Genomic DNA, 71,475 nt, shown 5'->3' on the forward strand with positions numbered 1-71,475 from the left:
TGCTCTTTCTGGCTTGCACCTGCGTCATAGTATGCTGGCCCAGATGGCTCCAGGGCCTGAGTCTCCTGTGCCTTGATGTCCGACCATGTCTCAGGGGTTTCCGTCAGTCATTCTCAAATGCCGTGGTGCAGATGATGGGCGACATTCACATGCATGATGTGTGACACCTCCCATGAGCATCCAACAGAGTCAGAGCTACGGGCTGTCTCTGTCTGGCAACTATAACTCCACCATTCCTTCCTTTCAGGGAGGCATATCAGAAATCAACTGAGTGGCAGGGGCATTATTATGGGACTATATTGAATCTGCTTTAATTGATTTTTTTAAAAGTCATCAACCATTTGAGAACCTCAACAGTTCATTACCTGTGGCCAACTGCCTCAGACACACGTCCTAAGTGCTCCAGGCAGGCAGCATGTCAGGACATCACTGCTGGAGAAGCACTGGTCAAGATGAACAGTGCAACCACTTGTGAAATGAAAAATGGTGCCAATGAACTGGTTGTTTTGTTTACAGCATGCCAAAGAAGAGCCTGGAAGAACATTTTGTTCATACTCCCTGAATGAGCTAGTGGCCTTGGCACTGCGTAAACACAGCCCTAGTATCGAGAATGTGAGCCTAGTATCAATCATCAAATCACAGATGTTAGACTGAAGGAATCTCTGGAGATATTTTTCATACATTCCCCTCATGTCACAGATGAGGAAACTAAGGAACAGGCAGGCTAAAAGATTTGCTTAAGGACACGCAGCACCACTGTCAACTGCTGTTTTAGAAAAGAGGTTAATGTGGGCACATCTTCACCCACTGCATTTTTCGCATTTTCTGTAGCTATTTCAGAATCAAGATGCCCCCTGAATGTCATTGTGTACTTCTTGTAAACGTAGACAAGAATTTGAGAAACACCCCATGGTGCAATGGTTCACTGCTTAAACTTGCTGCTGACTCATTTGCCCTCCACCACTTTTTTACCAACTTGGGTCATGGCATCCAGCACTTTCACTGGCTCTTTTCCCCAGCTGTCACATCTCCCAGGCTGGGCTGAGCAACAGGATGCAGTGACGTCACCTCCACGCGTCCTCATTGGCTGGTGAGCAGGGCTCAGAGGTGAGGTCCCTTGGTGAATCGCCCTGGGATTCAACCTCTTGTTGCAGCAAGCCACCTGTTGCCCAAAGGGCAGACTGTTTTGGCCAGAAGGACTCTGTGGAACAAGGACACCAAGATTCTCATGCTTTATCTTTTTCCTTTTGGGATATGGTCTCACTCTGTTGCCCAGGCCGAAGTGCAGTGGTGTGATCATGGCTCACTGTGGCCTCGTTCTCCTGGACTCAAGAGATCCTCCCACTTCAGCCTCCTGAGTAGCTGGGACTACAGGTGTGCACCACCATGCTCAGCTAAATTTTAATTTGTTTTGTTGAGACAGGGTCTCCCTATGTTGCCCAGGTTGGTCTTAAACTCCTGGCCACAAACAATCCTCCTGTCTCAGCCTCCCAAAGTTCTGGGATTACAGGTGAGAAACCTCATACCTAACCAAGTTTTATCTTTTTGATAAAGGACAAACGCCCCCCTCCAAACAAACAACTCCTGCAGGTCACACTTCAAGTGTTTGCTGGGGGAGAAATCCCATTCAAACATGGTCTTTCTATTGGAAAAAGAACAGTAAGTAGTGGCTCACTCGTGTAATCCCAGCACTTGGGGAGGCCAAGGCAGGAGGACTGCTTGAGCCCAGGAGTTTGAGACCAGCCTGGGTGACATAGCAAGACCCTGTCTCTACAAGAAAAATTAAAAATTAGCTGGGTGTGGTGGTGTGTGCCTGTGGTCCCTGCTACTGGGGAGGTTGAGGCAAGAGGATTGCCTGAGCCTCAGAGGTGGAGGCTGCAGTGAGCAGTGATTGCACCAATGCACTCCAGCCTGGGTGACAGAGTGAGACCCTATCTCAAAAAACAAAAACAAAACAAAACAAAAAAACCCAAAACCAAACAAACAAAAAACACAAAAATAGTCTTTGGGTCAGGGCCCTCCCTACTCTCACTTAATCGTAAATTGGACTTTTTCATTCACTTCAGGTTCCTGTCTGTTGAAAAGTCTCTGGTTTGAGCCAGGCAACTTTGTGGTGGTCCCTTTAATCCCTATCCCCCCATCCCCTTTTCTCAAGTCAACTTCAGAGGCCTTGGAGGCTCCTGCTTCAGGGCCTATGAGGGAAGGAATTCCAGACAAATTCTTCACGGTCCTGGGGCTGAGGGATCAGCTCGGTGGACAAGATCTATGCTCTCCATGGTCATTGCCCAGTCTAGGATTTTGGCAGCTCTCCCAAGCCCACAGGCCCAGATGTGGGAGCAGTCTTTGGCATGGACAGAGAGCTCTTAGGCCTGGGGCCAAGTCAGCCCTTTGCCCCATATGAACACATGGGGCTGCCCCTCTGTACAGAGCACCTCTTTCCATCGCCTCTGGGTTTACACAGCTCAGAGAAGTATCTGGAGTCTGGTGGGGTTGGGGAGCAGGGAAGATGGAGTCACAGGGTAATCTCCGGGGACAACTCTCCCTTGACCCACAACAAATAAGAAGGGGAAGAAAGGACCTACAGCTTGAGAGTGGATTCTGGGTCACACTGGTTACCTCTTTTTCCTGGATTTAATGCATCATTTAAAAGATACTGTGGGAAGCCTTGTCCTTCCAGTTCTTTCTTGTTGGCGTTGGTACAAAGCTATAAACACAGACACACACACACAGACACACACACACACACACACACACACACGCCCTACTCCATCCTGTAACACACATTCCAGTCATTTCTTCTGGGTCACTAGGTCAGACTCTGGAAAACCCTAGCTGTAGAAGAATTCATGGCTAAAGAATTTAAGACTTTGAGAGAAAGTAGAATTAGGGAAACAAAGATCAGGAAGGCGCTAGAGAAAACCCTGATAATTGGTTTTGCGTTCAGGAGAGAGCCCAATCCAAGAGCACACTGAATAAATAATTTCATTTTCTGTTATTTTTGTCTGCTGCTGGCACAAGTATGAACTGGCTCAGCCAAACTAGCAAGCAAATTGACAGTGTGTCTAATCACTGGAATGCATCCTCCCTGCGGCCCAGCAACACCATTTGTAGGGGTCTACTCTACAGAAGCGTATTCAAAGATGTCCACTGCAGAATCATTTGTGATGGTGAAAAACTAGAAACAAGTTAATGCCTGTCAGCAGGTGAGTGGATGGATTGTGGTATCTTTGTACAGTTTCATGTTATTTTGCAGTAAAAATGAACAGCTAGATCTTCTTGCATCAACATGGATTGATCTTGGAAACACAATGTTAGCAGAAAAAAGTAAGTTCCAGAATGGTAGGTTTAGTGTGACATCACTTACGTAAATTAAGAAGCACTCAAAGCATTGCTAGGTGTAATTATGAGTAATACATACATGGTAAAGTATGAGCACCAGTGTGAGAATACCTACCAACTTCAGGACAGCTGGAGGAAGGAAAGGGGCACAAAGACTTCAACTGTGTAAGTTTTTTTTTTCTTTCTTCTTTCTTTCTTTCTTTCTTCCTTTCTTTCTTTCTTTCTTTCTTTCTTTCTTTCTTTCTTTCTTTCTTTCTTTCTCTCTATCTTCCTTCCTTCCTTCCTTCCCTCCCTCCCTCCCTCCCTTCCCTTCCCTCCCTCCCTCCCTTCCTTCCTTTCTTCCTTCCTTCCCTTCCCTCCCTCCCTCCCTTCCTTCCTTTCTTCCTTCCTTCCCTTCCTTTCTCTCTTTCTCTCTTTCTTTCTCTTTCTTGACAGTGTCTCACTTTGTTATCTAGGCTGGAGTATAGCAGCACGATCATGGCTCACTGCAGCCTCAATCTCCCCGTCTCAAGCAATCCTTCCACCTCAGCCTCCTGAGTAGCTGGGACTACAGGTGCGAACCACCACACTCCACTAATTTTCTATTTTTTGTAGAGATGTGGTCTTGCTATGTTGCCCAGGCTGGCCTTAAACTCCTAGACTCAAACAATCCTCCTGCCTCAGCTTCCCAAGGTGCTGAGATTCGAGGCATGAGCCACTGTGTCTGGCCTGTCTTGTTTCTTTTAAAAAATGATCTGACATAAATATGGCAAAATGGTAGCACTTGCTATTTCTGGTGGTGGGTACAAGGCTTTTGTTATATAACTCCTTGTCTTTTTCTATATGTTTGAAATATTTTACAGCTGAAAAAAGAAAATAAAATTCCAGAGGCATTTTGCACACATTTACATGAGTAGAAATGAGCATTTACTATGATTTTCCATTTTCATCCCTTCCCTGAAAAACACTTCGTTGGATTTCTCTTCCTTGTATCTTCAACGAAATGCTTATGACTAGGCATGGTGGCTCACATCTGTAATCCAAGCACTTTGAGAGGCTGAGGTGGGAGGATCCTTTGACCCCAGAAATTCAAAACCAGCCTGGCCAACATAGTAAGACATTGTCTTTACAAAAAATACAAAAATAAGCCAGGCATGGTGGTGTGCACTTGCAGTCCCAGTTACTAGGAAGGCTGAGGCAGGAGGATGCTTGAGCCCAGGAGTTTGAGGCTGCAGTGAGCCATAATCACGCCACTAAACTCCAGCCTGGGTGACTGAATGAGAGACCCCGTCTGCAAATATTCATAAATGTGTTTTTGTTTGTTACAGAAATATGCACCCAAAGGAGCATTTTTCCAGCCAATTATTCTGCGCCTTTCTGGTCTCATTTCTCAGTAATTTCTGAGTAATTTCTCATTTCTCAGTAATCACCCTCATCCCGATACATGGAAAAATGACCTATTTGACGTAGGCTGCATCCAATCTACTCAGGAGATTCCCTCTCCTCCTTCCATTCCCTGGGGCTGCAGGTCTCATCTCCCTCTGGGGGATCTCCTGGCAAGTGCCTGGTTGCCCCCCTGCCTAGAGGAGGTTCCCAAGCCTTGGTTTACTTCCCCTCTTCTTTCTTTACCATTTCCAAAGTTTCCTTGTGAAATTCTACTCCTCGGTCACCCCCACCTTCCTTTCTTTCTTACGATTCCACTAGAGCTGGCCCATGGGAACAGCGATCCTCAAACTTGAGTGTGCATCACTATCACCTGGAAAGCTCGTTAAAACGCAGATCGTGGGGCTCCACCTTCAGGGCTCTGATTCAGTAGGTCTGGGTAGGGTCCGGTGGTGTGCTGGGAACTGTTTAACAATGGGCTCTCAGAAAGAAAAATGAGCACTGATCTGTAATGTTCCGCAGTGTAAACACTCCCACTATGGTTGATTTCAAGCCCTCAGTGTGACCGTCACTAAATGTGGAGTTAGGGAAAGGACATGTATATTGGTTCTCCTGAAATGATACAAGCTGTCTCCAGCCACCCTTGGCACTGGGACCTAAGAATTTGATTATTTATTTATTTTGAGATGGGGTTTTGCTCTATCGCAAAGGCTGGAGGCTAAAGTGCAGTGGTGCAACCTCAGCTCACTGCAACCTCTGCCCCCTGGGTTCAAGTGATTCTCCTGCCTCAGCCCCCCAAGCAGCTGGGACTACAGATGTGCACCATTATGCCCAGCTAATTTTTGCATTTTTAGTAGAGATGGGGTTGCACCACATCGGCCAGGCTGGTTTCAAACCCCTGACCTCAAGTGATCTGCCCGCCTCAGCCTCCCAAAGTGCTGGGATTACAGGTGTGAGCTACCACGCCCAGCAAAATTTGCATTTCTAATAGGAGCCTTGGTAGTGCTGAGTTGCTCGTCTTGAAGCAATTCATACTTCAAGAATCACTGCCTGGGAGGGCTGAGCATAGGAGTATGGAGTTTGGGAAGAGATTCCTGGATTGTGTGAATGACCCTGCAACTTTGACCTGAAAAATCTCATCTCCCTAAATGGAGCCTAGAAAGAGATTTCATTTCACAGCAAAAGAGGCTCATGTCCTGGGGACCAGCACAGGCTACAAACCAGGGCTCTGTTTTGGGCTGGTGCACTGGCCTGAAAGTTCTGTGTCCTACGCTGAATGACCCCTGACCACAGACCACCAACCACACTGCCACTGCCTCAGGCAAAAGTCCACTGCCACCTTCCCTGGCTCCAGCGCTGGCAGCGAAGGAGCACAGATGGACAGGATGGGTGCACGAGAATCCTAGCGGGTGTTCCTCCTTCAAGAGAACAAACCATGTCTCTGAGCGTGCGCCTGGCAGAACCAAGCATAGACGCTGGGGAAAAAAGGGAAGGAAACGGGGAAGGAAGAAAGAGAGAAGGAAAGGGTTAGGGGTGGGGAGAGGGGGAGGAGAGAAGAGGATCCTAAACACAGATGCTGATGTGGGGTTAGCAACTTCCAGGGGACTTAGGATGCATTCAGGTTAGGTGAAAAATGAAAGCACCAGATGACACCTGTCCATCCCCCGACTCCAGCTTTATTCTTTGGGCTCTTTGACTTTCACTTTCCTGGTCACCTCCCCCAGGCCCAGCCCTACGATGCCACCTCTGGGAAGGACAAAGGAGGCTCTGTAGGCTCTGCCAGATGTGAAAGATCATCCGGGAGGCAGGCGGCATTACCATGCGGCCGTGTTGCTGCACACACTCGTGATATTATCCTGTTGGTGTATAGGATTATTCGTCATTAGGGTTACAGGGTGTAGTAACTCCAGGTGCATTTGACATTTCTGTTCAAATTGTACTTTGGGGAAATCCGGAGGTTTTCCTTGCTGGTAATTTATCTGGTTCCTTCCCCCAAGAGCCTGGCTGCTTCCTCACCTGCCTCCCCCGAAACTCCTTCCTGTGCCCTCAGTGGCTCCACTCTCAAGGACAGCCGTTGGGGGTCCCAGTCCTTGCTTTCCTACCAAGTGTGGGGTGGGCCTGGCAGAAGAGGGGATTGTATCTGATCCAGCACATTCCTCTCATTTCACAAATGCAGAAACCCAGGCCCAGAGCAGGATGGAGACCAGTTCAGGCCACTCCCTCCATGTGGCCCAGCTTGGATCCATTCCCAGGTCTCAGCTTCCTGGGAGAGGGGACACCTTGCCAAGGTGCCCCTGCTGGCACCTTGAACAGTCAGATATGGTGACATCAGCCACTCGGAAAGACTTCTCATTTTGCCTTCCACACTCCCCCAACTTCCTTCCTTTTCATTCCTGCCTTTCCTTTGTCACTTTTGTGCCACCTCTCTATCTCCTGCCTACCTCCCTGAAAGGCTATGATGGCCTGCAGATCAGGACAGTCCCTCCGGCCTGAGCCTCTCCCACTCTTGAGTTCTGACAATGCTGCCAGTTCTTGGAGAGAGCTGAGGGGACCTGGCTCCCCCTGGCTTCCCCAAGCCTCTCAGCCCACAAGGCCCGGGTCCTTCCTTCCCGTAAGACCTCTCTGGAGACCACACAACAGTGTAGGGACAACCGGAGATTCGGATCCAGATCGGATTATTCTGAAGTCCAGTTTCTCCCACTGCTCACTCCAGGTCTGGTAGCTGCTCCTCGTCATGGCGCACTCAGCCCTCAGCACACATCCGCAGGCTCTTAGCAGGTGAGTAGCCTGCTTGGGAGTAAAGTAGGGGGCAAAACGCCATGGCTGATTTCAAACAGCTGATTGCCAAACGCCAGACACATTTACACAGCTGTGGAAAGACAGCCGCACACAAGCAACCAAGCTGATGCCCCCCAGAGCTGATCCCCCAGACACAGAGTCGGGAGCCTTGCCTTCTACGGTAGGGACCAGCCGTTGTTCTGACATATTACACTGACTAGGACCCACCACGCTGTCAGGTGGGCATTATTATCCCTGTTTTACAGAAGCACAGAGAGGGCTAAAGACTTTCCCGAGGTCACAGAGCTGGTGCAGGACAACCTAGATTTCAATCCAAATTGGATTGATTCTGAAATCCGGGTTCTTTCCATTAGCATCGGGATCAGGAGGCTTTTTGGAGTATTGCCTCTCCTGAGCCCTTCTCCCTCTGGTGGGAATAGGTTCCCTAGGGTGGCAGGGATTTGAGTTGCAATTTGAGAGGCTCAAGCAAAGGCTAAGTCATCAAATGCCTGGGATGTGGACCCAGAACCCACTTTGAAAGGTGCCCTAGACCAGCCTGGCTGTAGACAGGCTCACTAAGAGGCTCCAGCAACTCTCCCTCTTCCCCCTCCCTCTATCTCGCCTTCTCTTCTCCCCTTCCCTTCTCAGGCTCTGCACCCCTCTGGACTGCTCCTCGCAGAAAGTCTGATTCTGTTAGGAAAGATCTGCAGGACTTGCAGTCCGAGTACAGAGTCTGGCACAGAGACTCAAAATTCCTTGAGTGACGCCACACAATGAAACTCTCTGGAAGCTGTGAGGTGCACTACCCCATTGTAACCACACGATGCCACCCTTGAGCTGCACACACATTCCCACCCGCCTGCTGGCAGCAGGTGGCAAAGCAAGAGCTGCTTTGCAGCTGGGTGGGATAGGGAGGGTCCGGGTAGCCTCAGGGGCAGGAGCTCCCGTGGTCACAGGCATTATTTAGCACTGCAGTTTTGCTCGTCGCCATCGTTTCTCTCCCACTGCTGTCTGGCTGTCACCTGGTAGGAGCTCGGTTTGCCTCACACCTGCAGTAATTGTTCCTGGACCCATAAACCCGACCTTTCCTCCTGAACCTCCACAGCAAACCTCCAGCCCCACTCAGGATCCTTTAGCACTTCTGAACTCAGTGTGGGCGACACGGCAGCTCACATGTTGCCTTAAAATGGCCTCCTGCAGCTTCTGCATGGGGAAGGAATCTTCCGAGGGCCTTGTTTCTAGGGCTGTGGCTCTGCAGCCATAGAGGGCTCGGGGAGGCCTGATGCCACACCCCTCACCTTGGGCTGTCTTGGCACAAGTGGTCACCCCAGGGCTGAGTGAGAGGATTCCAGATAAGGGGTCCCTGGCCCTGGCCATATCCTGGCTGGAGAGCACCATGGCACTTGGGAGCCTGGTCATCCATCTCATTGTCAATGGTGGACAATGAGATGGACGTCTCCGTGGTCACCCCCGACCTGCTGTGGCCTCACTGCAGCTTCAGTGTTGATCCCCAGCTACCCGGCATGAGGAGGAGGAACAGGGAATCTAAACCACCTGTAATTGGCATAACCCATTTTCAGCCCCCTTTAATTATTTATCGAAATGGAGTCTAGCTCTGTCACCCAGGTTGGAGTGCAGTGGCATGATCTCAGCTTGTTGCAAACCACTGTCTCTAAGGTTCAAGTGATTCTCCCGTCTCAGCCTCCCGAGTAGCTGGGATTACAGACGTGCGCCACCATGCCCAGCTATTTTTTGTATTTTTAGCAAGAGTTTGGTTTCACCATGTTGGCCAGGCTGGTCGTGAACTCCTGACCTCAAGTGATCTACCCACCTCAGCTTCCCAAAGTGCTGGGATTACAGGTGCTTCCAGCCCCTGCCCCCTTTAGAGGTGAAAATTCCACTTAGCTCTATTTCAAATCTCTCCATATCATATAGGTCCTTCTCTGTCCTTTATCCCAACATGATTCTCACCTTTGGGGAAGTTTCCTTAGGCCCCAACTGAACTCTTATATGTGACCCCTACTCTCAGCTCTGTCCCCCATCAGTCTCCCATCCCCTGGGGCTGACACCCGTGGGACCACCCCTAGGCACTAATTCAGTCCTTCCTCTTTTCTGTGGTGTGCAATTCCACCTCCTCTCTCTAGAGGTCTCTGCATCCTCAGCAAGCAATATTATTCACTTTAACAAGCCATCAGTGACTTTATTTGAAGGATTTGGGGATGGTTCACAGGATGAAGGGTGCAGCTGAAGATCCAGGCAAGGGCAGGGCAGACATTAGGCAAGCCAGTGATGCCGGCAGCGGAAGTTCATCATCATCTCACCATACAGCTGCTGGGATCAATCAGCATCAATTATTTTGTTCCCAATCTCATATCCTTCACAGATTTCAATTCTTGTATCCACCCAGTGGGCAGAAGAGGGGAGGACCTCGTAGGAGATTGGTCAAGGTGGTAGGAAAAATTGTAAAATAGACGTAAACGTTCTTAGAAGGCAGGAAGATTTTGCAAAAGGCTTGAGAGGGGGTTGTGGTTGAAGGCAGCCTAATCCTTTTACCTTGAACTAATAGCTTAGAACAAATAACAAAGGAATGTAAAGGTGTTTATCTCAATAGATTATTTACCCATGTGGTCCTAAGACCAACCTTTGAACATTCATGGATGAAACTGCTCTCTACTGGGGGTCAGAAATGTTAATAACCCTCTAATGGTGTTTACTTAAGACTTTTATTATTTAATCTGTACTAAATAAATAAAATGTGAGTATCACCAGCTGATGGAGGCAGCTGTTGGCTGTGGCAGTGGAGCCCTGGCCGTGCTGACAGGCAAGCCTGTGTCAGTGTACGTTTTTCATCTGTCGCTCAGTTAAGTCTGTGGGTCAGACTCGACAGGATCTCTTAGTGACAACCTACCCAGAAATGTCTATGGTGTGGGAGGGGTCATCCCCGAAAGGATCTTAGAAGGAGATCATCTGTATACAAAGGACAGAACACTGGGAGAGTCATGTGGCCTTCATCCACCAAAGCGGTTTTGCCTGGCTTCTAATTGAGCCACTCCTTTATTTTTCTTACCTGTGGAGTCTCTCATTTGACATTGCCCACTAGTAAATGATGAAAGGAGTGGCATAACTGAGGCCCAGAGAGGCTCAGTGCTGGATGTAAGGTCACCCAGCAACTCTAAGGGAGAGCCAGGAGACTCCAGTACCACTCACTGTTCTTGGGTTTGCTGTGACTCACCTGGAACCATTGGGGCGGCCTCCCCTGTGGACTGGTCCTCCCGCAGATACTTTTTGGGGTAAGGGCTTCCTGACTACTGTTGAGAGGAACAGCAAGCCCAGACCGCAAAAAGATCCAAAGGAGACAGCAGCTGCCCCGTGGCAGAGGGGCTGGAGGGGAGGCTGTGGCCCTTCCAAGGCTCAGCTAGCACCAGGAAGACCGAGTCAAGGAGGAGGAGCCAGGACCTGCAGGGAGGAGAGGAGGTGGAGAGGAGGGTAAGAAAAGAGGCCTGGGGAGAAGAAAAAGCTGAGAGCCCCGGAGGATGAGGCAGGCAATGAGAATCCCAGCTGTAATCACCTCCACCTCCCAAAGTTACAACCTCTTTATTATGAAAAAGAAGTGGCTGAGCTATCTCGAGCTGTTGAGCACTCCTGGGAAGGGGCAGTTTGAACCTGCGGCTCCCTTCATTTTCCCTGTTCCTCTCCCTGCATCCTCCTCAGAGCCTCCTGCTGTGCCCGGGTTTCATTCGGGTGGTCTGGACCAGGGTCTTTCTGGGGCCTTGGTGCTTCCTTGGTTCCACAGTGTTAGCACACCCAGTTCCCATGGGGGACCCTCCCAGAGTCCCCAAATGCTAAGTGCCCCAAGAAGAAGATGCCATCCCTGGTTGAGACCTTGGGGACAGACAGACATCTTTGAACTTGCAGGCGTGGGCTCCGCTCTGGTTTCAACAGACGCTGCTTTTATGGAGAAGGCAGGGTCCCAGGGCCAGGCCAACTTAGCCTGATCAAATTGTTCCTGCCCATCTCAAATAAGCCACTTCTCCAAGATGACAGCTAAGCCCTGTGCCTCACAGTGGCCTCCTGATTCCATAACGTGAGGTCAGCAATGCTACACAGAGGTTCCTGAGCCAGCCCGGCCTGGGTCTTACCTGCCTTAGAGGCTGCAGCCCTGGAGGAGGCAAGGAGGTCCCGGAACTGTCAACACTGCAGGTTTGCAGAATGAATAGTGTCCTCTGGTTCCCTGCAGAGCTCAGGATGTGATGGTTTATCTCTTGCTTTCCCTGAAGGTGTCAAGGAGGAATCGGGACCTGCTGGAGAAGGGCCCCCATGCCTTCCCCAGACTCCCAACATGATACGACATGGGCTTGTCAGCAGGGGCCAGCTGAAGGCAGTGGAGACAGTGGCCCTGCTCTGCAGTCTGGTCCCGGGAAGAGACCAGAATGTGGGGTGTGTAGCCATGGATGGGGGAGGTGTGGCTGTGGAGCAGGCTGCAGTAGAGAACTTGGGGACAGAGAGACTCTGAGGGTGCCTGTGCCGGGACAGGTGTCCACTTCCCTCCCCATGGGTGGGCCTGGGTCACTCTCAGGAGTACGAGGAGAAAACCCTTTCTTGCCTGTGGAGCAGGCCTCCCGTTCTTAGGTGCTCATCTTGGAGCTTGGGGCCATGTACCTGGCAGTGGCTCTGGGGACTGCTGAGTGGGGACTGCTGTCTTCCACAAAATGGAGACTTGCCCAGGGCAGCTTTCCGAGCTCTCTCCTGGGGTCGCCGGGTCCCACCCCCACCAGCATGGTTCCCAAGAAATCTCTTGGAACTCCAGTCCCTGACTCCCTCCTGCCCCACCTTCCTTGCTGCAGCCCAGGCCAGAACTAACACAGGGACAACACTGACTGGTGGCGGTGGGGTGGGGACATCCTCCTGGTGGGCTTGAGCTGAGCCACACAGGCCAAAGATCTTGGGCCACCAGGCAGGGCTGGTAAGGGCAGCGGTGAGCATGGCAGGCCCTGGCACTGACACGGGCCTGCCCCCATGGAGGGCACTTTCCCCTTGGCATCCCGGGGGCCTCCTCTTCCAAGGCTTCTCCTCCTCTTCAGATTCTGCACAGCTGGCACTTCCATGTCTCCGGTGCTGCAGACTTTCCCTGTGGGATCTCACCTGTTCCTACATCAGGAAATGAAAGTCCCACTTCCAGCTTTAGGGCAAAAACCTCAGAGTCCTCCCTGACTCCTTCCTGTCACTTTACCTCTCCTTCATCAGCAAACATTGTTATGTCTCTGAAAAGACTCTAACTGGCTTCTAACCCCCTCCAGCAGCCACTGCCTCTTACCTGGAAACAGCTCTCCCCTTTCCCAGCCTGCTCCTCACAGTCTCTTCTCCACGCAGCAGAGTGACCCCTTTCAAACAGTGTCTTCACGCCTGTAACTCCTGCGACTCCGGGGGCTGAGGCAGAAGGATCTCTTGAGGCAAGAAATTCGAGACCAGCTTGGACAACATGGTAGGCCCAGTCTCAGCAAAAAATTAAAATAAATTCGCTGGTTATGGTGGCATGCAGCTGTAGTCCTATCTATTTGGGAGGCTGAGGTGGGGGGAATGGCTTGAGGCAAGGAGTTCAAGGCTGCTGTGAGCCACAGTCACACCACTGCGCTCCTGCTTGGGTGACAGAGTGAGATCCCATCTCTAAAAAATAAAAATGAAAATAAATAAATACAATGTCGGATCAGTCTCACCTCTGCTTAAAACCTCCCTCCTACCTTCCCATCTGACTCAGAATAAAATCCACCACCCTACCATGGATGATAAAGTCAGGCATAATCCTGCCTGCACCCCACCCAGACCCCACCCTCTGCTGCCTCTCAGACCATGTTGCCCTCCCCACCCATCACGTTCACTCTCCTCCAGACACACTGGCCGCCCTGCTGGGCCTCGCATGGCCAACCATGCCTCTGCCTCAGGGCCTTTGCACTTGCTGTTACCACTGGCTGAGTGCTCTTCTCCTATAGATCCCCATGGCTCTCCATCATGGCTCACCCCCACTCCTCACTAGGTTTCTTCTCAAAGTGACACCTTCTCAGAGAAGCTGTGATGGTGAATTCTAGGTGTCAACTTGACTCGACCACAGGGTGCCCAGGTATTTGGTCAAACGTTATTCTGGGTGTGTCTTTGAGGGTGTTTTTGGATGGGGTTAACATTTGAATTAGTAGACTGCGTAAATCAGATGGCCCTCTGCATTAGTCTGTTTTCACACTGCCGTAAAGATACTACCTGAGACTGGGTAACTTATACACAAAGGAGGTTTAATTAACTCACAGTTCCACATGACTGGGGAGGCCTCAGGAAACTTACAATCATGGCAGAAGGGGAAGCAGGCATGTCTTACATGGTGGCAGGAGAGAGGAGAGAGAGAGAGAGAGAAAGAGAGAGAGAGAGAGAGCAAGAGCAGGGAAAACTGCCTTATAAAACCATCGGACCTCTGAGAACTCCCTCGCTATCATGAGAACAGCATGGGGAAAACCACCCCCATATTCCATTACCTCCCACCAGGTCTCTCCCTAGAGATGTGGGGATTACAATTTGAGGTAAGATTTGGGTGGGGATACAGAGCCAAACCATATCACCCACCCTAATGTGGGTGGGCCTCACCCAATCAGTTGAAAGCCTGAACAGAGCAGAAAGGCTGAGTAAGAGAGAATTCTCTCTGCCTGTCTGTCTTTGAGCGGAGACATTATTTTTTTTCCGGTCTTCAGACTTGAACTGAACATCAATCCTTCTTGGGTCTTGAGCCTAGAAGCTCTTGGGGCTTGTTAGCCGCCATATTTGTGTGAGCCAATTCCTTACAATAAATGTCTTTACACATATGCATGCACGCATGTGGGTCCTCATTCTCTAGGCCCTCACCTGCTTGGCTAGACTTCACAGTTCTTGTCACAACCAGACATTCTATTTTACAATTTGTTGCCATGAGGCAGGACCTCACCTGTTCTCGTTGTTGCTACATTTTCTGTGCCTAGAGGTGGGCCTGGCACATAGTAGGTGCTTAATAAATGTTTACTGAATAAACTCACAGATGAAATGAACCCAAGGGTGAGAATGTGCTTGGCAAACACAAAGAACGAGTCATTAACAGAGCCCAGCCCATGTGTGGGTCCTCCTGCTGCAGGAGCCGTTGCTTGTTGAAAACAGAATTCATAGCCTTTCCTCCCAAACCAGCAACCTTTCAGAGCTTTTCTGGCCGACCACTCCACCCGGGGGTCTGGACATTCATGGTAGAAAGGTGTCTCCTTGTAAGTGACAAGCGGGCCATGGAAACCCCCAACTCTCACCCCTCCAAACTGCTCCTTACCACTCCACTTAATAGAGAGGAAGCTTTCCTTGCAAAGGTAACAGGAAACAGATGGGAAACATCTTCCTCTTGAGGTGAAACGGCTGAGATGGAGCCTTTCCTCCGAACTCACTACATTTCACTAAATTGGGAGTGGGGAGGGGGAACAGGCATTGAAGCTGTGAAATAGAAGGAAGGGGAGGAGGAGGGGCAAAGGTGGGAAGGGCAGTTGGGGAGAACAAAGAGGGGACCAAAGCAGGGCCTCACTGGCCCCAGCAGAGCCTTTGTGCAAATGAGAGAAAGGGGACCCCTCTCCCTGACCTGACAGCGTGGCCAGCCCATAAGCCAGAGCTGGTTTCAGTCCTAGCCTGTCCCCTTGGCAATCACCTCTGTTCAAGGACAGTGGACACAGCCACACACCTCACAGGCTCGCTCCTCTCTGCTGACTGCAATTCCTCCCCCGCCCCTATTTCAGATCAGTCCTCAGGTTTTGCCTCCAAAAGCCTCTCAGACCCCCTGCCACCCGCACCACCAGCCCAACCTCCTGATGGTGGCCCCTTGCCCCTCTGGGAATAAGCTGTGTACTTGGCTGAGATCCCCACCTTCCCAGTGTCCCTCCTGGGACTTGGCAAGCATAAAACATGAGCTGGCACATGGACAGAGGTCTTCGGCTTCCCTTTCCTGCTTTCCTCCCATGCAGGCTTTTGGATCAGGTTCTGAAAAGGACTTTCCTCAGGCCACTCTCCTGCAGAGCAGAAGGGGTGAGGGACCCTGACCAGCACCTAAGATCACATAGAGCTCAGGGTGGGAGGTTGGATCTCCTTCTGGCTCAAATGTGTGCCCCACCCTGTGCCCCCTGCCCTTCTGCCTGGCACCCTCTGCACAGACAGGACCACCAGATCCTGCACTGTCCCTCCTCCCAAGCCCAGCTGCAGTCCCAGCTTACCTCCCACCCCTCCTCCAGAAATTCCTTCCTCCTCTCTCAGAAAGTCTTTACCATCCACCCTCCTCCTCCCTTTCCCTGTCCAAACCCCTGCCTGCTGAGTGGAGATAGATCCATCTCTCCTTCCTGGAACTTCCTTTGGTACCTTAATCCCTTTCCCTGAATCCCAGCAGCTCCTGCCTCTGGGGCCTACATCTGCCCCTCAGTTGTTAGCTTGGCAGACATCACTGAGTGCCTGCGCATGCCTCACCCTGTGCTGGGAGCTGGGGATGTAGAGACAAGCTCACCACAGACCCTCCCTTCCAGGAGCCTCCAGATTAGAAGGGAAGTGTGGACATTTCTCCCTGGGTGCCTGGAGCCCCTCCAACTGAACATCCTGCAGCAAGAGAGAGCATCAGCCTCTCTTAGAGCCTGATCTTTTTCCTGGGCAGCTTCTTCCCATCACACCAGCACAAATAATGATGGGGCAAAATCAGCAGCCATGGGGATGGGAGGAGGGTCCCAGAGGGGCAAGGCCCTGGGAAGGAGACTCCAGCCTGGAAGGGGTGAAGGGGAAGAGACAGGGAGGCTTCACCAAAGGTCATATTGAGCTGAGCTGGGAAGGATGGGAGGGGTTTTAATTTCTGAGACGAGGAGGAGGGCAGAGAATGGCAGAAGCCAAGGCTCAAGGCCGAGACCTACACAGAGAGGCTGGTTTGTAGGCACAGGAAGCGGAAGTGAGAAAAAAGGTGGGAAAGGAAGTTCAGGCAAAGCTTGCTGGTCCGCGCCAGGCTGAAGAGCCTGCATTTCTACTGCAGGCAATGGGCAGTGTCTGAAGGTTTTGGGAAACACCTGTGAAATTGACCGGAGGAGGGAGAGGCTGCTGCAGGTCGGGGAGAAAATAGAGGCTTCGCAATGCTGCCGAGAGGTAATGGGTGGGGGCTGACCCCGAAGGACGGATGTAGGAGACGAGGCAGCACATTTATGAGGATGTCAGAGGCAGGAAGGGATAAGGCACAGGTCGTCTGGGAGGCAGGGAGAGGGGTCCGGGCGACGAGGACGGAGGGCAGCCCAGAGAACAGCGAGGTGGCTGGATCACATGCAGCCTGCGGTTCAGCGAAATAAACAGATGTGGGAGACCCGCCACGTACAGGGTCGCTTTCTGCGCTCAAAGTGTAGGACCTGATAATGACGATGATCTGTGAAGGGCAAAAAAGGGACAGAGGGAGGCAGCCGTAGAAGCTGGCGGAGGAAGCAGGCGTGCCAGCCTGGGGGCCTCGCTGCGCCCTGCACACTCCGCTGCCCTCCAGGCTGAGCCCCCCGGCACTGTCCCTGCTTGGCTGAGTGGCGGGGGTCAGCGGGCAGCCTGGGAAGGAGGCGCTGCAGAGGGAGCCCGGTGGGCCTGGGCGGGGCGGGGCCTCCAGTCCTGACGGACGCGACTCCCTGCTCTGAGCTGGGAAGTCCGAGCAGAGGTCAGGCGGCCGAGCGCCATCGAGGGCTGGACAGCTGGCACAGGTAGAGCCCCTGCGTTCAGTCCCAACTGTGCCCGCTGCCCGGGTGATGTTGCTGCCCGGGTGGTTCACTGCGTCTGTCCCAAAGGCCAGCGCTAATGCCCCTTAATTGTAAAACAGGAGAGTTTCAGGCACAAAAAAGGGGGTGCCCCTACCTCAGTGAAGGGAGCCGCCATTCTCCTGGCTGCTCCTGCCACCGCGGCCACCTCCACTTCCTCACCCTCCGTTTCTCAAAAGTCTCAGGGTCCAACTCCGAAATGTCTTCTGAATCTACCCACGTGTCTCCTGCCACCCTCCTGACCCGTCCCGTAGAAGACCATCGTGCACTCGCGATCTTGTTGGCCACAGTGGCATTCTTCCTGGTCACTCCAAACACACACTTGCCCCAATAACCCATGCGCTCCTCTGCATCCACAATAACTTTTTAAATTCTCTTTTTTAAAGATAGCGGGGATCTTCCTATGCTACCCCGCCTGGACTCCAGCTCCTGGGCTCAAGGATCCTCCTGCTTCTGCTTCAGCCTTCTGAGTTGCTCTAACTTTTTAATGCAAATCTGCTTAAGCTCCTCCACTGCGTAAAAAAAAACCTTAAATCATTTCCTGCCGCTCTTAAAATTAAATCATTCTCGATCACCTGTCGACTCCTCGGCTCCTCCTGTGTCAGTCTTTCCCTGTCTCCCAGTGCTTTGGCCACGCTGGCTTCCTTCCAGCTCCTTGCCTCGGGGCCTTTGCCCTTGCTGTCCCCTCTGCCAGAACACCCTCCCTCCCTCTCGGCCTGGATAACTCCCACGCAGCCTGCCACAGGGAGCTTAATTATCACTCCCCCTGAGAGACCTTCCCAGCATCCAAATTCAATCCACCCTGTTAGTCCGTTGCATAGCACCCTGTACTTCTTCCTAGCACTTAATCTCCTTTTGCAAATATATAGGTACCACTGTGATTGTTTTGTTTGTTTAATGTCTGTCCCACTGTACTATAAATCCATGAGGACAGAAGTGTCATCTTGTTAGCTGCTACATACTCTGTACCTATAGTTAGTGTTGATGGAATGAAAGAAGGAAGTATGGAAGGAAAGGAGGAGGGGAGGAAGGACGGAAAGGAGAGAGAGAGGGGCGAAGGGAGGGAGGGAGGAGGAGGAAAGTAAGACGGAAGGACTAGAGGCAGGAAACTGGAGGTCATCTCCGGATTCAGGGTCTGCAAGTATTCTAAGATTCAGGTCAACAGAAGGCAGGTGATTTGTCAGTGTCTGTGAGAAACTGATCTTAAACAGCTCATCCTTCTCCACCAAGGGACAGAGGCAGAGCAGGGGCATTGGGCCCCAGTTCTAATCTGGGTGCTTTGTCCATTGTTGCTGCTGCTGCTTTTTTTTTTTTTTTTTTTTTTTTTTTTGAGGAGTCTCACTCTGTCACCCAGGCTGGAGTGCAGTGGTACCTTGACTCACAGCAACCTCTGCCTCCCAGGTTCAAGCAATTCTCCAGCCTCAGCTTCCTGAGCAGCTGGGATTACAGGTGCCCCCCACCACACCCAGCTAATTTTTGTATTTTTAGTAGAGATGAGGTTTCTCTATGTTGGTCAGGCTGGTCTGAAACTCCTGACCTCATGTGATCCGCTCACCTTGGCCTCCCAAAGGGTGAGGCCTCATCACAAATGCTGATTTTGGACCTGCGTCTTATTCTAAGAGCCACATTGCTGCCACTCAAAGAGGTTGATTCTTACTGCTCTTGGGCCCTCATGAGTGGCAGTGGGTTTTGCCAGCAGTAACTGAGATCTCCCTTTAAAGTCTCTGTGTTCCTGTTTCAATTGCTATGACCTCAAATGACCTTCTGTTCCCAGAGAGCTCTGGGAAGGGGTCTCTTCAAATGGACATCCCATCTACTGTTGCACACTACAGCTCCTGTTACACAGTAGGCATTATAATACTGTGACTTTACCACCTGGTGAATGACTTTTTATATCTTTCTTCATTTTGGTTTCATATTTCTTGATTTGATTTATCACCTGCGTGAGGACAAGCTGTCCCTGTTAATTTTCTCCATTTAGTGTTTATTGTCCTTAGTTCATGTTAAAACAGAAATATTTCTCTTTTTAGCTTTTTTTTGAGACAGAGTCTCACTCTGTCACCCAGGCTGGAGTGCAGTGGCACGATCTCTGTTCACTGCAGCCTCAACCCCCTGGGCTCAAGCAATTCTCCCACCTCAGCCTCCTGGGTAGCTGGGACTACAGGCACACACCACCACACCCAGCTAATTTTTGCATTTTTGGTAGAGATGGGATTTTGCCGTGTTTCTCAGGCTAGTCTTAAACTCCTGGGCTCAAGTGATCCGCCCACCTTGGCCTCCCAAAGTGCTGAGATTACAGGTATGAGCCACTGTGCCCGGCAAAACAGAAATATTTCTTATTCAAGTTTGACTCATTAATTTGTAGGCCACTATTTATACTCTTTTTATCAGCTCAGTAATAATATTTTCTGGATCTGTTGTAAGTTCTTATTGTCTTCATAGTTTCATTAGCCATGAAATGAAACGAAATAGAGTAACAGTTGTTTAATTTTACATCTGAATCTTAGTCTTGTTCAGGAAATAATTTAGATAAAAATAACTATTGTATACCCTGAATGGCGTATGAATAGACATATGGCTGTTTATAGAATTCCATTCTATTAATAATTCTAGAGTTTCCTGGTTTCTTTCTGATGCTAATAGGAATCCAACCTCCCACTCCCACTCCACCCATCTGAACTTGCTATATCTGGGAATTTGGACTGTGAGGTAAGGGAAGGGCCTCAAAATCTGAAAGCTGTCGTCCTTTAGTGGGAGGATCTGACCACAAGGAAAAAGAACTTTTCTCAAAGGTCAAATATTCACATGTGCAGAGAGAACTCTTCCCCCGTTGCAAGTGAAGACCAGGTCTGGAGGCATCATCCCCTGAACTTGCAGGCAGCAAGAGGAGACACAGAGTGGCACAGCTGGTGAACACATTGCACCCTAGGAGTGTCCCCGGGGGCTGTGCTGTGGCATCCAGGAGTGTCCCCGGGGGCTGTGCTGTGGCATCCAGGAGTGTCCCCGGGGACTGTGCTGTGCCATCCAGGAGTGTCCCCGGGGGCTGTGCTGTGCCATCCAGGAGTGTCCCCGGGGGCTGTGCTGTGCCATCCAGGAGTGTCCCCGGGGGCTGTGCTGTGCCATCCAGGAGTGTCCCCGGGGGCTGTGCTGTGCCATCCAGGAGTGTCCCCGGGGGCTGTGCTGTGCCATCCAGGAGTGTCCCCGGGGGCTGTGCTGTGCCATCCAGGAGTGTCCCCGGGGGCTGTGCTGTGCCATCTAGGAGTGTCCCCGGGGGCTGTGCTGTGGCATCCAGGAGTGTCCCCGGGGGCTGTGCTGTGGCATCCAGGAGTGTCCCCGGGGGCTGTGCTGTGGCATCCAGGAGTGTCCCCGGGGGCTGTGCTGTGCCATCTAGGAGTGTCCCCAGGGGCTGTGCTGTGGCATCCAGGAGTGTCCCTGGGAGCTGTGTTATTGCACCCTAGGAGTGTCCCGGGATCCGTGCTGTGGCATCTAGGAGTGTCCCCAGGGGATGTGCTGTGGCATCCAGGAGTGTCCCTTGGAGCTGTGTTATTGCACCCTAGGAGTGTCCCTTGGAGCTGTGTTATTGCACCCTAGGAGTGTCCTGGGAGCTATGTTATTGCACCCTAGGAGTGTCCCGGGATCCGCGCTGTGGCATCTAGGAGTGTCCCCAGGGGATGTGCTGTGGCATCCAGGAGTGTCCCTAGGAGCTGTGCTGTGGCATCTGGGAGTGTCCCCGGGAGCTGTGCTGTGGCATCTAGGGGTGTCCTGGGAGCTGTGCTGTGGCATCTGGGGGTGTCCCAGGAGCTGTGCCGTGGCATCTGGGAGTGTCCCCGGGAGCTGTGCTTGCTGTTGGACCTGCCTGGAGAAACCCTCAGAGATGTTCTGGGGGCTCCTAACTTGGGCAGGGGGACGGCCAGGTAGCGGGGAGCTGGCTCAAACAGATGCAAGTAGAGGCGCTGGTCTGAAGAGTGTCTAGGGACAGGGAGAGGGGAGCAGAGGGTCTGGGCTGGTTTCCACTCTGTTTAGAAGGCAGCCTGCTCTGGAGGAGGAATTCACTCTCTAGGCCCTGCCCACCACACAGTGACCTCATCTGGGCTAGTGAGAAGGCCTCCGGTGACCCACAGAGCTTCCTGGGTTATAGTTCCAGGCTCGGCCGTGGGCAGCTGCTGGACAAGTACATAACAGGCCCTGGAAAGTTGCTTCTGACCTCCTTCTCCCCACAGTCAGGGGACAAACCCACCTTCAGGTTGTCTCTACTGTTAGTCAGCCGGGCCCCTGGACTCTGGCACATCCCCAGGGGAATAGATGGGAGGTCATGGTTCTGTCTCTGCAAAGGTTGTACCCAGACTTGGGGCCCAGAGCACAGGCCCACATGGAGCCCTGAAGAAAAGCCACCTGCTGCCTCTCCCACCCTCTTCTGCCTCCCCTCTCCTCCTGCCTCACTGTTTTCCTTTGGATTTCCCTCTCTAGGTCTCTGTCTTCTTCTGTCCCTGCCTCTGTTACTCTGCCTATCTCCCCATCAGAACTACCTCCAGGAGCAATTTGACTTTCTTCTTTCTAGGGCAATAAATAAAGCCAAAGGAGGAAAAGCTATGAGAAAAGTGAAGGGGAAGGTGTTTTTCACCCAATCCCGATGCGAGGTCTGTAGGATGGGGAGACTGAGGCATACTGCTGGGGGAGACTTGAGGCAAGTGAGGCCAGTGGGTGCCAGCCATTTGCTGGGTGCCACAGCACAACTGTGGCACGAGGGAAAGAAAACCTGAACTCACGGTGCGGAGAGTCCGCTTGGCATTGGGAGTAATTTTTACCACTGAGCTGGGGCAGATAAGGCAAAAGCTGCAACTTGGCTTTCACTGCTGGCCATGTTGGAGCCACCAGGACTGGACTCGCCCTCGTGACATGGGCAACAAAACATGCGGAACAACTGTTTCCAGTCACTGGGTAACAGGCAGCACGGGACGGGACTTGGTGTTGGTTTTTGTTTTTCACACAGCACAGCATTTCATCGAAGGATTGTAATTGTTGAGGGAAGAGGAATACATGAGGTGAGGCCTGCATTTGCCTCACGTTTCTACCCACAGCACTTTCTAGATGGCAGAAATCATTGCAGGGCTGCTGAAATGGCTGGAATTTGGGGGCCGGTATACCTGTTGTGGGCTGAACCAAAATATGTATGTTGAAGCTCTGACCCCAAGTCACTCAGATGGGACTATAGTTGGAGATAAGACCTGGAATGAGGTTATTAAGTTAAAAAATGAGACTGTCTGGGTGGGCCCTAATCTAATCTGACTGGGGTCCTTCTAAGAGGAAATCTGGACCCACAAAGAGACAACTTCATTTGGCACTTCCAGCCTCTAGAACTGTGAGCAGGAAAGTGTAGCATCTACAGGGGTTCCTCAGGAGTGACTGGCTAAGGGCTGGGTTGCTATGCACAGGGAAAGACTTCACAAAGCCCAGCAGAGAGTGGCTGCTGTGAGCTGAGAGCTGATCAGGGTTACCACAGTTCATGCAGGGCCCGGAAACAAAGTTCCAGTCCAGCAGAGAATAGTAAAACCTCAGTAAGCCCTTCAGGCATCCGGAGTCATCTCAGAAAAACCACACCTTAGGAGTAACAACCGTGCCCTAGAGTAGCTGCCATACTCCAGGACCAAGGAAAAAACACATCACAAAGAAAAAAAAATCTAGTCTGGCAGGATCGAGATGATCCACCTGTAATTTAATGTGTACCAGAACAAAACTCAATACCTTTTAAAGAAAGAAAATATAAACTGGATTCCTTACAATATATCATCCACAATGTCAGGCATACGATAAAACATTTTTAGACCTGAGAAGAAGCAGGAAAATGTGGCCCATGATAAGCAAAATAGACCCATAACTGTTCATTGTAAGCCAATAGAAACAGGCCCCTAAATAACAGAGATGTTAGAATTAGTAGATGGAGACTCTTAAACAGCTATTATAAATATGGTCAGGGATTTAAAAGAAAAAGATATACATAACAAGTGAGTAAATGTAGGAATGTTAGCAGGAAATTGGAAACTATAAAAAACATCTAAATGGAAATTCTAGAACTGAACACTATGAGATCTAAAGTTAAAAATTCACTGGATAAACTTAGTATCAGATTGGAGTCTGCAAAAGAAAGGGCCAGTAACCTTGAAAAGAGATCAACAGAAATGATTCGATCTGAAGACCATAGTAAAATATATTTAAAATGAGCAGAGACCCACTGACCCATGAAACAATGTAAGTTATTGATATGGTTTGGCTGTGTCCCTACCCAAATCTCACCTTGAATTATAGCTCCCATAATTCCTACATGTTAAAGGAGGGACCCAGTGGGAGATGACTGAATCATGGGGTCAGTTTCCCCCATACTTTCCTTGTGGTAGTGAATAAGTCTCAAGAGAACCGATGGTTTTATAAGGGCCAAAAATTCTCCCACAGTTGGTGAAAAACATCAATCTGCAGATCTAAGAAACTCAGGGAACTCCAAGCAGGGTCAACACAAAGAAAAACACACTAGCCACATCATAATCAAACTCCCAAAAACTAAAACACAAGAGAAAAATCTTAAACACTCCAGAGGTGGGGAGAGGGCAAGGACACATTGAGCACTGCAAGTGACAGCTGACTTCTCATAAGAAACAATAATGATGAGGAGACTATGGAACAACACCCTTAACATGCTAAAAGAAAGAAAAAACCTTGTCAACACAGAGTTCTATAGCCAGTGAATATGTTCTTCAAAAATGAGGGAATACAGTTTCAAAAAGTAAAATAAAATAAAAGCTAAGAGAGTTCATTGTCAGCAGATATGCATACAAAAAATGCTAAAGGAAGTTTTTGAAGCTGAATGGAAATATTACTAGATGGAGACTGTGGTCTCCAGGAAGAAGAAAGAACATTGAGGGGGAAAAAACATATATATATATATATGGGTAAATATACAATTGTCTTTTTTCCTTTTTTAATTATTATTATTAGTTTTGAAACTGAGTCTCACTCTGTCTCCCAGGCTGGAGAGCGGTGGCATGATCTTGGCTCACCACAACCTTCACCTCCCAGGTTCAAGAGATTCTCCTGCCTTAGCCTCCCAAGTAGCTAGGAATACAGGCACCCAACACCATACCTGGCTAATGTTTGTATTTTTAGTAGCGACTGGGTTTCACCATGTTGGTCAAGCTGGTCTTGACCTCATGACCTCAGGTGATCCACCTGCCTTGGCCTCCTAGAGTGCTGGGGTTACAGGTGTGAGCCACTGTGCCCTGCCCTTTTTGAAAATTATTTTAAAGAAAACTGTTAAAAATAATAACATCATGTTGTTGGCTATACAACATATATAGAAGTAAAATATATGACAACAGTGGCACAAAGGATAAGGGAGCATGGAATAATTCCATTGTAAATTCTCACATTTTACGGGAAGTAGGAAAATATTAGGCAATCAGACTTGATGCCTTAAGGAAGCAAATTCTACTTTCTAAAGCTCCAGTGATAGATGCATCAGCATGCATCAGCATGGCAGGATTTCAAAAATATGGTGAGTGAAAGATGCTGGACATAAAATACTACGTTTCCTATGAATCAATTTATGTGGACTTTAAAAAAGTGTGAAGCCATAGCAACAGGAAGCAGATCAGTGGTGGTTTGAGGCCAGGAATCTGGAGAGGGTATCAACTACAAAGGGGTGTGTAGAAACAAATTTTTTTGAGACAGTTTTGCTCTTGTCACCCAGGCTGGAGTGCAGTGGTGTGATCTCAGCTCACTGCAACATCTGCCTCCTGGGTTCAAGTGATTCTCCTGCTTCAGCCTCCTGAGTAGCTGGGATTACAGGTGCCCACCACCATGTACAGCTAATTTTTGTATTGTTAGTAGAGATGGGTTTTCACCATGTTGGCCAGGCTGGTCTCAAACTCCTGACTTCAGATGATGCACCTGCCTTGGCCTCCCAGAGCTCTGGGCTTATAGCCATGAGCCGCTGTGCCCAGCTGGTGTGAAGAAATTTTTTAGTGAGATGGAATAGCTCTATATCAAGATTACCAAAATTCATCAAACTGTATACCTAAAGTGAGTGGATTTTATTGTTTATAAAGTATACTTCAACAAAGCTGAAATATTTCAGAAATACAAAATTTGTAAAAATAAAAAGAACCTAGAATATCCAATTTTGAAAAAGGAATCAAAATTGGAGAACTCATGATATATTATTTCAGCATTCTGGGACTTAGGACTCACCCTGGGGAGCAGTATAGTAACCAAACACTGGGAGGGGAAGCTATAGCCAGAATAAAAGGGTGGGGCTCTCCACGTGGTATGCATCACCAGCCAGGCTCACGTTTGCAGCAATGGCTTCCCGTTTCTCTCTGAGTCACACCAAAATTCTTATAATAGCCTCGAAGACCATGTTGTGCTGTCTCACGTTCTCCCCAGCCTCCTCTTCTCCATTCTTCCCCTCCAGCATTCTGTTGCAGCCACACTGGTCCCCTTGCTATTCTTCCATCTCACCAGGCATGTTAAGGCCTTTGCTCTGGCAGTTCCCTCTGCCTGGAGTGCTCTTCCCCCAGATATTTCTGGGTCACTCCCTCCCTTCCTTCCAGTTTTTGCACACATCTCACCTTTTCAACAAGGCCTGTGCTGATGACCTTATTTAATACTGCAAACCACCTTCTCTGTCTCGACTGGCTTCTATGCCTCTATTTTTGTTTTTGCTATGGCACTTTTTTTTTTTCTTTGAGATAGCGTCTTGATCTGTTGGCTAGGCTAGAGTGCAGTGGCACAATCTCAGCTCACCGCAACCTCAAGCAATTCTCTCAACTCAGCCTCCCGAGTAGCTGGGACTACAGGAACATGCCACCACGCCCGGCTAATTTTTGTATTTTTAGTAGAGACAGGGTTTTACCATGTTGGCCAGGCTGGTCTCGAACTCCTGACCTCATGATCCACCCGCCTTGGCCTCCCAAAATGCTGGGATTACAGGCGTGAGCCACCGTGCCTGGCTGCTATGGCACTTGAACCTTCTAATATACTTTGTAATTTGCTTATTTCTTATGTCTATTGTCTGTGTTCCCATGCTGGAAAGCAAGCTCCATGAGGACAGAGAGGTTCATTAGCTTGTGTGTCAATATACCCCAGGATGTAAAAACACTGCACAGTACACAGTAAGCTTCAATAAACTTATGCTGAACAGTGAGAAAATGTCATGTCTTTTGTCCACTGCCCTTTTCCTCATCTTTTTCTTATTGATTCATAGAAGGTCTTTACATATTAGCTGTATTTGGCCTTTGCTGGTTTCATATGTGGCTGATATTTTCTTCCAATTTCTGACTTTGACTTTTTTCACTCTTCTTATGATTCATTTGATGAACAGAAATTCTTAATTTTAATGTAGTCTGATCTACCAGTTCTCTCTTTTATTGCCTATGTATTTATGCCTTGTTCAGAAAACTCTTCCTTGCCTGAGATTATAAAGATAATCTGTTATCTTCTACAAGTTATACAATTTTGCCTTCTAAGTTAGAGTATTGAGTAAACATGGAATTGAGTTTTGTTAAGAATCTGATGTGTGGACACAGTTTTATTTTATTTTCTATATTGATAATCAGTTGTCCCCACATTATTTATTGAATAGCCAAATCTATCCCAAGAAATCTACAGGGCCCATTCTTGTCATAAATTACATTTCCACATATGTACTTTTCTTTATTCGTCCATTTCTATAATAGGACACAGTCTTAGTGACTGTAGCATTAAAAGAGTAGTTCTTGATTTCTGGTAGTGCAAATGTTCCCTTACAACTTCATTTTCTACCATGATGTGTTTTAAAGATTTTTCCAATGCATAAATTGCTTACTTTTTTTTTTTTTCTTGAGATGGAGTCTCACTCTGTAGCTCAGGCTGGAGTGCAATGGTGTGATCTTCGCTCACTGCAACCTCCTCCTCCTCCTGGGTCCTGGTTCAAGTGAGTCTCCTACCTCAGCCTCCCAAGTAGCTGGGATTACAGGCAAGAGCCACCATGCCCAGGTAATTTTTATATTTTTTAGTAAAGATGGGGTTTCACCATGTTGGCCAGTCTGGTCTTGAACTCCTGACATCGTGATCCTCTCGCCTTGGCATCCCAAAGTGCTGGGATTACAGGTGTGAACCACCACACCCGGCCAAATTGCTTTCATTTTTAGAATAAAATGTATAGGTGTAGTAAAATATCTAGGTGGAAATGTTCATGATACATATGTTTCAAAATCAGGTTACAAAACACTTTGCATAGGTGGGTTTTAATTTGAAAGAATTAAAAATATTTCTTATATTAGGTATAAATTTTTTAGAAAAGGAAAGGCCATCTTCCTAAATATTAACAGTGATTCTGTCTCTCTGGTTGGTGAAATCGTAGGTACTTTCTATTGTCTTCTTTATTTTTATCTCTATTTTCCAAATTGTCTACCGTGGAGCATGAGAATTCGCCATGAGAACAAAAATTCACTCTATAATTATTTTTAGGTAATGATGTGTAACAGGAAGAACAGAAACGCAATGTGCAGGAGGGGGCAGGGCTCGCCTGGGGTGGGGGCGTGTGGGCGGGCAGAAGGCCTCGCGGCCCAGATGAGCCTGGGAGGACAGAGCCTCTGTCACAAAAAGAAACCAGGAGGAGGAGCTAATTCTGGGGCAAGGAGGAAATGTTAAACTGGTGCTTGGTCTCCTTGAATTTGAGGGCTCACCAAGGCGGCAGGGGAAGAGTCCCGCCCAGACCCGGAGCCCGAGGCTGCCACTCCCAGAGTGTCCGGGTCAGGTCAGGAAAATCTGAGGAGCTGAGAGCAGAGTAGAGGGACCACCGTGGGAGGAGGAGGCAGTAGAGGGAGTCCCAGGACAGCCTGCAGGGGACTGGGACGGGGCCTGGAGATGAGGAGGAGCCAGAGATGGGGAGCAGGGTCGGGTTAGGAGAGTGTAATGGACGCCACGTAGGGGAGGAGGAAGAGCGGTACCAGCCAAGGAGAGAGGGCTCCGAGGAAGGACGTGAGCAGCTACGGGGACCTCAAGAGAGCAGCTTCAGGGAAATAAACCCCGTAGAACCCACAGTCAGGGCTTGAGCAAGGGGGAAGAGGGAAGGGGGAAGGCAAGGAGCTCAAGGGGTTTTGTTTCATTTAGAAGTTTCCTGGTCAAGGGAATGGAAGCTGGGAAGCTGCTGTGCAGCAGCTGGGAAGGGTAATGGCTGAGGGGAGCTGTTGCTGCGGGGAAGGAAGCAATGCTGGGGAAAACTATTAAAAACAGAAGAAAATGCAAGATGTTTAATGAGTCAAGAGGATATGGAGCCCAAGGCTCAAATGAAGCCCTTGGAAGCCCATTGAAAACACTGACACATTTTGAGGAAAAACAGAACATGGTGAATGATGATGCTTCAGTGTGGCAAGAAAGGGCTGGTGGGCTCCAACCCCGAGAAGGTGCAGTGTGAACAACACGCCATTCACACAAGAGCTCACACTTGCACAATAGCAGCTACTGTCCTAGCCTCCACATGTGTTCCTGGGACAGCCCGTGTCAAAGAAGCCATTATTTTCTCTATTTTTACAGATGAAGAAACTGAGGCATGACAGGTAATGTAAAACATTCAGGGTTCCACAACTAGTAAGTAGCAGAGCTGGGATTTGAACCCAGATAGTAAGTAAGTCTGGCTCACATGTCTCGCTCTTAACCACTACACTGTGACGTCCAAAGGAGAATTTAGTTTGGCCCCTTGTATTGATCTGTTCTCACACTGCTGTAAAGAAATACTCAAGACTGGGTAATTTATAAAGGAAAGAGGTTTAATTGACTCATAGCTTCTCATGGCTGGGGAGGCCTCAGGAGACTTACAATCATGGCCACAGGCAAAGGGGAAGCAAAGGCCTTCTTCACGTGGCAGCAGGAGAGAGAAGAGTGAGGAGTGAAGGGGGAAGAGCCCCTTATAAAACCATCAGATCTTGTGAGAATGAACTCACTATCACGAGAACAGCATGGGGTAAGCCACCCGCCATGATCCAATCATCTCCCACCAGGTTCCTCCCTCAACACCTGGGGATTACTATTCAGGATGAGATTTGGGTGGGGACACAAAGCCAAACCACATCACCACTCTAGCCACTTGATTTTGGGAAGCTGGATATGCCTGGAGGAATGCCATTCCCACTCTGGGAAACAGAGAAGTAATCCCTGCCCTGCCCACCACACAGGTATGTGATGAGAGCCAGGTGGGAATGCTTACAGGTTCATCAGATGTCATTTGGGGTTCCTGTGAATCAAGTGTCTTCTCAGGATCGTAGGAACAAGGCCACCTGCTGAGGCCTCCAGTTCCTATGTGGAGACTGCAAATGGGGAGACAGAAGAGACCCAGCTGTGAGGGCCTGTGCTGGGAATAGCTGGACTTGAGCCATCCTGGTTTTGAGGCACTATCCAGTTAAGCTCAGGTGTGCTGGGAGACACAGACAAGAAAGGGGAAAGGATGATTGAGCCCCCAGAAGAGAATGATTTTTGTTTATGAATTACCCGCTCTGTTCTACACGCTGTGCAGGGCACTTCCATCAACCATCTCATAGACTCCATCTTCAGGATGTAGCTGTCACATAGGTGTAATCATTTGCATTTCATGCGTGAGGAGACTAAGGCTCATGAAAGTTCAGAAACTTGCCAAGGCCATGCGGATTGTGAATGGCAGGGCAGGACTGAGATCTAAATGCCAACACACAACTCTAGGTTAGGATGTGGCAGTTACAGGGCTGGAGGAAGGACAGAGTGGGGAGGGATTCTAGAGGATTCTAGAGGTCTGGAGGGGGGCTTCCCTGACATGGCTAGCTGGGGAGAGGCAGGATATAGAGTGGCAGGTAAAAGAAACCTCCTTCTCTACTTGAAATGTGACACTAAAATAATGATTCCTAAACACTAAGGGCACAGAGTCCTTTTGGAAGCTTATATAAACTGGACTCTCACCTCAGAAAAGATATTTAAGTTTTTCTCGCACAGTATTAGGGGGTTCATGGCCCCTCCAAATCAGCCAGTCCATGCAGGAGCTGAACCCAGGACAGGCTCTGATGACCAATGCGTTGGCCAGGCCATCCCAGCCAAGCTCCCACCTGTCTCTGTGCAGCCATGCTAATAATAGTGTAGTCTGATGAATGCATTGGGACGGGTTATGATGCGCAGGCCAGATCCCCGTTTACAACAGAAGGACTTAGTCCCCAGCTGCTGGGAGTGCTGCCACCCTGACAGGCCTCATCCCTCTTCAGGAACTGTCCTTGACTAAAGAAAGTCACCTTCTCCAAAGTCAAATCTCCTTCCCGGGGCAAAGCACTTCAGCAGCAGACTCTGGAGAACTCTTCAGGGCCAGCTTGCCTTCAGAGCTTCCTTGGGGTCAGGGAGGTCTTCACCAGGCCTGCGCTACAGCCCAGCCTCTCCTCCTGCCCAATCCTGCTTCCCCTTTGCAGGTGTGGATCCGAGGGCATGCCCAGATAAACCCCCATGAGCCACTCACCCTCTCAGAGAACCCAACAGGGACACACGGACTCTGCTTTCATCAGGGAAGTGACTGACAAGGGAAATCTAAGTCTTGTACCCTTTTTGCAGATGAGAGAACTGAAACTCAGAGACGGCCATTTGCCCAAGGTCACACAGCTGGCAGTGGTGCAGTCAGGGTTTGAACCCAGTATTTTAAATGCCAAATCCCACAGCCACTGTGCCCTTCTGGCATCTGGAGGTGGACAGCCCCCAAAGAACATGCCAAGAAGGGGAGGCAAGGGCTCGGGCCACTGTGAAATGGAGGCAGGTTCCTTGGTCCTGGAAGCCTGCACTGTGTTCCCCAGCTGCCTGGGCACATTCAGGGTTGTATACTTCCCCCAGCCACCTGGAGGCCAGCCACAGGCAGGGAGGAATGATGGCAGTATCTGGGCTGAGCTGCCCCGCAGGGCACCTAAGCCACCTCTCGTTGATCCCCTAAATGCCCGAAGTGGAAAGCAAGGGCTCAGGTTCTAGGTCCTGCAGGACAGCAGGTGCCCACAGGTCACGCCCTCACCAGGAAGGCCACCTGCTGTCCTCCAAGGAGCCCCAGACCTGGGTGTGTGCCACCCTACCATTTACTAGCAGGAGGCTCCTGAGCAGGTCACTCAGTTCATATGCCATCCACTTCATGCCCTGGCATTATTTAGGGTGACCTCAGCGTCCATATAAAGGCCTGTTCCTGGAGCCAGTCTCCAGCTGGGGCCTCCAGCTCCCTAAGGCACCCACACCCAAGCCAATTTCCTGCAGCCCTGTTGCTACCAGTCCCCTTGCTCCCAGTCTGTCAGGCTAGTGGTGACACTCCCTGGATGGGCCAGCCTGCTCGTTTGATCACCTGCGCCACTCTCTTGTCGATGCCCTAACTGCCCGAAATGGAGGCAGGGGCTCAGGCACCTCCTGTCCCAGCATGCCCCCCACATGAGCACACACGTCCTGTTGTCTCAACATGATGTCCCAGCAGCACAGACATTTTGTAACTGTCAGGAACGTGGCGGAGCATGGAATCCGTTACATAAGTGATCTAGCTTAAGCCATGGTGCATCCTGTTTGTTTTGTGACAGGGCAGAAATGGAAAATTTTGCCTCAAGGTAGAAATATAAAGCAAAGACAAACTATGATAGCGTCTTGCAGAGAGGCCTGTGTGCTGTGTGTGTCCTCTCCTGCTCCTTGCCGTCCCCTGGCTGACATGGGACCTGCGCAACTCCCTCACCTCGTTGTCTGCCTTTCACATTAATCCATCAACACCCAATATGAATCAGCCCCACTCCCACGGTGCCTCCAGAAGGAATAATGTCATAACCTTTCAAACTGATGCCACCTAAAGCTATGGATTTTAACCTCAGGGGGGCCTCTGCACCTCCTGGCGATCCTCTGGGTTATTCCCACTTCTCTCGGCAACTGTTTTCAACGTTCATAACCTGCCTCAAGTCTTCACCCACCAACCCTACAGACAATCTTGCTCCCGTGGCCCTGACGCCTACCAAAGCTTCCAGTTGTGCCCTGCTCTGATGTCCCTGTACCCTCTGCAGATTTGGCCCATGTCACCTGCCTTGTCCTTCATTCCAGAACAGTCCAGGCTATGGTTCTGTCGTCTTCCTGCTGGCAGCCCCAGGACACTGGTGTGCTAGCCCCACTGCTGTCTCTCTACCCTGCTGCCTAGTAGCTCCCCTCCTTTTCTCATATCCCCAAGTTCTTCCTCCTCCTGGCTGCATCCCCAAAGCCTATTAATATGCTTGAAGTGTCCACTTTCTCCACCCTGGGTCTCTCTGGAGCTCTGGCCCTCTCTTTCCTCCCCATCTCAGCTAAGCTTTTTGGAAGAGCAATCTATACTCTCAGATATTAACATTAGTGAGAACAAAAATAAAATATTACAAATAGAATTCAGCAGAAGAATAATAAAAGTAATAACATAACGACAAAGTGAAGACCGTCAACATCAGGAAATCTCTTAATGCAATTTATCTCATGAATAGATGGAGAAAAGTCATACGATCATTGGATAGAAGCCCAAAGGACATTTGACAAAATCCAATATACTTAAAAAAAATCTTACTAAACTAGAAATAAAGAGATAATCCCAAAGCAGGATGAAAAATAAATCTAAACCAAAAGTTAATGTTATACTTAAAACTCTGCCCTGTGAATGTAGAAGAATTTCCTCAGTGAAAGCTATCATAAAGTATTGTTTGGAAGTGAGTTCTAGTCAAAAGAAAAATAAGCCTGGGCTCTGGGGCTCACGCCTGTATCCCAGCTCTTTGGGAAGCCAAAGACCTCACTTGAGGTCAGGAGTTGGAGACCAGCCTGGCCAACATGGTGAAACCCTGTTTCTACTAAAAATACAAAAATTAGCCAAGTGTGGTGGTGGGTGCCTACAATCCCAGCTACTCAGGAGGCTGAGGCAGGAGAATCATTTGAACCCAGAAAGCAAAGATTGCAGTGAGCCAAGATCAGGCCACTGTACTCCAGCCTAGGAGACAGACAGAGACTCCATCTTAAAAAAGAAAAGGAAAAGGTGATTTAATTATTGTAAAGAAGGAGTCAAAAACCTGATTGGCTCACAGAAAATCTGAAGATCAAGTGAAAATTATAATTAATAAGCGAGTTTAATAAGGCAGTTATAAAAGAAATAAAGATAATTGTATTAGCTTTTAAATACAGTGGCAACCACCAACCTGAAAATAGAATGGGAAAGAGAATTTCATTCACAATAGCAACTAAAATAGAAAATATCAGGGAAGAATCCTAGCAAGAAGAGTGCAAGACCCCATAAAGAAAAGCCGTCATGCTTTACTGAACAATTTGAATTAATAGAAGGCCATACTTTGTTTCAAGATGGGAAGACCTGATATTGTAAAAATGTCAATCTTGCCCAAATTCACCTATGTATTTCCCATAATTGCAATCAAAATCTCAATTGAGTTTTGAGTGGAATTTCGTAAAATGAATCTCACATTAATCTGGATGGAAAAGTATGAGGAAATTCATAAGGAAATGCCAGGAAAAAAGATTGAATTAGAGCAGGGCGCATTTATCGTACCAAGTATGAAAAAGGTATATTTTAAATCTGTAGTCATTGCAGCAGTGAAATTCTGGTGTCAGAGGAAACAGACAGATCAAAGGAGCAGAATATAAAATCCAATTGGCATTTCAAGTTGGTGAGGGAAAGAAGGTGCTATTCAAGAAACAGTGCTCGGATAACATGAAGGCTGTCTTCTCCTCATTTAAGGGAAGGAAGGAAGGAAGGAAGGAAGAGAGAGAGGGAGGGAGGGAAGAGGAGGGGAGGGGAGAGAACAGGAGGGGAGGGGAGGAAGTGAAGGGTGGGAAGAAGGAATATCTAAAGCGAGGGATACCTGTATGTGTCCTTTCAAAGGTACCCTATATCTATACAAAATTATTTATATAGAAAAAAAGTAAGCATTTGTCTGCTGTGTTTGCAAATATCTTTTCCCAATTAACATTTGTTGTGTGATCTTGTATATATGTGGCTTTTTTCCAGTGTAGAAGTAAGACATTTTTATATAGTTGATTATATAAATTTATATATTTTTGTCACCGAGGCTGGAATGCAGCGGCTCAATCTCAGCTCACTGCAACCTTGGCATGCTGGTTTCAAGCAATTCCCCTGCCTCAGCCTCTCAAGTAGCAGGGATTACAGGCACATGCCACCACACCAAGCTAATTTTTTTGGTATTTTTAGTAGAAATGGGGTTTTGTCATGTTGCCCAGTCTGGCCTTGAACTCCTGTCCTCAAGCAGCCCACCAGCCTCAAGCAGTCTACCCACCTCAGCCTCCCAAAGTGCTAAGATTATAGGCGTGAGCCACCATGCCTGGCTGATTTAATTTTTGTTTGTGTTATGGTTTCATGAGTCTTTCTTTACTCTAAGGTTTTATATGTGTGTAGCGGGGGTGGTGTTTGTGGGTGTCTATGCTCCATGTTTTCTTCTAGTACTTTTATTACTTCAGATTTAACTTAAATCTTTTTTCCATTATTTTGATGTAAAGAGTAAAGTGGGAATCATTTTTTCTCCTAAATGTATCTTCAGCTGTCCCAGCCCTATATATTGAACCACCAGTCTTTTCCCCTCTGATATAAGATGCCATTTTATGACACACTAAATTCCCACATTAATTTGGGTCTATTTCTGAGCTCCACATTCTGTTCTGTGGATCTGACTGGATATTCCCACATACTTCTCTATTTTAATTATGCTTCCATATATGGTGGAACTGATCTGTTCTCATGATTTTCTTTTAAAGAAAACTTCATGGGTATTTGTGCATATTTATTTTTCTGTATAAATTTAAGAATAAGCCTGTCTGGCTGCAATAAAAAAGTTATCTGGGTATTTAAGTGTAAAGCACAATTTAGAATAATTAATATCTTTATAATACTTTGGATCAACATTTTTCAATTCAAGAATGAGGTTTCTTATTTCCATTTCATGAGTTCTTCTATTATGTTCCTCAATAACATTTAAAAATTCTTCACATGAACCTTGCACATTCATTGTTATTACAATTGCTTTCCACCTTCCTTTGTATTTTTAAACTTCCTATTGTTTTATATGGGAGTGCTATTAATTTGCCATATTAATTTCATATCAGAAATTGTACAGTATTCTTACTATTTACATTTTTTCTCCTTGACTCTCTTGGGATTTCAAGTTATGAAATCACATCAGTTCATATTACTGATACAGACTGACTTCCTGTTTTCTAATTCGGTGCTTCATTTCTTTTTTCCTATTTAACTGCTTTATTTAATACTTCATGTAAGTGCTCCTTACTCTGGTGGAAATTTCATCATATTTTCCTATAGTTTTATCATTAAGCTAGACAATGGATCTAGCTTGAAATAAATAGAAATAGAAAAATGATCAAAACCCAAAGTAGGTATTTCACAGAAGAGGAAATAAAAATGACTCAGGAAGAGATGAAAATTTACTCAATCCTATCTCAAGCACTATTAACTTGCCCTTTAAATGCTAAAATCTGGGTGTTGGTTCCTGGTCCACCATTTTTCTCACTAGATGCTCTTTGGGCCACTGCCCCATTGTCCACCAAAGACAGATGGCCCCTAAATCCATGGTTCCAGGACTGACCTTTCCCCAGGGCACCCAATCTATATCTTCAGCAAGTTCCTAGACATCCTCATTGTGCTTCCTGCAAGCACCTCAAGCTCAACATGTTCAACACTGAGCCAACATCTCAATCACGAAATCTCTACCTTATTTAGTGAGTTGCCTGGTCATTTGCTCACTTCTCCAGGGAAAGCCTCCTCATCCTGCGTGTTCAATCAATCAAGTCTTGCAGTACATTTACCCTCTAAATATTTGTTTTAATTTGCTTCCCCTGACCCTTGACCCACTGTCTTGGTTCAGACCACCATATCCTCCCCTACCTGTGTTGCTGCAATGGCCTCCTAAATGGATTTTCCTTCTCCATTGCTGACCCTTTTAGAATCAGCTTCCAGAATGATTGCTATCAAGTTGTATTTCTAAAACCCAAATTCAGTCCTATCACTTTCCTTTTGAAAACCCCTATGTGGCTCCACATTGTCACAGGGATGGAGTTCAAGTCTCTGCCAGAGTCTACATGGCTCCTGTGACCTGGTCCCACCAGCCTTCCTTGTTTTCTGGGCAGGCCATCTTGGACACCATGCTCCAGGGATACTAAAACCTGCTAGTAATACCACACTGGTCATCTTCACTAGCAGCCAGCCCTTGGTCCTGGCTGCCTGCATCTTCTCTCAATGCATGCTGCTTGCCATTTACCACATTTTGCTTGTTTTAAATTTATTTTATTTTTGAGATGGAGTCTCACTCTGTCACCTAGGCTGGAGTGCAATGGTGCTATCTTGGCTTGCTGCAACCTCTGTCTCCCAGGTTCAAGTGATTCTCCTGTCTCAGACTTCCAAGTAGCTGCGATTACAGGCACCTGCCACCATGCCCAGCTAATTTTTATATTTTTAGTAAGAGACAGAGTTTCACCATGTTGGCCAGGCTGGTCTTGAACTCCTGATCTCAGGTGATCCAACCACCTTGGCCTCCTAAAGTACTGGGATTACAGGCATGAGCCACTGCACCCAGCCTACTTTTTAATTTTATATAGAGTTGAGGTCTCACTGTGTTGCCCAGGCTGATCTGTAACTCCTGAGCTCAAGCAATCCTTCTGCCTTGGTCTCCCAAAGTGCTGGGATTACAAGTATGAGCCACCACACCTGACCACTTACCACATTTTGATTTGAGGTTTTTATATGTTTATCAAACGAATATGTACACATGGTTTAAAAAGTCAAACTATCAAAAGATTTATAATGGGTAAAATACAACCCAGTTCCACCTCTCCCATCCCAGGTCCACTCACGAAGGTAACCACTTTTAACTCTTCACCTGTTTCTTTGGTATTTATTTTTATATCACTAAATAACATATTTATATTTATACAGTTATTTCCTGTTCAAATGTATATGTAATTTTTTTTTTGAGACGGAGTTTCACTCTTGTTACCCAGGCTGGAGTGCAATGGCGCGATCTCGGCTCACCACAACCTCTGCCTCCTGGGTTCAGGCAATTCTCCTGCCTCAGCCTCCCGAGTAGCTGGGATTACAGGCACACGCCACCATGCCCAGCTAATTTTTTGTATTTTTAGTAGAGATGGGGTTTCACCATGTTGACCAGGATGGTCTCGATCTCTCGACTTCATGATCCACCCGTCTCAGTATATGTAATTTTTATGTCTTACATAAGAGAGGAGGGTTTAGGGACTATCTAGTCCTATTCTATCACTATCTTTGGTTAAATAATGTATCCATTATTGTGACTATATTAACATTGTTGCAGAATCAATTAAGGTACAAGGTTACATTTTATTTTTGTGTATAGATTTTGATTTTTTGGTTTTTCAGGGATTTCTACTTTTCTTTATTTTACTTTTGTCATGAGCTCCTTTAAACACTCCTCTATGCTTTCTTCAGAAGCTCTGGCACCTAGGTACTTTATCAAGTCTTCCCCTTTCCGGGGCACTCCTTGCTGTGAACCCCCTCAGCTCCCTATGCTCCCTACACAGCTGTCAGCCTGGAACTTCTCCCCACTGCACTCCACATTGAAGCCATCTTCTCTGGATTTTTTGGTCTGCCTTTCTTGGCTTATTTTTTTATTTTGCTGGAACACATGATTAATAACTTCCATAAATAGGGTGCTGAGTCCTGACATATCTGAAAAGTTATCTTTTTGTACCCTCATGCTTGATGATACTTTGAGTGCTGAATTGTGGATTGAAATTTCTTTCTCTCTGGGTTTTGAAGGACAGGTTGCCCTGCATTCTAGGGCCTGGTGTTGCCGTTAAGAATTCTCTGGCAGGGGACAGTGGTGCATGCCTGTAGTCTCAGCTACTCGGGAGGCTGAGGTGGAAGGATCACTTGAGCCCAGGAGTTCAACACTGCAGCAAGCTATGATCTCGCCACTGTACTCCAGCCTGGATGACAGAGTGAGACCCGATCTCAAAAACAAAACAAAACAAAGAATTCTCATGTCACTGTAACATTTATTGGGATTTTATATTTTCTCTGTGGAGGTTTTTTGCTTATTCTCTTTGTCCCTATACTCTGAGATTTTAGGTTGACATGCGTTGCTGTGGATCTGTTTTCATTCTTTGGCCTGGATGGACTCAGTGGACTCTAAAGACCTCTGCACTTCGGGGTTGAGAATTTTCCTGTATTATGTATTTGATAACTTCCTCCCTTCAATTTTCTGTTCTGGAACTCCTGTGAGTCCAATATAAACCTATGAAATTGATTCTCCTTTCCGTTTTATAATCTTTTCCTTTTGTCTTGTTATTGTGCTTTCTGGGAGATTTCTTCAACTGCATTTTCCAATTCTGCTGAATTTTTATCTTCTACTTTCTGGGGGGTTTCCTTAACTTTATCGATAACTCTACTGAATATTTTATTGGGCAGTCATTTTTAAAGCATTTTAATTTTCAAGAGCACTTTCTTGTCCTCTGAGGTTTCCTTTTCGGTACTTAATGGTGGACGTTAATTCAAGGATTCGTTTATTTTGTTTTCAGTGCTTTTCTGTTCTTATGCTACTTCCATTTCCTCAGGGGGTTTTCTCTTTGTTTTCCTCCGTCTCAATCACACTGGACTTTCCTTGGGGGTGGATTAGCCTTGGTTATGTCTATTTATATACTTAAGAATAAGACACTGATCATGTGGGAGCTGTGTGTTTGTGAGTGGGATTTTCTTAGGAACTGAGTGTGGCTTTTGTGTTGTCAGGGGAGCTGGTTCAGTGGCACCCTCACATGCCTGTTCTGTGGGACAACTCAATCATCCTGAGAAGGGAATTCCAGTGTTCTGGCTGAGGGACAGGGCCCTGCCTGTAAATGCTGTGTTTGGTGTAGGGGCTGTTTTATACGTGGACTTTCAAATAACCCCCCTATTCTGGTACCAGCTCTTTCTTGCCTTCCACCACACCTGGCCCTTAGGGGACCCCTCTTAGGGGTTCTCCGGGGGCAAATAAGCTCCTTCTTTCCCAAACCCCCTTCTTTGAATGCTCTAAGCTAATGCTTCCTCCTCTCTATTACGTGGCTATGCCACGCCCTGCTCCACTTGCTCTTCATCTTCTAGAACTTGGTAGAATCTTCATCTACTGATGGCCTCTCTTCCTCATTGCATATTAAAGTTTTCTTTTAAATCTCCTTCCTATAAGTCTAGAGGATGTCTTGGAATAAAAGGGAAATGAATATGTGTTTAATTCTCTATTTTATGAGACTGTTTCACTGCTGGCTGAGCTCCCAGGGACAACAGCTGCTTCTAAATCACCTTTGTGTCCACAGAGCTGAGCACAGTGAATGGCACAGGTCAGTCAACAGTCTGTAAAATAAACATGAAACAGAATTGAACCTCCTGGTCTCTCTGAATCCCTCATGTTTAGTACAGTGCCTAGATTGGCCAGAGTAACAAGGAATGTCACATACAGATGGTAAAGGGCCTGTGGACATTCTGTCTGGAGAAGAGAAGACAGTAGTGGGGGGCATGGGGTAAACAGTCATTGATGTGGTTCGGATCTGTGTCCCCACCCAAATGTCATGTTCTGTTGTAATCCCCCATGTTGGAGATAGGTCCTGGTGGGAGGTGACTGGATTGTGGGGGTAGATCCTTCATGAATGCTTTCCCGTTGGTGCTGTTCTCATGATGGAGTTCTCAGGAGATCTAGTTGTTTAAAAGTGTGTGGCACCTCCCCTCTCTCCTTCCTTGTGCTCCAGCCCTGTAAGATGTGCCTGCTTCCCCCTTTACTTTCCTCCATGTAAGTTTCCCGAGGCCTCTCCAGAAGCTGAGCAGATGCTGCCATGCTTCTCGTACAACCTGCAGAACGATGAGCGGATTAAACCTTTTTTCTTTGTAAATTACCCAGTCTCCAGTATTTCTTTATAGTACTGCAAAAATGGACTAATGCAGTCATCTACAAATATCAAGGATATCTTACGTAGAAGAGCTGACATGTTCTATGTAGCCTTGAAGGACCTGACCAGGACCAGTCAGAGGTGGACGATGCTCAATGACAGGTTCAGCTCTTTGTGTGCAATCACTTTCTAACAGCCAGCTCCCTGATGACAGGACAGATGACCTGGAGAGGTGATGAGGTCCCTGCCCTAAAGATGTTCAAGCAGAGCTGGGCAACTAGTTATTAGAGTTGCTGTAGAGGGAATTCCACTCACTGAGTGAGAGATTGTAACAAGATCCTTTTTTAACTGCCAGAATGAAAACACCCTCTTTTATAGCAAATATTTGATAATATCCTCTTATTATCCTGAAATAAAGTAACAGAATAAAACCCTACTTTTAAAAAACTGACATATTTTTTAGAATCAATACACTTCCCTGATATATAAAATTTAAATGATGTAATTTATAGGAGTATGCTTTTCTTTTCTTTTCTTTTCTTTTTTGAGACAGAGTCTGTCTCCGTTTCCCAGGCTGGAGTGCAGTGGTGCAATCTTGGCTCACTGCAACTTCCGCCTCCTGGGTTTAAGCGATTCTCCTGCCTCAGCCTCCCCAGTAGCTTGGATTACAGGCACCTGCCACCACGCCTGGCTAGTTTTTATATTTTTAGTAGAGATGGAGTTTCACCATGTTGGTCAGGCTGGTCTTGAACTCCTGACCTTGTGATCCACCCACCTCAGCCTCCCAAAGTGCTGGCATTACAGGTGTGAGCCACCATGCCTGGCCTCAAGAATATGCTTTTCAACATGTAAATGGATAGAATTTGCTGTGCAGGATTGAATTGTGCATTGCATAAGGCCAGGCATACCTGGCCTATACCTACGAAATATGGGTAGCAGTCTTCTAATTGTTGTGCAGTTTTAGACATATCCCCATCTATGTTCAAAATGCCTGTGGGGGTCACCGCTGCATGAGAACCACTGGACTAGTTGATCGTTAAGTTCCCTTCTAACCCCGGGATCCTCGGATTCCTTCAGGAGCTGAAGAGTCAACCCTGGGGCAGCTGAGCCTGGTGGTCTCTAGTCTCTACAGCCATCTGGGCTGCAGGACACAGGGGACATCTGTGGTGCTTCCTCCTTCCAAATAGAACCATTCCGACCAAGGAACCAGCAGCCCATTAGCCATCATCCCCCAGGTAAAAGGTTCACTGAGTAGGGGATGACTGTCCCCACTTTTTTTTTTTTTAATTTTTTATGACTGTCCCCACTTTTGACTTTCCGAAGACAAAGGCCAGGGAAACGACTCTGAAGATGGTGCTCTCACAGCACCCTTGTCCTTGCTTTCTTGCCCTTCAGCTTGGCTAATCCCCAAACCTAAAGGAAACCAGCCACCTTCATTCTGCTCACCTCCTGGGCCTCTGTGGCTGGAGAAAATACAATGCCATCCAGGCTTCTGGGGCCACTGCAGAGGGGAACCCCGCCTCCCACCTCTGTCCCACTCCCCAGAGCCCCAGCCACCAACTCAGGCCGCCCAGCCCAGCATTTCCTCCCAGCTGTCAGCAGACACTTTTGTGCCTTGTCTGAGAACACCGATGGGAACAGCGTACACCTCCCTCCGCTCTCCAAGATTCATTCCTCTCTGTGCTCTGAATCCCATCTCCTCGCAGTGCCTGGAGTTGCGGTTCTGTAGTTACCTCCTTTCCCTTTGCATCTGGAGCCACTTAACTTTTTCCTCTGAGCTCAGAAACTAGCTGATGGCCTCATTATCAAACCCCGTTGCTAGTCCCCACCTCCTGCTTACATTCTCTGCAGCACTTTACTCCACAGTCATGCCCTTTCTCCTGAATGTGTTTTTGTTTTCAGGAGTTTTGTTTCCTCTTCTGATTCGAGTTTGTCTTCACTGGCTCCTTCCCACTTCTCCCACCTCCCTCCCCGCTTCTCCTTTTCTTCTTCCCACCTTCCTTTGAATAATGGATTCCGCTGTCTGTTCTCTCCCTTTCCCACCCTACGTTACTCCACTCACTCCTATGGCTTCAGCAGGCCCCTGCTGCTGACACCCTAATTTACTTCAGCCTCAGCTTCTCAGCTCCAGTCCTGAATTCACAACTTTCTGCTCCACCTGTCCAGGGTTACTCTGCCTCCAGGGTTTGTTTTTGTTTTTGTTTTTGAGACAGAGTCTTGCTCTGTTGCCCAGGCTAGAGTGCAGCGGTGCAATCTTGGCTCACTGCAACCTCCACCTTCCTGGTTCAAGCAATTCTCCTGCCTCTGCCTCCTGAGTAGCTGGGATTACAGTTGTGCACCACCATGCCCGGCTAATTTTTGTGCTTTTAGTAGAGACGTGGTTTCACCATGTTGGTCAGGCTTGTCTTGAACTCCTGACCTCATGATTTGCCTGCCTCAGCCTCCCAAAGTGCTGGGATTACAGGCATGAGCCACTGTGCCCAGCCCTCCACAGTTCTTTATCTCAATGAATGGTGCTACCTCCATGAAATTGCCTGAGCTGCACATCTGGGAGTCATGCTGATCCTCAGTTTTTCTAACTCTGTATGCAATCTGCCTAAATCCTGGACCTAGATCATCTCTCAGGACCATTTCCTGAACCTGGCCTTCCTCTCCACCCCCTCTGCCATCCTCATCATCAAGAGGCCTCTGAATTCTTTGTTTTCTTTTGTTTATTTATTATTATTATTGTAGAGATGGCGTCTCACTATATTGCTCGGGCTGGTCTTGAACTCCTGGCCTCAAGCAATCCTCCCAGCTTGAGATTACAGGTGTGAGCCACCATACCCAGCTGGCCTCTGGATTCTTTCTGAGTCCCAACTATTGGTGTTGATGACCACCAGGTTTTCTCTATTCCAGTTCTTCCACTTTCTCTTCTAGAGTTCTCTACCACAAAGGCCAATCTGACTCATGACATTCTTCTCCTTCTTACCTAAAGCCTTCAGAGGCTCCTCATTGTCCACAGTGAATGCCGCAGGCACCCTTCACCATCCTGCACAGTTCACCTCCCCTGCAGCTTTCCTGAGCATCTGTTACAACCTATGAACATCCCAGGCCCTGCGAGACAATTCCTTTGCTCCCCAGGCAGCAAAGGGCACCTTCCTGTGCTGTCTCGCACAGTGTGCTCTGCAAGCTTCCACAGGTGCTGGTATTGCCCTTGTGTTATAACCAAGAGCTGGTATAACTTTCAGCCTTGTTCCTCTTTGAATACGCCGTGCCTGGCACATACTAGCGCAGACGTGTACTCAGTGATTATGAGTAAAATGACTGCATCAATGAATGAGCAGAGGGATTGACTCGAAAATTACACCCTTATCTGCCTCATCATCATATCATTCCCTAGGCCACGTTTTAATAGGTATGCAAATTATCTGGGAGTCTTGTTAAAATGCACATTCTAGACCAACCTGGCCAACATGCTGAAACCCCATCTCCACTAAAAATACAAAAATTAGCCAGGCGTGGTGGCACATGCCTGTAATCCCAGCTACTCGGGAGGCTGAGGCAGGAGAATCTCTTGAACCTGGGTGGCAGAGATTGTAGTGAGCTGAGATCGTGCCATTGCACTGCAGCCTGGACAACAAGAGTAAACCTTTATCTCAGAAAAAAAAAGAAAAAGAAAAAAATGCAGATTCTGATTCAACAGGTCCAGGGTGAGGCCTGAGATTCTGCATTTCTAATAAGCTTTCAGATGGCCTTGATGCTGCTGGTTTGTTGACCACACTCAGAGGAGCAAGGCCCTATTGTATGCCAATGGTTTTCAAACTTTGCTGAATATTAGAATCACCTGGAGAACTTATAAAAATATATATATATTTTTTGGAGATGCAGTCTCACTCTGTCACCCAGGCTGGAGTACAGTGACCTCGAGCCAGAGACCTCGGCTCTCTGCAACCTCCGCCTCCTGGTTCAAGCGATTCTTCTGCTTCAGCCTCTCAAGTAGCTGGGATTACAAGTGCCTGCCACCATATCCAGCCAATTTTTGTATTTTTAGTAGAGATGGCGTTTCACTATGTTGGCCAGGCTGGTCTTGAACTCCTGATCTCAAGTGATCCGCCCACCTTGGCCTCCCACAGTCCTTGGATTACAAGTGTGAGCCACTGTACCCTGCCTTAATTTTTTTTTTAGTTTTTAGAGACAGTCTTACTCTATCACCCAGACTGGAGTGCAGTGGTGCCATCATAGCTCACTGCATCCTAGACCTCCTGGGCTCAAGAGATCCTCATTCCTTAGTCTCCCCAGTAGCTAAGAATACAGGTGCACACCACCATGCCTGGCTAATTTTTAATTTTTAAAAAATAGAGGTGGGGGTGCAGGGTTTGTTGCCCTGGCTGGTCTCAAACTCCTGGCCTCCAGTGATCCTCCCACCTCAGCCTTCCAAAGTGCTGGGATTAAAGGCTGGAGACACCACATTTGGTCAAAATCCTGATTTTTACACTAATCAAATCAGAATGTCAGTATTTTTAAAGATCTCCCATGATTCCAATGTGCAGTAAGGTCTGGGAGCCACTGGCTTATGCCATCTCTTACTTCCTCAGTGATGACCCCTAGCCCTATGTGCTCCCTAGAATTACCTGGGAGCCTTCACTACCCACTGGTGTCTTGCAGAACCCAGAGGAACTAAATCAGAATCTTTGACATTGAACCTGTGTGTTTATAAACCTCCCTAAGTGATTCTCACACACAGCCAGGGTGAGAGGCTTTGTTTTCAGGCTCTACCTCCAGGGAATGGCCACAGATATGAGAGATCATGAGTCCAGAAGGAAGAGTAAGTGTGATGTCAGGCCTGAGGCTCTCTAGCTATGCACTGTGTCATCTCAGAGAAGTTAATTCAGCCTCATATCCAAAATGAGATTAAAAATACATGCTCCCACTTCCTTACCCCAGTTTTAGTGGAGATGTCTGGAAGTCAACAAGCCCCAAATGGAATTTGGACGAGTGCCCATGCAGGAGCCTGTCTTCACCTCCCCAATATATGGGGACACCACTTGCACCCCACCCCCATCAGGTTGGCTTCAAACACCGAACACTGGCAGGAAAAGTTTCCATCATGCATGAACTCCCAGCTGCAAGCCCAGCTAGGGAGCAGATGGTTCAGTAACATCCCAGGCCACTAAAGGGGAAGTCATGAGGACTTGCATTCGTCGGCAGACTGGGAGGTGGAATCAAACACAACCCCTGTAAAGCAGCCTGGCCTGCAGCCTGGATGCCGCATGGTGGGCTGCTTAGCCCTGCACAGGGACAGGGCCTACCCGCTGCTCTCAGCGCACACCGCTGTGCTGCCACCTGACCCATGGCAATAAGCCTGCAGTTTTGCACCAGATTCCTCTCCTGTGAGCTGACTCTGTAAACCTACCCTGGTGCTGAGGGAAAAGCACAAAATGAACACAAAAACTCAGGTTCAAATCCAGCCCACCCCAGTGATTTGAGCTTGGAACTCAGCTTTCTCAGCTGCTGTTATTATTTTCCGTTTTATCAGCATCATATACGCATATACCAAGTCCCTGGGCCAAGCTGGCACACTCCTGTCCCTGGAGGCAGAAGAAACCCTGGGCCTCAAAATACAAGAGGCTGAGGATGGAGGAGACAGATTCTAGTGTAGATAGGTTCTGGGTCCAAGGAACAGGGACTCTTGAGACAAATTTATATTAAGATTTGTTTGACACTGGGTTCAGTGGCTCACACCTATAATCCTAGCACTTTGGGAGGCCAGCCTGGGCAAAATAGCAAGACACTGTCTCTACAATTTTTTGTTTTTTAATTAGTTAGGCATGGTGGCACACTTGAAGCTGCCAGCTACTCAGGAGGCTAAGATGGGAGGATCACTTGAGCCCAGGAGTTTGAGGCTGCAATGAGCTGTGACTGCACTACTGCACTCCAGCCTGGGCAACAGAGCAAGACCCTGTACCTAAAAAATAATCATTGCATTCAACTGAAATTAAAATTTCGCTGGGCATTTATTTGTTAAATCCAGCAACCCCACAGGAGGGGAAGGAAAAAATTGAAAGGTGTAGCCAATGCCTACGGCCCAAGAGATGGTCCTGGAGGGGAGGGTCTGCCTGGCTGAGCTGGGTTTGGGTGGTCAACTCAGGGTTCCAGGGCTCTAAAAACCAGATGGCAAAATTTCACAGACTTTTCTGTCCTCAGAGCATTTCCTGGAAATAGGCCTTGGCCAGCAAAGTCCAGTCAATTTCTTGACACAGGTGAGGCTGGGCTGGGATTGGGACTGGGGAAAGGTTCGGACTTACACTCCTACTTACACTCCTACCATTTTACCATCTGTTCACCCCAAGAGACTAAGTCAGCATGACTCTTCGCTACTCCACAGGAACAAAAATGGCCTCCAACCACTTGCCTTCAAATCCTCTGCCTGCATGGATAGGACCTTTTATTTCACAGGTAAAGACCTTGAGGATTCGCCACTCAATGAAACTGAAAGGGCTGGCTGGACACAATGGCTCACACCTGTAATCACAACACTTTAGGAGGCTGAGGTGTTTGAAGAGCCAGGAGTTTGAGGCTGCAGTGACCTATCATCACACCACTGCATTCTGGCCTAAGCAACAGAGCAAGATCCCATCTCAAAACAAAACTGAAATCATCTTCAAGCCCATCTAATCCCCTCTGGTTACTGCTGAGAAGCCCAGAAGAGGAAAGGTTGCCCAAAGCCACACAGCGAGGGAGGGACTAGGCTGGTCTGGATCCCAGGTCTCCCCACCAATCTGGTCAGCTCAACTCCACAGTCTGAAGCCTTGACCTTCAACAGAAATGTCATTGACTTAATATGCAAATCCATTTACCAGCTCCACAATCTGCAATCAGAGGGCACCAAAGAGAGTCTGAGGTTCTGTTCAATTACATCCCAACTAGAAACAAAGCTGCAGAGAATCCTGTTCTAAAAAGGGGAAAGAACTTCTAGGGCATCAGGAGACAGCGCCACTCACTCTGCCTGCTTTGGGAAGTGGCTGCAGCTTGCAGGTGTCCTCCCTGATGGGTAGTACAGACAGCATGTGCTGCGGAGTTGGGAGACCTGGTGGTCTTGCTCATACCCTGCCTCAGTTTCCTCATCTGTGAAATGTAACTATCTCACAGGGATGTTGTAAAGATTAGTGAGATTGGGCACAGGGTCTGAAGCATTGTATTTTAAGGCCTACAATTCAAGGGCTGTCTTGACATCTTTGAGTCCCAAAGGCCTAACCACGAATCCTCTGGCTCTCTCCAGACATGCTCCTCCCCACCTGGGGGGAAAAGCTCCCCACCTGGCTAGTTTCCTATTGGACAGGACAGCCGCATTGCACCTGATGTTCAGCCTAATGGGTTTCACTACCCAGCCAGCCCACAAATTTATTCAAACAAGCCAATCATAGCCTCCTGCAGGAACCAGGGATACCACACCCTCTGTCACTATAAAGCTGCCTCCCACAGCCTGTGGTGTTTGCTCAGCTCCTGGTGCCACTCCTGGCTGCAACCCTCATATGCCCTGCATGGCGTGCTGCATCCTCCTCCCCCAGGCTGTGAAGGCAGGTGGCAAATAAACTGCTGCCAATCTCATCTGCCATTGTCCGGTGTTGTATGTTCAGCCATCTCGTACTATTTAGGGCAGGGAATCCCTCGTTTACCAACAGGGTGGATAGGAAGTGGCCAGAACGGGTCACTTAACAAAGCTGTGGACTAACACAAACCCTAAATCCCCCCATCCTGGGGAGGGGACCTCCTTATATTCCTGAATGGCGGTGCCTGGGCTTCCATTCGTAGGGAGAGGCTGAGACCCCGGCAGCAGGAAAGCTTGCCAAGAGAGAACAACATTTGTGGTATTCTCTGGGTAAATAGTACCTGCCCACTCCCATGACAGGGAGTCATGCTTGTCTCCACTGTATCTCATCAACTCTAACTACAGCCCCATGAAGGGCCATGGCTAGTGCTTCATTTGTGTTCATGCTGTGAGAGGAAATGTTGAGTCCAAGGTCACACAGCCAGGAGAGACAGGGCTAGGTCAGTCCCGCCCAACTCCCCACTGTCAGCACCGACCCTGCACCCTGCAGCCTCTAGGGAAGCAGAGGCACTGCCCACGGGGTGCTCTTCTATGCCAAGGGGATGCCTCCCAGTCTCATGAACTTCACCCTCAGTAAAATGGCTTGAAGGCACTGGCACTGTGAGTATGCCTGCTGCACAATCCAAACAGCAGGCTTGGCCATGAGATCTAGGTCTCCTGGGAAGCTCCACTTGGGGATGAATGCACAGTTAGTTACCTGTCCCAGCTTTCTCAGACCTTGGCTCAGCCTCTGCTGTACCCAGGGGTCCAGCTGTCAGACAGTGAGGTGATCAGGAGGCCTCCACATAATTCCTTGTAGGAGGGAAGACCATGGCCTTCTTGTCCCCGAGAGTAAACTTTAGAGCTCTTTCCATTTTGCCATAGATCCTCCTGTCCTTTGTTTTGGGGCATGGGAGCTGCCAGCTGGAGTCTGGATTGGGGGTCAGGGCTGGGTGGGTTTGGCCAGCCTGGAGCTGTTCTTCGTACCTGCTTTCCATGGGCACAGTGGGTCCCTGATTTCTGAACAGTGGGACTTGGGCTTCCATCTACAAGAGACTGAGACCCTGGCAGGAAGAGAACGTGGCCAGGAGGTGATAAAGTTACCACTGACTCTGAATCAGCCTTCCCCACACCACAAGGCACCCTGAGCCTCTCAGGAACCCAGACATTTTAGTAAACAAAGGAGCAAGCTCTCCTGAGAAGCTCTGACTTCAAATGCTAATATAAAATGTTCAGAAGCACTCAGGACAAGCCAATGGGTCCCTTCTCTGCTTCAGCTAATCCCCTTTATGCAGATGGATAAACTGAGGCTCATCATAAGGACTTGCTTAAACAAAAGCACAGGCTGAAGGGAGAATTTGGCCCACTGTGCTGGGTATGGTGCTGCGTCAGTCCAGCACCCTGCTGAGCACCCAACCCAGGGCACTTAAAAGACCAGAAGTTCCTCTGGCCCATGATGCCTGCAGTCAGACAAGGCCAACTGCAGAGGCTTGGGCTCTCTCCCGAATGCCCAGTACAATGTCACTGTGCTGGCTTCCTGCAGGGTGGGGCCCTGCACCTTTCCAGGCTTTCCTCTCCAAGGTCCCTGCTGTGCAAAACCATGCTCATATACACCAGCAAACTTCCCTGTACCTGACTGACCTTGGCCAGCCTTTCCCTGAGGCTGCAGCCAGATGTTAACCCAGCTGAGCACAGAGTAAGGTCATGAAGCCAGGGAAGCTTGGAAAGTGGCCAGACATGGGGCTAAGCAGATGGCGGCAGCTTTGCACTCCCAGAGGACTGGATTTGGGCTGAAAGACCCTGGGGAGGCCACTGACCTTTAGTGGAAGGCCCTTGCTCTCTGTGTGTTTTGTCCACACTGCCACCTCCTTAACCAACTCACACCCAGATCTTTTTGTCTGAAAATTAATTCATTTGAGAGAACAGCCATTTTCAGTCTTCCCTTGAGACCCATGAACACTCTGAGCATATCACAGAAGCTGGGCTTAGGCTTCTACCCTGTCAGAAGGAAGTGCCACTGGACTGGGGTGGCTGCCTCTCCTTCCCTTGTCCCCAGCCTGTGGGGATTTTTCTCTCCTCTTTCTGGTAGCTCAGCAGCAGGCAGAACAATGGCTGCTTCAGAGAAAAGGCCATTTCCTGCTGACTGTGCAAGCCTTGCCCCAGGTCCCAGAGCTTCTGCAAAGAGGCACCCTCCTCTCCAAGCCCAGATCTCCTCTCCTGCCCTCGCCTCAGCGGAACAGAGACAACACATGGATATGCCCTGGGCCGCATCTGACAAGGTTGGCCTCATCTCTGCCACCTGAGAGAGAAGAATGTGGAGAGAGGAAGAGTTGCCTGATTTCCAGGTAGAAGGGCTCCCCATCTCTAGCTTGCCAAAGTTCTCAGAAGCAGGGGAGGGCAGGATGGAGAGAGAGGACTTACTGACTTTCTTCATCCATCCCTGCATCAGCTGAGGCATCACATACACCCTTTCTGCTCTTCCTGGAGAGTTTGGGATGACACTAAGGAGACAACTTTCTCTCTCACTAAGGAGAGGCAACTGGGACGATATTCCAATAACATATCTGGTGTCTGTCAGCTAAAGGGGTGGGGAGAACCACAGGTAGAGTTGCTGTATCCTGGATTCCACTTGGGATGGGGGCTTTCTCAGAGGCCTCTGTGTGGCCACATCCCAGTGAATGCAATCTGCATGAAGCCCTGGCCCCACAAAAGTCACCTCTAAAGGGGCCTTGGGCAGCCCAGGGCACATCTCTGGTGAGAATCTGCACAGGCATTATCCCATCCAGCCCCCTCAAAGCCATGACATCATCTGAACCCTCTCTGCTGCTGGAGGTGGAGAGGTGGTTGGGGTTCATTCCATCCCCTTCCACCCCAGGAGGCCTAGATTTAGAAAAAGAGAGGAAGGAGGGCCTCTGAGAATGTCTGGAAGCGGGTCCCAGGGGCCACCAGTTGCGTTTCTAAAATTTAGAAAATCCTGGATCCAGCAGAGCCTTCTTCTGAAGCCTGGCTTCCTTTTGGGGAAGGAATCTGGCTTTATTTACTTATTTTAATGAACTGAGGTGGGAAAGGGGAGCCTGCGGCAGGGCCTTAGCAGTCTCTCTTCAGTCCCGGCCCTTTGGAGAAAGCCAAGCCATGATGGGGTGATGCCTGACAGTCAATTTCAGAGATTTCCCAGGCAGGCTCTACCTCTGGGAGCTCGTGGGGAGGTCCGGGATGGGGGAGGCGAGGACCCGATTGTGTGTTTGTGTTGGGGGCAGGGAGGAGGGTCTGGGATCGGATTCTGGAGCTAGCTGGAAGCTAAAGAGGCCACGGCGGGGGCGTTCCAGGCCCGGGCAAAGAAAAAGGCAATGTAGGTCCGGACGTGGAGCTGTCCGGATCCTGGTGCTGAAAACTGAGAGCCGCCGTCAAGGGGGCGGACACAACCCAGCCGAGCTTGCGCTTCCACCCTAGGTGAGGTGATCGCGGGGGATGGAAACGGATCCCTCCCTATCCCCTCTTCTACTCACTCTCCAAGGAGGGAAGGGCACAAGGAGTTCGGTCAAGAAGGCAGATGAGCATTTAGAAGTGTGCAGCCACCCAAAGCTGCGGCTGTGGGGAAAGTGGGCCGCGACCCTGCTGCGAGTGGGATTTGTAATCTGGGCCAACTGCCGGGAAGAGCAGGGAAGAGACCCTGGAGCAGGGCTGCTCCCTCGCTGGCCTCCTACTCTCCAGGCAAGTACCACGGGTGCACGAGGTGTTCCCAAGCCTATGGCACTGACACGCATAAACAGCGGACTTCCGTGGGCGCATAGGCACCCCGTGGACACACGGGTTACGCTCCCAGAAGTGACACAAATCAAGCACACGCAGGCAGCCCTGTTCACGCACCCTGCAGTGGGTGCCGGCTCCCACTAGGCTGCAGAGGCTCCCGCCCCAGCCCTCGTCCTCTGGCCTGGACGCCCCTCCAGCTTTGCTTCCGACCTCAGATGGCGTCCCTAAGGGAGGCGCAGCTGGTGGGAAGCCCCAGTTCTAGCCCAAGACTAGGAAGGCGCGGGAGAGGAGCAGGCAGCCCGCTCCTACGCCCAGAAAAAGGGGGGCAACACCGGCGGAGGGGTACGTCTCAGACACCCATTCTTTTTCCCCAGACTCCCAGTCATAGAGCCAGGACACGAGAGGAGTGTGGACGGGAGCAACTGTGCGTGTCTCCCTCCCAAACTGGGGACACCCCGAGGACCAGCGCGTACCTGTGCGTGGGAGGCCCCGCGTGGAGCCCCCTCAGCGAGTCCCGACCTGCTGGCTCCTCTGGCTGCCCCTGGATAAAGGTGGGGTGGGAGTGGGGGTTACCCGCCTGCCCTCCACACGCCTCCCGGATGTCCGTGGGCTACGGAGAAACTCCTGCCCGGGTTGCGGGAAGTTGCCTGGGTTCGGGCGCTGGGAGGGGGCGCCCTCCCGTCCCCAGGGCTTGGCCGGGGCTCCCGCGCCCCCGCGCTCGCCGCCCTCGCCACCTCGCCGGCGCCCTCCCGCCCGCAGACTGCGCCGAGCCCGAAAGCCGGGAGCCCGCCCGCCCTCCCGGAGAGTCTGCTGCTGACCTGCATTGACGTCATTGCGTCATTAGGTTTCCCCTGGAAACACTGGCTCGCCCGAAATAGTAACACATTAATTCAGGCCGGGGGAGCAGGGAGAGACTGTTTGTAACCCTGCAGCTAACTCGGATTGCGCGAGCGAGCGCGGGGCCCCCACCCCTCGCCAGGGCAGCGCCGGCCGCGCTCGCCTACTATTTTGAGAACAAAGAAAGGCAAAATATAGAACCCGGCAGAGAGGGTGCGGGGGACGCCAAGACCCTCTTGCCTCGCTCGCACGCACACCCACAGACACACGCGCGTGCACACCACGCCTAGGTCTGTCTAACCTCGAGCGGACTCTCGGGAACCTGTTGGGGGAGGGGGTGTCCAGATCCCCGGCGCGCAAGGACAGGTCCCAGTCAGGGTGGCCTACCCCGCTGAGGTGGACAGACGAAATACCCCCCAACCTTAACCCAGCACGGAGGCTGACACAGCCCCTCCCCACCCACACTTGCGGGCGGGAGAGGACAGAGCTGCTCTCCCAGACGGACGGCGCGCCCCTGCCCTTTCTCCCTCGGCCACTCTGACACCCGAGGGTGGGGAAAGCCCTGCAGGGGTCCAGCCGGCCTCCCGCCGTCCCCAGGCTCCTCGGCTGGGTGGGCCGAGCCCCCCTTCCGTGCCCCCGCACCTCCTCAGCGGGGGGGGGGAGGATTGGGGGACCAGTTGCTCTCACAGGCTCCACAATCGTTTGGGTTGGGGAGAGACCGACTTTTCTGAGCGTCCTCTCTCTGCGGCTCTCCGCCGGCCTGGCGGGTGGAGAGGTCCTTTACTAGCTGGCGCCGCTTCCCAGCCTGGGCCCTTGACCCAGTCTCTCTCTGAGGGTGAGGAGAGAAGGCGCCTCCGGATCGAAATAGCAAGCGCCGAGCCTTGGTCTGTCGGCGGAGGCGGGGAGACGGCGCGTGGAGCCGTGGAACTCCTCGGGCGGTCGAGGGCGCGCAGGCTGGGCAGCGCGGGCTCCGCGGGCTCCCTCGCGCACCTGAGTAGGTGCGGGAAGCAGGGAGGGGCATTTGAGAGGGCATTATCCTTCCCCTTCCTCCCAGAGGCCGCTCCCGGGCATTAGCCTCCCCTTCCTCCTAGAGGAACCAGGTGAAGGGCACAGAGAGGTCCTTGTTGGTTCATTTCACCCTGGGCTTGTCTCACAGCTTCTCTTTCTGGAGAGGGGGAAGGGGCAGGGTGGGGTGTGTGTGAAGGGTGTAAGGGCGTGCCTGAGATTTAGGGAAATGTCCCTCAAGGTCTCTGTGCACGCACAGAGCCTACTGGTGTCTTGCATAACACTCCCTTCCCCCAGCAGGGGGGATTCCCCCAGGCCCCCGACCCCAGGTATTCTCCTGTTGGCCTTTTTCCCCTGCTGACCACAGAGATGATGAACTGGCAACCACGCACTGACCTTTGAGAATAAACAAACTCAGCTGCATCCCTCAGGTAGGAGCGCATCAAAGAGGGCAGAAAATCCTCTGTTCTGCAGAGGACAGGCCTGGCCTGGCCCTCTTGGGAGCAGCCTGGCCCTCCCTGTGCATGTGCCCTGCTCTGGGCGAGAATTGCAGTGACCTCGCCTGTAAAACTGGGTCATGAAGCCCACCCCACAGGCCATTGTGAAGATGACAAGCAATGGTACCTACAATGTGCTGAAGAAATCAGATGACTTCTTGTCCCTGTGCCCAGTTCTCTCAGCAATGAATGAACCCACACTCCCCACCATATGCATATTCCCAGGAGATATTTGGGAAAACCTAATGAAGGGACACTCAAGGAACAGTGACATTGAGAGCCTGGCCCCCAAAAGGATGGCATCTGTGCTCCTTCCCTCCATATCATCAGCCTCTGCCCCAGACTTCCAAAAGCAGCTCTCCAGTGCCTTCAGATTCAGGTTCAATCAAGTGTAAGTGGGGAGGGCCAGGATATGACTACACCTCCCTCTCTCTGTGCTTGTTTCCCAGCAGGACATTCACCAAGGCTACTTCCATGGGCTCCCACTGCGGCTGCCCTTCCCTCACCTGCAGCTCCTGTCCCACTGAGCTGCAGCCATCATCTGCCTGTTTGGCTCTCCCTCATGGCGAGGACCACATGGCACTAACCTCTGTTCCCCCAGCTGCTTCTCCACAGTCCTGGGCACAACTGATATTAATTATGTGTCAACAAAGATTGAAAGTCCCTTTTTTGGGAACCTACTGCCCCAGTCCACTGCTCCCAACTGCCTCCCCATGTTCATGCAGTCGCCAAAACCCAGTCAAATGCTAACTCCTCTGTGCAAGCTTCTCGGATCCCCAGAGCTATGAGCTCACCCACCATTAGTCCCTGGATTATGGGGAATGGCTCTCAAGGCTTTGATCACACTGCGACCTGAATGTGGGATGATTAGTTCTCTAAGCTGTACATCTCCCTGCTGGGTTGTAACTTCTCAGAGCCGGAAGTAGGTCTCACCCATCTCCCTGTGCTCCATGTGGCTCAGCTGTGCCACTCAAGCACACAGTAGGTGCCTAGGAAATGTAGGCACATAGCAGGTGCCTAGGAAACTCTGCAGGTCTATTCACTGTCTCTCAGCCAAGGGCCTGGCCTGAGATGCAGAGTGATGCTGATGTTGATATCTCTGAAGACCTGGGCTAGGCCTGGCCCAGCATCAGCAGGAGATGCTCCAAGGAGAGAGGCCGTGGATCTGCTGAATGAGTTGTTTGGCAGGAAAGCCAGTGGCTTTCCATCACAAGACAGACAGACCCCAGTCTCATCTGGGCCCACAGCAGCTTCTGTTATTCAGTGAACACAAGACTGTTCACTGAGGCTGGAGACTCAGAGTGACCAAGGGGCCCTGATGCAGCCAGCGAAGATGTGGCAGCTGCCTGCCCAGCACACACATGCAGGCTTGTGACTGGTTCTCTGTGGCCCAGCCCTATCTTGGCCACACTGCTGCCCCACTTAGCCTTGCATCCCAGGCCTGTCAGCACATTGATGGCAGCCTGTGAGTCCCAGAGGCCTGCCAGGCCCCCTCATGTAACACTCCCTAGCCTCCAAGGTGGGAGTGGAGGAGTTGAGTGGAGAGAAAGCTGCACCCACTTTGCCTCTGAGATGTTCCTCCCCAGCAGTGTCTGTGCTGCCAATGAGGGGCCTTTAGTAACAGGTTGCTTCAGGTAACCAGGCTCATTGTGAAGAGGCACAAGGGCAGGAGGAAATCAGGAGTCCAGGTATGTTCAGACTTGGCTGTCATTGGAATGCAGGGAGGTGGAGCTAGGGGAGAAGGGCTGGGGACCTGGAATGCTGTTTGGGATTGGGGACTGTATTGACTCCCTGTCTTGCAGGAGCTGCAAGACGCCAGGCTGGAGTGCTGCGCTGAAGGTTGCACGTGACTCATTTGTCCCTGCCTCCTTCTGGCTTTTTCGCCACATCTCCAGTTCAAATTACTATGAAGGGGAGAATCAGAATGACTCAGGTCGGTACCAGGTTAATGAGAGCCTCTGATTCAGGCCACCTCTAGGCTCCTGGGATGTCCAGAGATCACAGCCCTTGGGTCAGACATTCCCCACAGGCCTGGAGTAGAATTGAGGGGAGGGGGTCATTGCCTGAACTGAAGTGGTCGTGGCTCCCCCTTGGCGGAGCTGCAGAAATGGCCACATTTGTGGAAAGGCTCCTTAGATGTGTTGAGCACCTTGGCCGGCCCGTCCAGTCCACTCATGCTCTGGAGTAGGTCTTAACCTCTCTCTCTTACTGGAGCCTGCTGAGATCAGGATGTTGTTCACATGGGCCACAGGTTTCATTGCTGAGCTGATGTTCACACCAGGCCTCCCATGGGGCTTGGAGGCAGCTGATCTCACTCTATGATGCTGATGGCAGTGGGGCCAGAAGAGCCAATGACCTAGGGAGGACCCTCAGGCCTGTCTCCCCAGAGGCTGCTCTATGGTCTATATCAGTAGCCCCATGTAGTTTGCAAGTTTAGGCTCAGCAAGGGAAGACCCAGGACCTCCTGCTGAACTCAAGCCAGGAAGAGAGCCCCCCCCCAGTCCCCAACCAGAGGCCCTGTTCTGAGCCCCACAATGGCAAAGTGATTAACTTGGGCAACAGAGTCAAGAAGAAAGAGCCTGGTCAGGGAATTAAGAGAGCTGGCTTCTGATCCCAGCACTGCCATTAGGTCATGGTCTAACTCAAGGTAAGTGATGCTCCCTCCATGTGATTCCTTTCACCACCTCTTCATAAACTGAGGAAAGGGATCAACAAGCAGAGTTGTCAGCACAGACATGGAGACCTGGCAACTCCCTCGACTGCAGTGAATATTGGCCTGGTTAAGGAGTCAATGGCCCTAGAATCCAGGGGCTACAGGTGGGCAGGTGGCAGAGTGAGGTACCCTCTCGGGATCTGATTTCTGGCTGGCTAGGCCTCAGATGGCCACAGACCCTCTCCTTTCCAACAGACCCTCCATCTGACCCCTTCTTAGCCTCTCTTACCTGGTAACAAAGGTGCTCCAGTCCCCTAAATTATTCCTAATAATATAACCGGAGAGCCATTCATTCATTCACTCAATGACCTCAATTGGTCCAATGTCACTTATGCTGAAATTGTTCCTCTCTCAGTTCCTCTTCCTTGACCAACAAATTCTAACCCAGGCCCTGCCCAGGCTTTTCTTTCAACATTTCCAAGCCCGTGGGTCCCACCAGTCCCCTAGAGGCACCATCATTCCATCATCATCCTGCCACTTTCCAGATCTGCATCTGAGAGGCATGCAGGGCCCTCTCCACACTCCCCGCCACGCTGGTGCCCCTGCTCCTCAATCACAATCTGTTTCCCCACATGTTTCTGGTCTCCAGTCCCTAGGAAAGGAGCCCTGAGCCAAAAACGCCACTTGGCAGGACCCTGAGTTCGAGTCTTGCTTTCAGATAGAGGCATGATCGTGCTTGTCACTCTTTTTGGGGCAGAGATGGAGGTAGCTGAGAAGCAAATGACTAAATATGGAAAACCTACCAGGGATCCAGTGGCATAAAACCAAGAGCTAAATTCCAACCAAGAGGCAGAATAGGCACCAGCTTAGCTGGGGTGGACAAGTTTTGCAACCAGCATTCAGAGAATGGAGAACCCTGGCAGGCTGGAGAAAGCAGGCTGGGTCCACGTAGGAAATGACACTTAGACACCCCGAAGGCCAGCAGGATGTGGGGTGGAGAGAGAGAATTAGAGGAAGACAGATAGATGGGAGCAACTGGATAAAGACGTGTTCTCAGCCCCAGCTACACATTCGAATCACTTGGGGTAAACCTGGGCTGACTCTAAAGCTAATGCAAAGACTCTCGGGCCCCACTCTTCAGAAATTCAGATGCCATTGGTTTGAGGTGAGACACAGGCAGTTATATTTTTTAAATTTTCACTCATACTTTGTGATTTATTGGCAATTATGTGGGATGCTATCAGATAGTGCTAACACACCAGGCACCATTTTGAATGGCTCTGAAGCTGAGTCCAATGTGTGGCCAGGGCAGAAACCCTCTGGCATAAAGCAAAGGCAAAGACATTGAACAAAATGGCTTGTGTTGGGGGCTCTCTTGGGTGTTGGGGAATGTGTGTATCAGAGGGAGAGAAACAGAAAAGTTGGATTGGGACTATTTTCTGGGACAGTTTAATGACATGGCAAGATGTTGGGACTCCATCCTATTCAGCACAATAGAAGCCCACATTTGGGAGGTTGGAGGTAATGCATCAGGATGAATGTAATATTTCAGGAATCTAGGAGGTTGGCAGCCTTGATTAGACGGAGGGGGATAGAATCAAGAGAATACTGTGGGACCAGAGCGGCCCTGGAAATTGAAAAGCAGGGATGAGTGTGAGGTGAAGCACAAAGGAAGAATCAACAGGATTTCGGGCCTTGGTGGACATAAGAGCTTAGAGAGATTGAAGGAAGAAAAATAAATTTAAGTTTTCAAGTCTAGGGGGACTAAGGAAATAATCCCTGTGTTGGTTAGAATTATATTTAACTGTGAGTGTCAGACAACTCAAATCGACAGTGGCTTAAACAAAATACAAGTCTATCTCTCTATCAGTTAAAAGTTCAGAAGTATGCAGTTCAAAGCTGGCAAGGCAGTTCTGTCCCACAAAGTCCCTGGAGATGCAGGGCCCTGCCGGCTCTCTCATCTGCCATCCCTAGGGTGTGGTGTTTAGTCTCATGGTACAAGATGGTGGCACGTGAGTTCCGGCATCCATATGGAGAAAGAAATGGGCAAGAACTGGCAAAACGCAAAAGCCAGAATCTCTTGAGTGAGGTTCCTCATACTACACATCACATTCACTTACCATTGTTCAGAAATTAATTTCATGGCTACACCTGGGTGCAAGAGAAGCTAAGAGTGGTCTTGTACTCAGCTAAAAATTCTACAGCATTCCCTATGGTAGAGTAGGCACTGCATCTCGAGAAGAAGAGGAATTCGGACACTGAGGGAGAGCTGTCTCTGTCATTGCCTCATTTCCTTTAATAGTAAACCTGAAACATGGAGTCAATTTGGGAACATTTTTAAAAAATATTTTGAGTTTGAAAAATGAGGCAATACGGCATTGGCTTATGGGCTACATGGTAAGCAGAATTCTAAGATGGTCTCAAGAGTCCTCGCTCCATACACATCTCTATAACCCCTACCCATGGGTGGAACTTGGAAATATAATGGGAGTTTTCAAGGGAATATTTAGAGTGGCCTGGTGGGGATGCAAGCCAACTGTAGGGAATTCAAATATAGGGAGGAAGCAGCTAATGAGAAAGGAGGTAGCCACCACCATGGAGAAGCCTTAGCACAGAACACAATATCCTTTATGAGCTGACTGCTGTCTCTCTCTCCTGACTCTTCTGCCAGTGTCTTCCTTTCACATTGACTCAAGTGCTCTGAAGCTTCTGGTCTCCCTACTGGGCCACCTGGAATGCCCTTAGCCTGTTCCCTTTGGTGTGATTAACTCCTACACAACGTCCCAAACTTAGCTCAGACATTGCCTTACCGGGAAATCTTCCCTGACCCACAGAGCAGTAGGTGTCTCCCCAGAGCACTCCCGTGATGCCCCAAGCCTTGCTTCACCCCAGAATTTATCACATTTTCAGAATTTTACAGTTAGTCATGAGTTTATCACCCCTCTGCACTCCCGGAAGGCAAGCACAGAGCCAATTGTCTTTGTAGCCACAAAATGTAGCACAACTCCTGGGGTGCAGTCAACCCTCAAATACGTGGGCAGCAGATAGAGAACTCTTAAAAGCTGGGGTCAAAGGAACCTAGGACAAGGGACATTTATTCTGGAATTGGTAGAATGAGAGGACAAATGTGGAGTGAGATGCTATCACAAACTATCCACCATCGCAAACTAGTAAGGGGGTTTCTTAGCATTTTTAATGATCAAGCTCAACAAGGGTTAGTTTAGGGAGTTAGAAACGTGATCTTGGTAAGAAGGTAGGATGGGTCGGTGCAGGTGAGGCAAGGAAGTCTCTTTCCAAAGCAAAAAGAAAACCTGAACTGACAAGAGAAAATCAAAAGCAAAGAGGCAATGATGAAGCCAACATTCAATCCATGAACTGACCACAGATCTCAACTGGAAGTCAGATTCTGAGCAGAACCTCGTGGCTCTTTTGTACCAGGCACCCTCTCCCAACCCCAGTTCAATTCAATTCAGTGAAATTCAGCAGCTCTTACTTGACTACTTGCTGTGTACCTGAGTATTCTCTGCTGCTGTAGGCCAGGCATCAGGATGTAGCCATAAAGAAAACAGACACAGGCTCCATGCTCATGAATAAAGGAAGACAAGCATCAAGCAGGCATAGTAATTGCAAGTGCAGTGAGATGGTTGTGGGAGGTGTTTCTCTGGTTCTTTGGTTCCTTGTCTTGGATTCCCTTGACCCACCTTTTTTTTTTGTTTGTTTGTTTGTTTGTTTTTGGCAGAGTTTTCCTTCTCTGTCACCCAGGCTGGACTGCAGTGGAGTGATCTAAGCTCACTGCAACCTCCACCTCCCAGGTTCCAGCAATTCTCCTGCCTCAGCCTCCCGAGTAGCTGGGATTTTAGGCATGCACCACCAGGCCTGGCTAAGTTTTGTATTTTTAGTGGAGACAGCGTTTCACCATGTTGGCCAGGCTGGTCTCGAACTCCTGGCTTCAAGTGATCCACTCACCTTGGCCTCCCAAAGTGCTGGAATTACAGGCATGAGCCACTGCACCCAGCCATTGGCCCCCCTCTGATTTCAGCCGTGGCTGTGGTGGACAGTCCTACATGAGCCCAAACTCATCCCTTGCCATAAGTAGCCCCCTTGAAACTTGTGCACTGACAGGTTTTCATTTTCTGCCCTCTTGGAAATGGCAGGAGGGGGTCCTGGAGTAGTCAGCCTCCTGGTAAACCCAGCAGCCTTAGTAACAGCCCCTTCCATGGGCCTCTCCTCCTTCTCCATCTCTCCCCATTCCTGTACTCTTGGTTCCTGTGCCTGCATCCCCAATACATGACCTGTTCTCAAGTCTTTAACCCATACTTTGTTTTAGGGGGACCTAACTTAAGACAATAAAATTACATGGTGCTACGAGAGGGTATGGCGAGGGATTTAACCTGGTGGGACTCCCTAAGACCTCCTTAGCAAGGTTTTCTTACGAGGTGATCTAAACTGAAGAGACCTGAAGAAGGGGCAGGAGTTCCCCATTGGAGGAGACAGAGGATGGATGCACAGAGCCTGGATGTGCAGAGGCCCAGGGTCCACACTGGGCATAGCATCTTTGAGGAACTGAACAAAGACATGGAGGCTAGAGGGCCTCCCTTGGGAGGAAGAGTGAAAGGAGGTGAGACTTGGGTGCAGAGCAGGCCTATCCCTGGGAGCCTTGCACTGATGAGAACTGATCTCATCCTAAGACAACGGGTAGCAACTGGAAGGTTTTAAGCAGACGTGAAACAGATTCATACATTTTTTAAAGATCATATTGGCTGCAGTGTGCAGAGTGGATGGGAGCAGGGGAGAAAGGAGACAATTTGAATAGTTCAAAGGCTGATCAAATAATCCAGGGACAAAAATCATGGCGGAGGGAATGGAAGGAGGGGCAGACTCAGGAGGAAGAATTTGGAGCACTCAAGTGTCAGGTTGGATGTGGCGGTGAGGGAGAAGGATGAATCAAAAAGACGCTCAGGCTTTCAGTTCAAGAAACTGGGTGGTCACGGTGGAAAATACAGGCAAAAGCATGAATTCAAGGAAGATGACAAGCATTTCTGTTTTGATTGAGTTTAGGTGTCCCTGAGAATTCCAAGTGGCGAGAGCCCCAAAACAGTTGGAACGCTTGGAGGAATGGTAAGAAACAACTCCTGCTGGTCTTGGAGGACCGGAGGATCAGAGGATCGATTCCCCGCGTCTTATAAATGAGCCCAGTGCCAAGCTCAGAGATCCTCCTTTCTAGCACGGCCACTTCCTTGACCAGGGAGCTTCCACTGTCACAGGGCTGCACAGATGTTTCTGCCCACCCCACCCCCGGCTCTATAAATAGGTACAGTAAGAGAAGCGTCCCTCCCAACCAAATGGTTCCAAGTCTCATCTTTAGATGTCTCCATCAATATCTGTGAAACAGAGTCTAGGAAAAAGACTAAAAAAGCTCTCTTTATTTAGCCTGGAGAAGAGGAGGGAGGGCTGTGATTTTGCTAGGAATAAACTGCTGCTCTTATCTTTTCCTCCTAAGAAGGCCCAAGGAGGTGGACTTGGGATACAGTTTGAGAACTGATTCTCAAGGATGGGCAATGTTTGCTCTCATCCATTGCCACTCTGGGACACTGAACACCGTCTGGAGGCATTTTTATGGTTATCAGGACCGGCGGTGGGTGGGTGTGGGGTACTATTGGCACCTGGTGGGTAGAGGCCAGGGATGTCTGGACATCCTGCAATTAACAGGACTGTCCCCATGACAAAGAATTATCTGGCCCCAAATGTCAGTAGTGCCCAGGCTGAGATACCCTGAGTTGGAGGAATCTTTATTACTTGATTTCTTTTGAAACAAAGACCAAGAAGTCACTCCGTCCACCTTAAGGGAAAGGGTATTTTATTTGCGTGGTTGTTTAAGGTTACCTGTGGTTGGGAGCTGGGATTAAGACAGGACAGCCGTCAGGGACCCAGGTCTCTCAGCCATAATGTCCTTGTTTCTGTTTGTCTCCTCTCATGGCTGATTGGCCAAACCTTTAAAAATTCTAAAGAAATCATCTTGATAGGCTCAGCCAATCATCACTGCTCTCTTCAGAGACACCATCATAGGCCACCTTCTTTCGCTCTGGCCAACCCATGGATAGAAGGATGCCTTTTGGTTAGCAGTCCACCTCTCTATCCAATTAGAGGCCACTCTTACGCAAGGACCAGTCTAGCCACCTTGGCTGGATGGGAGACCGTGAGCAGGGCAGTGTGAGTCACAAGGAAATGTTGGAACCAAACACACCAGCAGCATTTACATTGGTCTTCCTGGCACACAGTTATCTTTTTCTTGGCATAGCAAAGATAGAGCTGAAAACAAAGCTATGGTTTTCCTTCTTATTCCAAAGCTGCAGTGTCCTATATGGTAGCCACTAGCTGCATGTGGCTATTTGTCTTTTTATTATCATTTTGTTGCCCAGGCTGGAGTGCAATGCAGCCTTGACCTCACTGCAGCTTTGACCTCCTGGGCTCAAGAGATCCTCCCACCTCAGCCTGCCAAGTAACTGGGACTACAGGCATGAACCACCACACCTAGCTGATTTTCTTGGCTTTTAGTAGAGATGAAGTCTCACTATGTTGCCCAGGCTGATCTCAAACTCCTGAGGACAAGCAATCCTCTCACCTCAGCCTCCCAAAGTACTAAGATTACAGGCATAAATCACCACGCCCAGCCACATGTGGCTATTTAAGTTTTAATAATTTAAAATTAAATAAAATGAAAAATGCAGTGTTTCAGTGGTATTAGCCACATTTCAGGTGTTCAGGAACCCCGTGTGGCTAGGGGCTACCATATTAGATGGTGCAGAGAGCATTGCAGTTATTGCAGAAGGTTCTGTTAGACAGCACTGCTACAAACAGATACTGACCCAACCAGGGGTTTGCACAGGAATTGAAAAGAGGTCTTAGGGTTAGCCCTGAAGAGACATAGGAGTCGTCTTTGATTCTTTCACAGTCCTTAAAGCTACCTATGTAGGTAGTGAAATGCTGTGTGCAACTGTTTGTTACAGAATTCATGCCTCGACTTGGTATGTCCCCAGCAATTATATGCCTCTGCTCACTGAAGCAAGAGCGGGGAGGATAATTTTACCTGAGCAGGACTGCTGTAACTTACCTATTTAGAAGGGCGCTATACATGTTTAAGAGCAAAGAGTAGTTGAAGAGCTACGAATAGTGCACAATCAGCTTTTCAAACACCATGACAATAGATGACACACAGGAATTTACAGCTCAGCTGAACAAGAGCACAGCACCTACGAGATCTTACTTTCCCAGCTCCCATCTTTCTCGCCCTCTCCTCTCCTACCCTGGTCTTGTTTTGCCTCTAAAGGCAATTTTCTTCCCCCTATGTGGCTGTCATTAGTGCCGTTCATCAAATACTCCCAGCTGTCCGCTCTCTGCCTTCCAGGCACAAGACAGGGTTGCCTGTCCTGTCCCTTGTGACTGGGGCTGAGCCCACATCACTGGTCTGGCTGGTGAGTGGGACTGCCCCCTGCCCTCCTCCAACTGCTGATGTGAGACCAGAGGTCTCTTCCCAGCACGGCAACTGGCAACATTCAAGATGCAGCTGCTCCACCATCCTGAATCCCTGAGTGACCCCCGTTTCCGAAGCCCCTGTCAGCCCTGACGGAGGTGTGATTACAGCATGAAACAAACCTGGGTTGTTTTCAGAACTCAGATTTGGCTATTGTTTTGCTGTGTTTTGCAGCATAATCAGCCAATCTGGCCTGGCCATGGAGCCTTTCACATAATCACACCCCAGCCTTACCGTGTGTACATTGCTATCTATTGTGCTTATTAGCTGAGGTTGTTTCCTGTTACTTAGAAAAATGAGTTGAAACTTTCTATATTTGTGACAGTCACTAAACTTGGATGTTGCCATGACTAGTCTTTTTTTTTTTTTTTCCCATTGGGGCTTTCTAGAAGAAGGGGGCCTCTTCACCTGCTGAGAAGGGGAAACCTTTTTTCCTTACACTGGTCAAGTAGCAGCTGTCTCCTTGGTTCCTTGCAAAATGACCTTAAGGCTGACAACACCTTTGGAAAAGGAACTCCTGATGGTTAATAACAACAGAGAATGCAAGAGGAGAGTAAAACACTGAGGAGGAACTGATGGGAATTTTTTTTTTTTGAGACAGAGTCCAGCTCTGTTGCCCAGGCTGGAGTGCAGTGGTGCAATCACAAATCACTGCAGACAGCCTTGACCTCCTGGGCACAAGTGATCCTCTCACCTCAGCCTCCCAAGTAGCTAGGTCCACAGGTGCATGCCACCATGTCCAGCTACTTTTCGCAGAGATAAGATCTTACCGTGTTGTCCAGGCTGCTCTCAAACTCCTGGACTCAAGCAATCTGTCCACCTCAGCCTCCCAAAATATTGGGATTACAGATGTGAGCCACCATACCCAGCTGGAATTGATGGCAATTACATCAATCTAGGATACAGAAGTCTCCTTTCTAAGGAAATAGACACACAACTCCTAGTCTAAGAAAGGCCTCATTCATTCATTCCTCAGCAAACATCCATTGAGCAATTAATAACTGTTCTGCCCAGATGGAGATTATGTCCTGGTGGGGGTGTCAGGCAATAAGCACGAGGACAAGAGTGCAATGAAGGACATAAACGGGGACTGAGATGGGATGGCTGGGGAAGGTGTGGACAGGGAAGGCCCTTCTGAATAGGTGAAGCTGATCCACTTACACCAAAACCTAGAGAGAAGGGAGCCAGTCATGCAAAGAGCAGGAGACAAGCCCTCCAGCCAGAGAGGCAGCAGCTCAGAGGCCTGAGAGGGAAGCAGCCTCGTATGTAAAATAAATAGGGAGAGAAGGCGACCCAAAGCATGACTGTAGTGCAGTGATGCAGGGAAGAGGCAGGAGATGAGTCAGAGGGGTACAAGCCTTTAGGTCAAAGTGAGGACTTCAAGTTTCCCTGTAAGAGGAATGGGAGGCCCCGGAGGAGATTGAGAGGGGCATGCTGTCAGCAGACATTTTCTCTAAAGGCCCTGACAGTAAATGTTTTAGGCTTTGCAGGCCACAGCATTTCTGTTGCAACTGTTCGACTCTGTGGAAGCAGACACAGACGCTCTACACATAAATGAGCGTGGCTGGCTGGGCGCAGTAGCTCACAGGAGCCTGTAATCCCAGCACTTTGGGAGGCCAAGGTGGGAGGATGACTTGAGCCCAGGAGTTCAAGACCAGCCAAGGCAATATAGGAAGACCCTATCTCTGCCAAAAAAAAAATTAACTGAAGTGTGGTGGCACACCCTCGCTGTCCTAGCTACTTGGGAGGCGGAAGTGGGAGGACTGCTTGAGCCTGGGAGGTTGAGGCTATCTGAGCTGTGATTGTGCCTGCCACGGCACTCCAGCCTGGGTGACACAGCGAGATCCTGCCTCAGAAAATAAAATAGAAAATGAATGTGGCTGTATTCCAATACAACTTTACTTACAGAAAATAAAATTGGAATTTCATGTTTTCTGTGGCACAAAATATTATTCTTCTGTTTTTTTTCAACAATTTAATAATATAAAAATAATTTTTAGCTCATGGACCATACAAAGCCAGGTGGCAGCCTGGATTTGGGCTTCAGGGTATAGTTGGTGGAGCTGTGATTTGGATCACTCAGGTAGAATGACAGTTGAAGCAGAGAAACTGTTTAGGAGGCTTTGGCAAAATAAACCATCAGAAGGGCATGAAGACTTGACTTGGGTAGTTCTGGTGGAGGTGATGAGAGGATTTGAGATGTGCTTGGAGCTGAGGCACAGGACATGCTGATGTATGTACAAGGCACGAGGGTGAGAGATAGTGGAGTCCAGGATAACTCAGTGGTGGTGCCATTTACTGCAAAGGACTCTAAATGGCAATAAAGTGCTGTGAACCTAAGCACACATGCATGGTGATAAAGTGACCTAAACACTCGTGCATGCTGCAAAGGAGTAGGTGTGAAGGAAGCAGGAGCTGCAGCTGGGCCATTTCAAGTTGGTTTCAGTTTGCAAATTGATGGACTTAGCCAGGCTTGATTTGGAGCCCAGGGAATGGAATTTCTCCAGGCCCAGATTTTTCCAAAAACGTGGATTTTTACACAGCGATAACATGCTGTGGACCTAAACACGTGTGCACGGTGATAAAGTGCTGTGGCCTAAACACACGTGCATGGTGACAAAGTGCTGTGACTGTGACCTAAACACACGTGCACGGTGATAAAGTGCTGTGACCGTGACCTAAACACACATGCACGGTGATAAAGTGCTGTGACCTAAACACACGTGGACGGTGATAAACTGCTGTGACCTAAACACATGTGCACGGTGATAAAGTGCTGTGACCTAAACACACGTGCATGGTGACAAAGTGCTGTGACCGTGACCTAAACACACGTGCACAGTGATAAAGTGCTGTGACCTAAACACACGTGCACGGTGATAAAGTGCTGTGACCGTGACCTAAACACACGTGCACGGTGATAAAGTGCTGTGACCGTGACCTAAACACACGTGCATGGTGACAAAGTGCTGTGACCGTGACCTAAACACATGTGCATGGTGACAAAGTGCTGTGACCTAAACACACATGCAGGTGATAAAGTGCTGTGACCACACACGTGCACGGTGATAAAGTGCTGTGACCTAAACACATGTGCATGGTGACAAAGTGCTATGACCGTGACCTAAACACACGTGCATGGTGATAAAGTGCTGTGGCCTAAACGTGTGCACGGTGATAAAGTGCTGTGGCCTAAACGTGTGCACACACAGGCACACACAGAATACAAGCAAAGCTGGGAAGTGGAATAAGAGGTAGAGTGTCTTAGTGTCTCTTGCCTAGTTGCACACTTGTATCTGTGATTTTGCAAGATGTTACCATTGGGGAAGTGGATAAAGTGCATGTGAAATCTCTCTGTATCATTTCTTACAAATGTATGTGACTCTACAATGATCTCAAAATAAAAATTTTTATTGAATTAAAAAACACAGCTCCAGAACTCTAGCTGGTAAACCCCCCTCAGGAAGTTAGAAGCTAGCATAACCTTGAGAGCAAAGCCCCTTCACTGGGTTCATTAAATCATTTTCTCTGCTTTTATCTATGTCTAAAATTGTTTATTAAATAAAAGTTAATAAACATATCCCCTTACAGGCAAAACACAATCACCCATTTGTCAAACCTGAGGAGCTTTAATTTACCCCACTCTTGAACCAAGAAAATACTTTTAAATATTTAAAAGTGAGGGTACCAGCTGAAGAACTGTGTTAATGGTTAAGCCAGCATGTACTGGGCACTCACTTTGTACCAGACCTTGTGTTGGGGATTCAGGGGAGAGTGCAGGAGAAGACAGGTTTCCAGGCTCTTGGACAAATGACGATGGGGAGGTAGAGATGGAGGTGGAAGAGATGTGGGTTTAAAAAGTTCTTTAGGTGGCTAAAGTGTGAGACCCCTGTCCTTCCTACCCCCATGATTAAGGATGAAATCGGATGCTTTGGAATTGGGGCATCCTCCCACACTTAGCCCAAGGCTTCAAATAGCAAAGAATGGTGATAAAAATTGTTGCAATTCAATCATATAACCTATTTACCTAGAAATCCAATTTCCATAATGGTGTTCCTGAGACTGCAGTTCCACAGGAGACTCACAGATGTTCTTTCAATGAGAGCCCCATATCCAGGAAGTTTTAGGAAACTGTGCACATTTCTCCTGTTAAAGTTCTCCTTGGAAATTCACAAGGTGCACAGAATTGAGAGGTTCAGACAATACCTGCAATAAACATGTTTAACTTTGTTTAAATCAGCAATGTTCCAGTTTGTTAGATACCTATTAATATGTTGCTCATCCAAGATTTGTAGGAGGGCACTTTTGCTATAATCAAATGGGCACCTGCAATACAGCAGGCATTGTACAATCCTGGTTCCTTTTGCCCCAGGAGTGAGCGTTCAGATCATCCTCCCTATGCCTCCCTTTATTGCCCTAGAGGGGTTGTAGGCTTAAACCTACCCAGAAAGGGGAATGAGTTTTAGGCTGATTCATTCCCTGAGGTTAATGAGCCCTCAAGTATTATTAGGAAATATATGAAGAGGGAGAAGGTATTTATTTCCTGAGAAGGCAATTTCCTAAGAGTAGGGGCCCAGCCTGAAAAGAGATCAGAGGGTTGACCTGGCAAAGACCACTAAAGAAGGATTATGTGAAAGCCCAGCAGCCCCTGATGAAAGCAGAGTCATCACCTGGAAGGGCCTCCCCTCCTTTCTAACAGTTACCGCTACCACCTATACCCAGGTCCGCTCGCTGCCCTTTCCGCCAGCATCCCTCCAGCCTGATGACCACCAGCAGGGGTGAAGCTTGGAGCAATCCATGCGTGGTTTTCCACACAGCCCCTCCACATCCCCCAACTTTTTTATACCCCTCAAACCCCAGACAAGCAGGGGATGAAATTCTAACTTTTAATGGGGTTGGGGCTGGGTCAGTGATTACAAGCACCTCTGCAAGGTAAGTGATATTATCCCCATTATACAGATGAGAAAACTGAGGCTGTAGCAGATTGATATTTCAGAAATTTATATAGCTACTTAGAGGCAAAGTAAGAATTTGAACCCAGGTGGATCCTACTCAAAACCCTGGATCTCTTTTCTTGTCTCTCCTCTCCTCTCCTCTCCTCTCCTCTCCTCTCCTCTCCTCTCCTCTCCTCTCCTCTCCTCTCCTCTCCTCTCCTCTCCTCTCCTCTCCTCTCCTCTCCTCTCCTCCCCTCCCCTCCCCTCCCCTCCCCTCCCCTCCCCTCCCCTCCCCTCCCCTCCCCTCCCCTCCCCTCCTCTCCTCTTCTCTTTTCTCTTCTTCTCCTCTCCTCTCCTCCTCTTCTCTCTTTCTTTCTTCTTCCTTTCTTTCTCTTTCTTTCTCTCTCTCTCTTTCTTTCTTTCTTTCTTTCTTTCTTTCTTTCTTTCTTTCTTTCTTTCTTTCTTTCTTTCTCTTTCTCTCTTTCTTTCTTTCTTGTCTTGCTCTGTCACCCATGCTGGAGGCTGGAGTGCAATGGCATGATCTCGGCTCACTGCAACCTCTGCCTCCCAGGTTCAAGCAATTATCCTGCCTCAGCCTCCCGAGTAGCTGGGATTACAGATGTGCACTCCCATAACCAGCTAATTTTTGTATTTTTAGTAGAGACAGGGTCTCACCATGTTGGCCAGGCTGGTGTTGAACTCCTTACCTCTAGGGATCTGCCCACCTCGGCCTCCCAAAGTGCTGGGATTACAGGCATGAGTCACCACACCTGGCCATAAAGCCTGGGTTCTTGAAACAGTCAAGGTCATTCCTACCCCACTGAGGTGCCAGGACCCACCTCCACCTGCATGCTCACCACACGCACCTTCTCCCCAGCACAGCAGAAGCCCAGCATCTGTCCCGCTTCACAGCAAGCCTTCTCCAAATCACTTATTACCGCATCTCTATCTCCACTTACTTTTTCAAATCAGCAAATACTTATTGGAGATTCTCCTGTTATAAAGTAATGTTTAGTCCATGGGACAGTTTATGTGTGAGATCTTAGTTGATCTTCATAACTTCCCCGAATAGCAAAGGATTAAGATTTTAAGTTAAATGAATACATAAAGTACAAAGATAAAGATGGCATTATCTGTACTCTCCTTCCTACAAGAAATCACCTCTGTATAACATTTTGGCATTATTGCTCTTCTGCCTTGTATTTTATGTTTATGCTTTTAAAAATTATATAAGTAATATGTGAATACAGTGTCCTCTAACAAAAAATTTTTGTGGTAATGAATAAAGCTGACCTCAGTCACCTCCACTCATCTTTCCTGACCTCCACCACCATCCCAACCTCATCCCTTCCCACCACCAGGAGAAACATTCTTGTGAATTTGATGAGTTCTTTCCAATCTTAAAAAAATGCATTTCAGGTACATAATTGTGTCCACAGAAAATATGCAACTTTATTCTGTAGTTTTTATTTACATAAACTAGGGTCATGGTGCACATGTCATTCAGCACCATGCTGTTTTCACTCATTATTTGCTGAGATCTACTCATGTTGATACATATTGTTCTAATTCATTTCCTATAACAGCTAGGTAGGGTGAGAGGCTCAGCACTAGGGATCTGCCAGGTTCAAGGGTTGGAGAGAGGAATTTGGACTTGACTAAGTTTCCTTTCAAGGCTTCTTGATGGTGCAAATGCTCAGAACTGACTCATCCCTACACTTCATAACTGCCCTCGTCCCTACCCCAGTAGGATAGGAAGAGGGTACCGTGACTTTCACAGCATCCTGTAAGGAATGAGGATGTCACGTGGTTAGAAGTTTAAAGGACTCTGGGCTCACTGTTTGGAGTTAGCTGCGTCTACTCCCAACATCCAGATCCAACTTTCGAGTCTAGGGGTTTATAATCATTTGCTGCACCTTAGAAACAGACGCTTTCCTGTTCTGCTCCTTGTGCCATGAGTGCTAGTCAAGATTCTAAGGCATTAGGCCGGGCGTGGTGGCTCACGCCTATAATCCCAGCACTTTGGGAGGCCAAGGCGGGTGGATCACGAGGTCAAGAGATCGAGACCATCCTGGTCAACATGGTGAAACCCCATCACTACTAAAAATGCAAAAATTAGCTGGGCATGGTGGTGCGCGCCTGTAGTCCCAGCTACTGGGGAGGCTGAGGCAGGAGAATTGCTTGAACCCAGAGGCGGAGGTTGCGGTGAGCCAAGATCGTGCCATTGCACTCCAGTCTGGGTAACAACTGAAACCCCATCTCAAGAAAAAAAAAAATTCTAAGGCATCAGTCTGGCAAAGACCAAAGGTAGATACCATCACATGCCAGCCCAAGGATGAACCTAGTCTACTTACTCATCCTTCTTTGATGGGACATTGAGATGGCTGCTGGACTGAATATCCATTCATGAGACTCCCTGGACACGGGGATTGATTGATTGATTGATTGATTGATTGATTGTAGAGTTGGGGTCTCTATTCTGCTGCCTCGGCTGGTTTTGAA

The 71,475-nt window shown here is 49.0% G+C and overlaps 2 long non-coding RNA genes across 3 annotated transcripts; one reads left to right on the plus strand and one right to left on the minus strand.

The window, feature by feature from the left end:
• Positions 1-3,695: 3,695 nt before the first annotated feature.
• LOC144578454 (uncharacterized) lies at positions 3,696-52,296 on the minus strand. Its single transcript, XR_013524281.1, has 4 exons — positions 51,990-52,296; positions 12,794-13,143; positions 11,619-12,627; positions 3,696-10,935 (listed from the first exon to the last, which is right to left on the minus strand). It is a non-coding gene; the product is annotated as an uncharacterized LOC144578454 (long non-coding RNA).
• LOC118143792 (uncharacterized) lies at positions 8,370-12,917 on the plus strand. Of its 2 annotated transcripts, none has more exons than XR_008473491.2 (4): positions 8,370-8,504; positions 11,395-11,679; positions 11,757-11,916; positions 12,780-12,917. It is a non-coding gene; the product is annotated as an uncharacterized LOC118143792 (long non-coding RNA). The 2 variants fall into 2 exon arrangements; XR_008473490.2 differs by having other exon boundaries at positions 12,777-12,914.
• Positions 52,297-71,475: the final 19,179 nt, after the last annotated feature.

This window comes from Callithrix jacchus, chromosome 11 (genome assembly GCF_049354715.1).
Source record: "Callithrix jacchus isolate 240 chromosome 11, calJac240_pri, whole genome shotgun sequence".
In the NCBI taxonomy this organism is placed as follows: Eukaryota; Metazoa; Chordata; class Mammalia; order Primates; family Cebidae; genus Callithrix; species Callithrix jacchus.